At 35.7% G+C, this 72,089-nt stretch overlaps 1 protein-coding gene across 1 annotated transcript; it reads left to right on the forward strand.

Annotated features, from left to right (window-relative positions):
• The first annotated feature begins 32,384 nt into the window (after positions 1-32,384).
• LOC143565369 (squamosa promoter-binding-like protein 1) lies at positions 32,385-38,681 on the forward strand. The gene is made up of 11 exons (XM_077052359.1): positions 32,385-33,218; positions 33,297-33,478; positions 33,565-33,722; positions 34,270-34,596; positions 35,499-35,573; positions 35,655-35,762; positions 35,904-36,021; positions 36,104-36,248; positions 37,144-37,294; positions 37,379-37,972; positions 38,121-38,681. Exons 1-11 carry the CDS (start codon positions 32,647-32,649, stop codon positions 38,532-38,534), a joined length of 2,844 nt encoding a protein of 947 aa, XP_076908474.1. The 5' UTR covers positions 32,385-32,646; the 3' UTR covers positions 38,535-38,681.
• Positions 38,682-72,089: the final 33,408 nt, after the last annotated feature.

The raw sequence follows: 72,089 nt of genomic DNA on the forward strand, positions 1-72,089 counted from the left end.
GACCAATTCGTTACGCGGACTGATTCGTTACATGAACTGATTCGTCAAAGGACCTGTTCGTTATAAGGTCCAGTTCGTTTAATAACCAGTTCGCTAAAGGGTTCAATTCGTTACAAGAACCAGTTCGCTAAGATAAGCCAATTCGTTAAGAACCAAGTAGCAAACTAGAAGTTTAAAAAAATGACAGAATGGTCCCTGAACTTAGAAAAAGAATGATTTAATTACAAAGAAGCCCTTGAACTTTTAAGTAGCAAATTAATTAATGATTCAAAATGTTAATGAGAAATGTGATAAGACAGTTAATAAAAATAAATTTTTTCCAAGCATACCTGGCAGCTCAACCCCAGCTAGGGGCTCTGCCCCTTGGACCTGCTAGGGGCTGCCGCCCCTAGACCCCGCTGCCAGGGGCGTTGCCCCCGGACCCCCGTTCGTTGAGGGTTATAATTGGACTAGAAATACGATATGGATAGTGATAGTAATTAATATGCATAATTGTTATACAGTTAGTCGTGCACAGCTAAAGAGGGGATTAACCGTAAACGGTGAACGCAAACGCATTGAGGTGAGTTTCTAGCCCCACGTCCTTGTTATGTTTTCGGGGTTGTGTGCATACTCGATGTGATAGTTAATACACTTACCTTAAGTAGTAAGTGTATGCCTTGAATGATTTATGTATGATGAATGCTTGACAGTGCGTGAACGATATTCGGATATTGCATGTACCGTCAGGTGGTAGTTAAAGATATGAATGATATGTATGATGTATGAATGATGTACGTATGAATGTATATGATGTATGAATAATGTACGTATGATACGTTGATGGTACGTGAACGCTCTTCGGAGATTGCACGGATTGTCAAGGAAAGTATGTAAGAACAGGTATGGTACAGTTGCATGAAACAAATGGACCAGACCCTAATAATATCTGTGAGGATAGGGACCAGACCCTCATAATATCTGTGATGGTAGGACCATACACTAATAATATATGTGATGTTGGGGACCAGGCCCTTTATAATATCTATGATGTTAGGGACCAGGCTCTTTTAATATCTGTGAGGTTATAGAGCGGAAGGCTCTTTAAATAGGATGGATAATTAGGTATGAAAAGTAATTATGAATAACGTACACCCCTTCGGGCATGTGTGCAAGTATGTGAACCGATTGTATGTTGTATGATTAACTGGAACTCACTCAGCGTAGCTGACTTTTAGTATGCACGCAGGTGAGTAGATTGAGGCAGCTCGCTTGATAAAGACACATGGCATGGAATTGAAGATACTAGCATCTCAAGGAAAGGTTATGATATTTTAAAGACTATGTTTGATTTTAAATAACTATGAATGTTTGTTAAGACAAGAAATGATGAATATGTAATGTTTTGGTTGAAGTTTGATATTCCGCGTAAAGTTTTAATTAACTCTGATATTTAGAACTGTTTTTATGAGTAAATCCAACGTCCAAAGTAAGGCATCGGTAACGGCGCCTTACATCACGTCGAGTATTCACATAGCCCCGAAAACATAACAAGAAAACGGGGCTAGAAACTCACTAGTAAGTGATTCCTTTCTGAGTTTAAGGTAATGCTCTTCTTGAGCTGTGCACGTCTAACTATGTATCAATTAACAAGCATCGCACTACTCCTAGTTATATCATATTTCTAAGTCATTTCCCATTTTAAACGTTACCTTTCCTTAGTAATTAATTACTTATCTTTAGCTTATATATCATACAAGTCCAAATCTATCGTTTACATACGTATATGTTGTTTATCTTTCGTTTATTTGGAAAACCATTCAAGTCCATATAAGTTTTAGGGCCTGTAAGCCCTTTCTAACGTATAAGTTGTTCCAGCGTATAAGCTATACATATACGTCATACATATACGTTCTATACACATTACCTACATATACGTGCATACATACACGACGTTATTTAAATATATGTGCATACATACACGGCATTACATATACATATAAGCTACGTACATATACACGGTATTACATATACATATACACTATGTACATATACGGGCATACATACACGTCATTACATAAACATATACGCTATGTACATATACGGGCATAGATACACGGCATTACATATACATATACGCTATGTACATATACGGGCATACATACATATACGCACACATACATATACACCCATACATATATATACTTCTACGTCCTATTCTCAGTTCAGTTCCCTTAATTCACGTTTTTAGGGTTTTTCTTTTATTTCGGCGCCGTCAGCCGCCGTTAACAACCATGGTTGGTCAGAGTTTGATCGTTTATGACCTAGGCAGCTTCGGGGTGTCCAGATCTGAGAAAAGGTGGCCCTTAAGCTCGTTTTTGTTTGATTAAGCACCCGAATAAAGCTAGATCTAGATTCAAATGGATCATTCGACATCTCAGGGCTGCGGTATCGGGTTCTAAATGGTTGGGTCAGCTGATATGAAGGATTTCTTACCTTCATTTGGTCTTGGATCGTTGAATGAAAGAGTGTATAAAGTGTTTGGCTTAAGTGTGTGTTTTTTATGGTGGAGGCTAAGATGTAGAATGATGGAGATGGAAAGGATTTATGGTTTAAGGGAGTATTTATACTCCCTAAGCTCATAGACCTTAGGCACATCTTCATCTTAAGTCCACCACCCTTTTATTATTACCCTACTAACTTAAATTAATTCTTCCAACATAAATAATATATATTAAATATTATTCATAGAAATTTCGGGATGTTACATTTAAGCTCATTTTTACTGTTTTGGGGACGTATGTGTTCGTAGATATTTTATTACTACATATTACTCAACCTGCAACTGTTAGTCATGTGTTTTAACAATTATGCATAACGTGTTATATGCTTATATGCTTTACTTGAATACATTACGGAGAGGTCCAACATATTCTCAGACTAATATGATCATGCACCCGTCGTGTTGGCCATCGTCCAGTTCATCTGGCATCGAGCTTACCGACAACATATTTACTTGCTCCTTTGGTTAAATTGCTTATCTCACTTGACACAGTTTGCACTTTTATTTATTATTAAATATTCACAAAATCTTGTGTTTAACTCACTCAACCTAGTTTTGACAAAACCTATTTGTATTTTTAATTATATGCAAGTCATCATGTGATGTGATTCTCAAGCTTGTTTTAGAAAAAATTAGGATTGCATGCTAGAGAGAAGAAACAAGGATTTAAAATTTTATTTTTATCTTTACTTATCTTAATTATAGATTTTGTCTTAGTATTTGAAAATTGTTGGATTTATTTAATTTTAATTAATAGATATTATAATTTTAATTATTTCATGATTGTAGTGAGCAATCAGCTCACGCCCCTTGTAACATCCCGAGATTTCTTTGAGTAATATTAAATATTAATCGCGTCTGAAGAATAAATTTGAGCTAGTAAAATAATAATAATACTATAATAATAATAATAAAGATAAGGATGGTGGGATAAAATAAATGAAATTAATTATGGACTTAACATGAAGATGGGCCTGAGGTCCATGGGCTTAAGGAGTATAAATACCCCTATAACCCTAATCATTTCCATCTCCATCATTACCACACCTTCGCTTAACCCATCAAAAAACACACACTTAAGCCAAACACTTTCGCTTAACCCATCAAAAAACACCCCTATAACCCTAATCTTTTCCATCTCCATCAAGACCAATTGAAGGTAAGAAATCATTTATCTCAGATGAGCCAACAATTTAGAACCCGACACCGCAGCCCCGGGATGCCGAATGAGCCGTTTGTATGTTTCCTTCTTGAGGCGTCTCGATCTGTGTCAAGGTTGAGGGTTGTTTTTGATTAACAATATAGCTTTGGTGATTGACCTTACGCTTGTTGTTGGTATTTTTTTAGGTTCGGTTTAAGTGTCAGCGGTTGAGTCGGTTTTGGTCTTGTCGAGAACAAGTGATGAAACAACACAATTAGAGTTGAGGCTTTAAACTTGAGTCAAGTATAACAGTTGCAAACTCTTTGGTGATCATAGTAGTCAAAAGGCAGTCGTGAGAATTCAACAAACGACGATGAAACGATGGCTTGCTATGAGAACATATAATGAAATGGGATGATGGTAGATACAAGAGGAGCATGACGGTGAATTTTGATCTTTGCCATATATGTATATGTATGACGTATATGTATAGGCGCATATGTATGTGCACGCCGTATATGTATATGTGTGACGTATATGTATGAGTATGCCGTATATGTATATATATGAAGTATACCGTATATGTATGTATGTATGTATGTATGAATGTCGAACATGTGTATGCACGTATGTATGTTGTGTATATGTATATAATGTATATGTACGTAGGTATGCCGTAAACGTGTATGCATATAACGCACATACACACACACATATAATATATATATATATGTATGTATGTATACCGTATATGTATGTACAACGTGTATGTATGTATACCGTATATGTATGTATAACATGTATAAACGTATACCATATATGTATGTATGACGTATATGTATGTGAGCAAAGAATATGGAATTGTATGCTAAGAACAAGGAACCAATTAATAAGGGAAGGTAACGTAGAAATATGATATAATTAGGATTAGTTAAGTGATACTTGTTAATTGATACACAGTTAGTCGTGCACAGCTCAAGAAGGGCATTACCGTAAATTCAAAAAGCAATCGTTTACAGGTGAGTTTCAAGCCCCATTTTCTTGTTATGTTTTCGGGGCTATGTGCATACTCGATGTGATTAGTTAATACACTTACCCTAAGTGGTAAGTGTATGTTATGTGAATGTTTTACAAAGTATGTATGAATGATATAGAATGGTATATATGAAATTGTATGAATGATAGTATGAAGAAATATATGTATGAAGGTATGAGTAAATGGAAAGGAGGGACCAGACCCTTATAATATTTGAGAGGATAGGGACTAGACCCTTATAATATCTGAGAGGCTATGGACCAGACTCTTATAATATCTGAGAGGTTATAGGGCAAAAGGCTCTTTAAAATGTATAACTAAATATGTAAAGTAAGATAAAATATGAAAGCTTGAAAGATGCAAAGTAAGAAGGTAAGAATGAAGATATATACTTATGTATGTATAAAAGAAGGTAAAGTCTGAATGTATAAAGTATGTGAATGTAATGTATGTTGCTTGATTAACTAAAACTCACTCAGCGTAGCTAACTTTTAGTATGCACGCAGGTAAATAGATTAAAGCAGCTTCCTTGAGGGAGACACACGGCATGATCTGAAGAGGCGGGCATCTGAAGAAGAATTGTCATGATGTTTTAAAACTATGTGTTTATGTTGTGTTTAAAGACAAGATTCGAATGTTTTATATTGAATGGTTGACTTTTATTATTCCGCGAAAATTTTTAATTCACTCTGATATTTAGAATTCTGTTTACGAGTAAATCCAACGCCAAAGTAGGACACCGGGATCAGGGCCTTACACCCTAGGATTTCCGCCGTAGGTTGGGGTGTGACATCCGAACACTCTTCGACGTACTATCGGGCTAAAAATTTCAAATTTCCCCATTACCCCCCACTTGAGGTTTACATTGTCCTCAATGTTAAAATATTTAAACAATTAACGAACATCTGAGGGACGGACCATTTAACAAATTTAAAACTCGGGACTCTAGTGTGATCGCTCTACTAAACAATTATACAATTACACTTCTAACACTTAAAACGAAAATAACAAAGTAGATCATGAAACTGTAATCACCTTATATGAGTGACAATGCAATGAAAAAATGTGGCTCATTAACTCTCATAAACACTCGTCTCATCCAAGTACCAACCGAACAACCAAATCTGCAAAGTCTCGAGACATGTAGAAGCAAGCTTCTCACAATTGTAAGACATAGGTCTTTTAAGAGTTACGTAAAAACATGATTTATGTCAATTTTATCAAAACAATTACCGAGCCGAATTAATTAATTTCATAATAAATTATGTTAGATTAATTAAAATTGTTAAAAGACCTAACACACTTTCGTAGGAATCACGATTGCATTTAGCGTATTCAACAAGCCCTTTAAACCCCCTGGTAGCCGGGTGGACGAGTAAGGTCTCGTGAGGGTTTATAGTGAAAAACACCCACAAAGTTCAAAATATACACGTACCTAGATTAACCACAACAAAAAGAACATGAAATCACTCTGGGTAGCTAAACTGAAACCTCGTTTTCTGACAAAAACTGTGTCGAACACATCAAAATCTCAACTTTTCTCATAAGGTATCCTCACACTTAGCTTTTGCTATGATGGTACGCTTAAAATACAATTAGTAATATAAAAATTAAAACAAAATGCAAACTAAAAATATACAAAATGTACAATTACCACCCTTTTGAAACTTTTATGGCATTCAAGGTGGGCGTCTGGCCCGCTCCTGTGCAACCTTCTCATTATAAGCATGATTTTCTTCAATCGTTTGTTTCCAGTCTTCCAATAGGCCAGGATCTAGCCCGAACATCCTCAATCTCCACTCTCGATCATTTTGGTTGGGTGGATGTCTCACCTTCTTCTTCCTTGGCCGGCTACTTTTCTCTACCACCTTCTCACTCTGTTGTTTCTCAAATCCCTTCTTATTTATCCTGTAAATCCCAAAGCATTCCTCTTTTGTGAGATCCTTGTCCAAGGATACACACTTGTCAACAAGAGGGTTAGTAGCATTTTCAAACAATGATAACCTTATCACGGTCACCACACTTGATTCCCAAAACCCCATTAGCACAATCAATTACCGCATGTGTTGTGGCAAGGAATGGCCTACCCAATATGACTTGTGGTTGTGTATTATTCACACGTTTAGAATAGTCAAGTACAAGAAAGTCAACTGGGTAGCCAAATTCCAGTCACCGTGCCCCGAGTGAGTGTATGAGTTTGATCCGCCAACACCACTGTGGTGTTTACCATTTCTAACGGGCCAAATTGATACTGATCATATAAACTACCAGGCATGATACTAACACATGCTCCAAGATCTAGAAGTGTCCGATCAATTTTAAATTCCCCAATTTGAATTGATAAAAGTGGCAATCTCGAGTCTTGGAGCTTATTTGAGGTGGTGTTATTTTTCACCTCATCAACTCTTATGTTGGTCAGTTTACCCATTAAACATTTATCACATGAACAATTTTCAAAAAAAGATGTTTCATTTGGTTTTAATTCTGAATTATTTTGCGAAATTGTTTCATTTTGACCAACACAAATACTATCATCACTAACATCTTCTAACGATCCCTCAAAAATACGTGGTGGTGAATAAACTTCAATAGAAATTTCAAAACTAGGTAAAAGACTTACCGCATTGATATGCACATTGTTTCCCTTCTTAGAGCTTGAACAAAAGTGTTGTGGGTTACTGTGGTGTCACTCGGTAACTGACCCGCACTTTTCTGCAACTTGGCCATATCGGAGGCTAGCTGACCGATCTGCCTCGCCAACGCTTCCGAAGATTTGTCTCGTAACTCGAAATGTTTTCGAGTGTCTTTCTGATTATATGTCACTATTTTCAGCAAAGCATCTGTAACATCCCGTTTTCTCGTTTCGGTTAATAAAATAATAATATTAAGTAGTATGAGTTGGGCTTGTGTTGGGTTGAATAAAATGGGTAATGGACTTGGATTAAAAAGAAAGAGAGAAAAGACCATGGGCTTAAGCCCATGACCCATAATATATAAACAATAATTATGCATTAATCCATCCATTTCACTCATTCCTTACACCATCAAAAACACACACTTAACTCTCTCTCATCCTACTTTTTCTCTCTAGCCGAAATCACCAAGAAACCCGAGCATCAACCCAAGTAATGATAGTATGATATTGTATAGATCCAAACCCGCTAGATCTGGTCGCGAAACGACGAGCCGACACCTTTAAACCATTGAAGTCACGAGATCCAAGTGGAATCGGATATGAACCGAGCAAAAGATTAGCCTATGGGTCACCCTAGCTCAGATCTGGATCGAACGGGACGAAAAACGGTAGAAAACAAGCGAGATCTCGCTTTTCCGGCAAAATCCCGGTTTTCCGGCGACGACGGCGCCGGAAAGTGGGTTTAACCTAATTCGTTAAAGGAAACTTAATGAACGAATCTTAATTCGGTAGCAGGAGTTTAACTAACTAGCCTTAATTCGTGAGTTAATTCGTTAAAGAAAGAATGACGAACTAGCCCCATTCGTTAAGGTCCAATTCGTTATGATGACCAGGTCGTTTTAAGGTCGAATTCGTTATGAGGACTGGTTCGTTATAAGGTCCAATTCGTTATAATAGAAAATTTGTCATGAAGGCAGATTCGTTATAATAGTAAGTTCGTTATGAAGTAACGAATGGGTTCATTCGTTATGAACCTCATTCGTTAAGGGACTGGGACAAATTAGAAGTTTGAAAGAATGATAGAAAGGTCCCTGGACTTAAAATTTAATGGATTATTTACAAAGAAGCCCTCGAACTTTTTAAGTTACAAAATAAAATAATAATTTAGAATGCTAATGAAAAAATGCGTTAAGACAGTTAATGGAAATAAAATTTTTCCAAGCTGACCTGGCAGCTCGACCCCAGCCAGTGGCTCTGCCCCTTGGACCCAGCCAGTGGCTCTGCCCCTTGGACCCTGCTAGGGGCTTCCGCCCCTAGAACCCTGCTGCCAGGGACGCTACCCCCGGACCTCGTTCGTCGAGGGTTATAATTAGACTAGATACGCGACATGGGTAGTGATAGTTAATTGATACGTGTAATTGTTATACAGTTAGTCGCGCTCAGCTAAAGAAAAGAATAAATGTAAACGGTGAACGTAACCGAATTCAGGTGAGTTTCTAGCCCCACTTCCTTGTTATGTTTTCGAGGCTGTGTGCATACTCAAAGTGAAACGTTAATACGCTTACCTTAATTGGTAAGCATATGCTATAATGATTGATGTGATAGTATGTATGAATGTTATGAATGAATGCTTGTGGGTGCGTGAACGATCTTCGGATATTGCACGCATCGACGGGAAAAGTGATATGTAGTATGCCTAGTATGAAATATGTATGTATGAAAGCACGTAATAAAATGATTATGTACGAAAGGACGATTATATAAAGAGATGTATGTATGGTTATATGACAAACGAAAGGTATGGCTAGAAAGGGAACCGACCCTAATAAGGTCGGCGAATGTAGGGAAGCGACCCTAATAATATCGGCGAATGTAGGGAACCGACCCTATTAATATCGACGAATGTTATAGGGCGGAATGCTCTTTAAAACGTATGTGTATGAATAAAAGTATGTATGTAAGTATGAATGAAAGAATGAAAGTACGTGTGTATGTAAGTATGTAAGTAATTATGAAGGTATGTACCTTCGGGTGCATATGTAAGTATGTGAATCTATTGTATGTCGTCTGATTAACTAGAACTCACTCAGCGTAGCTGACTTTTAGTATGCACGCTGGTTAATCGACTGAGACAGCTGGCTTAAGGGAGACACATGGCAGGATCCGAAGAGGCTGGCATCTGAAGATTTGTCATGATGTTTTGATAATATCATTTATGTTATGTTTTAAAGACATGTTACAAATGTTTATAATGAATGGTTAACTATTATTATTATTCTGCGAAAGTTTTAATTAACTCTAATTTGTAGAACTGTTTTTATGAGTAAATCCAACGTCCAACGTGCGGCACCGGTAACGGGTCCTTACAGCATCCAACTTCAAGTGTACCGTTTCGTTTGAATTACCCGAGGACCTTCTTTGTTGGTCCTGATTTTGGCCACCCGATGAACTATTAGCTTGGTAACCATATCTGTTATAACCCCAACTGATTTTCTGATTATACGAACCCTGCTGATAAATGCCATGTCGGTAATTACTTTGTTGTCGTGATTGGTTGGAACCCTGAAAGTTCGGATTTGACTGACCCGCTGCATTCCTGTATCTGAAATTCAGGTGATTTCTCAAGCCGGGGCGATATGTGTTTGAATTGAACCCCTAACTTTTGGAATCCCCATAAGCATAATTAACCCCTTCAGGATCCTCCTCGTCTTCATACTCGGGGCAATCATCTGCCATGTTCCCAAGTTCCCCACAATCTTCACAAACCGGAAACTTTACCCCGACTTTACCAACCTCCTTTTTACCCTTATCTTTCTTCAACAATGTCAATTCTCGTTCTAACTCTGCTATACGTTCAAATTCAATCGATATTGATTTTACTGATCGAGAAGTCGAGTGTTTTCTTCTTCTTTCTACATCTGCGTCTGACTTAGAATCTTCACACATAAACTCAAGAAAATCCCAGTCGTCTTTTTCCAATTGATTTAACAGTTGACCATTACACGAGGCTTTCAAATGCTTTCTGTCTTCATATGTTAACCCGTCAACAAAAACACTTCACTGATTCCCACAACTCGATCTGATGGTGTGGGCACTTTCTGATCTCTTTGAAACGGGTAAATGTCTCGTGAAACAGCTCGCCCGATAACTGTGAAGAATGACGAATCTCAATTCGGGCCTCGTCTATCTATGACTGTGAATAATACTCATTCAGGAACACCTGCTGCATCTCGGCCCAGATTTTTGATATTATATATCAGTAACGAGTTAAACTAGTATTTTGCTTTGTCTTTCAATGAGAAGTGGAACAACCGTAATCGAACCTCATCCTGGTCACACGTACCATCTCCAATCGACCCGCAAATAGCCGAAAAATCGAACAAGTGTGAATATGGGTCCTCGGAAGCCATCCCGTGAAAATGTGGCACGATGTTAATATAAGACGGTTGAGTCTTAAATGTTTGGTATACCGGCACGTACCTGTGGGACAATAGGGGATGCTCCATCTGATATAGCCGGTCTGAACCGGCTGTTAACTCCCTGAACCGGGGCTATATAATTTCCCCTTTGCCCCGCTAGATTAACCAAACCACCTTTGTTAACCAGAATTATCTTACCTCTGTCAAACCTTCCTGCTTTGTTAATCCCGTTTCGCCCAATACCATTTCTCCCCATGTAACATTCATTACTTTTCAAACCCGAAAATCCGACCCCATTTAAATTTTTGGTTGTTATTTACAAATATAAATATATATATATATATATATATATATATATATATATATATATATATTTCACGTTTCGTCAAGTTATAAATCAATCGTTTTCTATTCATTTCATTTAAATAACAAAACTCCGGTATTTAAGGTTGTACTTAAACGAATCCCGAGTTATCCAAGTATAATGCGAAAATAATCCAAAATTAATAAACTTTTATTTTCATTTATATAGCATTGAAAGTATAAGGTTCATTTTGTAATTATAAGTTTACATTATGCTTTAAAAGAAACTTGAAACTTGAGGGATCCAATGTGTAAATTATGAAATTCAAAATATAATAATAATAATAATAATAATAATAATAATAAAACAGCAGCTGCTCCCGTCCCTCTCTTTGGTTTTCCGGTGAAGCTCCGACGACCTCCAAACATCGCATACAAACCTCGTTTGATCCGTTAATTTAACCTAAACAATTTCTCCACAAATAATAAACATATTTGAGTGAGTTATTTCGGCAATAACGTCCTAGTTAACTCTAATTAATCTTTAAACCGCCAGATTATAACTAATATTGCAATAACGATCATTAACACTCGTACGATTAAATTACTAGTATAAATAGAACCTGCACCTTCGTCTAAACTTGCTACAAACATCAACTTGTACTAACATACTCTCTGTAATCTATATTTGATCTTCAAAGTTTGGTTTCCGGCGAGTATGGTTCTCTGTCATCCCATAACAATATCAAGTAAGTAATATATGGTTTTAAATCCTTTTTAGTCGATTAACGAAACTCCTACCCTAATTTGATCAAACTTGGAAGGGATTAACATATTTGAAAAGCTAAGGTTTTGATGATGATGAACTTTAATGTTAAGTTAAATATTTTTATTTCTGATATTTTAACAAAGAAACAATATGGTCTACTGGTTAGTTAATGTGAGTGTGGGCAGAAAGACCCGGGTTCGAACCTGGGTCAAGTCGTTTTTGTTTTTATTTTCTTTTAAACATTTTCTATTATATATTAAACCAAATAAAATTTATAAAAAAATATATAAATCAAATAAATATATATTATAACTAATTTATTTAACTTAATATGAACATGTAATATGATAACGCATTGGGTTCGAGAATAGCTTTGATAAACGAAACTTTTAAGTATCAAAATATCATGATGTTTAACAAATGGAAATCTCCGAATGAAGTGCAGCGCAATTAACGATAACATTGAGATGAAATAAAGTGTACATTACAACATGTAAAGTAAAAATTTGAAATAAAACGGATAAACGAAATTCTATTATCAAATATTAAAAATCCATTAAGTTTGTGAAAGAAAAGTTCCAATAGCAACCTTGAGTTTATCAAAGTAAGTAGTTGAAACCTCAAAATTAAAAAAATTGTTGGTCTGAGATCAAAAATAACGAATTGATTCAAATAAAAACTTTAAGTGGAAAGAGAACAAAAATTACCAAAGTGATTCGTGTAAAATAAACATATCATAAACTCAGCATGTACATGGGACACAGTTCCGGTTCAAAGTAAACGAATTTATTTAGAGAGAGTCGGTCAAAGATTTTCAAATGTTGAAATAAATTGAAAATACGGTTTCTATTAGGTAACTATGTACACATACATGTTCATGGTCCCAATCTCCACTTAACGGTTACGTTGATGGGAAATTGGTCATAGATCTCAAGGTAACAAACATAAATCGTTTCATAAAATGCGACTAAGGATGATGTACGAATTTGCGTGTGTAAAATACAAACGAATATGGATCAAAGATCAATGAACAATCAAAATAAACTTCATAAACAATATTCTAAAGAAGTGGATATAAAAGTCACTTTGGGTACATCCGAAAAAATACGTGAAGGAGAAGTTAAGAAAAAAAAATGCAGCTTATGACGTTTAACTTCTCGAGTGTTGTTTTGTGGTATGAAAGTTGACGTGGGAGGTGGTGCCATGATTTCTTAGCCGAAACTCATTGGCGTTAACGAGGGGAAATGAAGGGATTTAATTTAATATATATTTTAATTTACGTAAATCGGTGTAAATCGTGATGCTTTTATATCTCATGGTGAAATAAGATTTATTCTATTTCATTTAGGCAAAAAAAAAAGTTTTTAGCTATCGCTAAGACTTGCAAATTTTATGAAATTTTAATCGTAAAAACAAATTTTACTTTTGGCTAGCGACCTAGGAAAAATGATTGTTAGATTACTTGACTTGTTGAATGAAAAATAGCCTCAAAGGGCTTAGGACTTGTTTAAAACAAAAATTTTAATTTAAATATATTATTTGAAGAATAATTATATACTAATAGTGGTGACGATGGTACTAGCAATAATAAAATTACTAATAATGATAAGAATAATATAATAATAACTTTAATTCAAAAATATTGATTATGACAATAATAATGATGATAACGATGACGGTAATAATAAAAATAATGATGATGATGATGATAATAATATAATAATAATAATAATAGAGATAATGAATCATTTGAATTGGTTTGAAGTTATTTTTAAAGAAAATCTATTTGATTGAAAATTAAATATTTATAATAACCACGGATTTGTGTTAGTAAAAGGAATAAAATATGCAAAAGAAAATATATACGAATTTGATGAGTTTGTAAAATCTTTGTGTTGAAACCGAAAAATTGTATAAGGTCGACAAAGGATGCGGGGTTAAGGTATTGCATGGAAAATACAAGTTAGGCCTTCCGAAATATGGCGGGTGTGCTTGGTCACCATAATGTTAGCAGGCTTGATGCATGTGGTCAAGCGTATGATTGAGACAAATGGTTAGGTACAGGTCCTGCTGATGGGTGAGTGGCGTTGAGTTTGGGTAGATTTTAGCAATAAGTGGTAATTGAATATACCACAAATTGAAGTATATCAACGTTTCAGGGAAGTAAAGTGGTGGGATTTGCACATACTATACAAAGGGCGTGTTTCTGTGCGAGGCTTTTTGGTTGGGTTTGGTTTGAGTTTCCAAGAATTATGTTGGGTTTGAATTTGAATTTACTATAGTGTTGAAGGTGGGTTCGGTTAAACGTGTGGTGATCGGGATCGCGAAGGCCATTTACTTGATAACTTGGATTGTCATTTTGCAGGTTGAGTGCGACAACTAGGAAAACGAGAAAGCATGATACAAAACATGAAGAATTCACGTGACTTGGGATATAAGTATGAAAAAGACTAATAGATACATCAATGAAAACAAGTAAAGAAAAGAAATCATATGAAACAAAGTTTGAAATCGAAATTAGAATTCCCATGAGACGTTATGAGTTTTCGCATTTCAATAAATGAACATCTCATAAACTATAGAATAACCATATGGAAAAAGTATTAAACTTAAATCGAATTGAAAATCGAGTGTTCATGAACCACTATGACTTTTTTAATTTTCAATTCTAAAACATAAGAGTAAATGAATATATCAATAAGGTAATCGAATTGAAATTCGACCATTCATGTATCACCATGACCTTTTGAATTTTCAATTCTATAACGTAGTAGTAAATGAATAAAATAATATAGTGATCGAATCGAAATTCAACCATTTATGTATCACCATAACTTTTTGAACCTTCAATTCTAAAACGTAATGGTAATATATTAAAGTAATCGTATTGAAACTCAATTATTACCTTTCAAACTTTAAAAAAATCGTAATGAATGTATAAATAAGGAAAATGAGTCACAAAAATTTTTAAACTTAACTATTCTCGTATCAAAATGCGTAATTAAATTGAACCGAAAGCTGAGTATTCGTGTATCACCATGACTTGACAGACTTTTAGTTAAAACATATTGTAAAACGTAGAGAGTGGGAAGTCACACGTCGCATGAATCATCATGACTTGTATGACATCCTAAGAGTGTAACATATTCTTTTCACAAAGAGAACATGGTCACGTTTGAAAACTTAAAGTTGCGATTCATATGGCGTTGAAAGTGGTATGCTTTGGCTTAATAGAGTTCATGCCCTTTCCTAACTCTCCAGGTAAGCAACCAGATCCCACGTCTGTGTGAGATTTATGCGCATTGCTTATCCTTAGGTTTCAATAACCTTGGTGTCAAGAGTTTGGAAAACAAGCACGTCCCCCTTACAGTTTACTACATACCCACCATAACGAAAAATTCTTAAGAAGAAGAAATATCGGACAACCAAAAATCGAAAATTTGATTATTGAAATTGAAAATCTTTGCGTTTGGCATAAGCCTTGGACTTGTGTGTGCTTGTGTAATTGAAGTAATTGAATCATCAGTATAATAGTATCAAGTAAGTGCTTCGAACAATCACATAAGGCTCACGTATTTTCTAATCATGCAACCCTAAAATAATTAAAATAAGCTATAAACAACTAGAACACTACATCTAATATCCTATCTTATGGTCACGGCTCTGATACCAATCTGTAACACCCCGGCTAAAGTGGAATACGCCCGAGTGTGACGTACAGATCGCTCAAAACACATGTGACACTATTAAGTGACAATAATATCATTAATTAATTTAAACATCAAGTACACAAGTTTGTAACAAGAACTACAAGGAAAATACAAATAAATACACAATTAAACAATTCGTCCATTTAAGTTGAATATCCTAAGTACTAATGTCTTTGTCACGGCATCATCCTCTAAATAAGGTACCTGTATTATATATATATATATATATATATATATATATATATATATATATATATGTATGTATGTATATAAAATAATGTCAAATAAATGAATATTTGGTGAGTTCACACAAGTTTTGATAGGTACATAAAAATCATACAATTCCATGAACAAGTGTAAATGAGCAAGTAAGGTCATTTCCAACTGGGATTGTGCACCATCGTACTCGGATAATAAGGCCCTTTTCCACTCAAAACAACAAATGTCTTGAGCGCAAAGGGGGTCGTATGATCATACTATCTTGAAGTAATCCATGCACGTAATCTTTGAGCAAGTAAGAAAATAAACACACAAGTCCATGTAGTGAATTATAGTTTTTAAATAATGAATAAAGGAAATTGTAATTTGGATAGGATATATATACTACCCCCAAAAGTAATAAAAAGGTAAAAAGGGGGCGTGAGAAACTCATCTTAAAGTTGAAGACAAACTTGAAATTAAACCAATAGCGCGTAAATGAAACCAAAACAATTGAACTTCACGAACTATAATTAAAAGTACAAAATAAAATATTAACTAACAACTTATAAAAGTAAATAAATTGATTTGTCGGATATTAGAAGTATTTAATGTATGGTTTATTATTTTATGAAGTTTGATGTTATAATATTATAGTATTACATTTTAATGGAAATTTAACGATTTATTAATTTAATATTATTGAAATTACAAGATTAATGTTAAGTTTGGGTATTATAAAGGTTGTGGAAAAATGGTGTTAACGATATATTTTATCTTGAAATTGAAAGTGTTAAAGAATTATAAAGTTTAACGAACAAAACGTAATATATATAATGTAAACGAGTCTTGACGAGTTTGAAAGATTGGTTTAGGTGACAAAGTGATAAATATATATTATAACTAAATATAAATCAAATAAAATTATATTAAGTTAAATAAAATTAGTTACATCCTCCCCACCTTTAAATAAATCTCTTCCTCGAAATTGCTTCATTAGAACAAGTGAGGGTATTTCTTTTTCATTTCGGATTCGAGTTCCCAAGTGTATTCGGGACCTCTTCGTGAGTCTCACTTTACTTTCACAATCTTTAGAGTTCTTCTCTTTAATCTCTTTGTCTTTGTATCTTCAATTTGAATTGGTTTTTCAACAAATTTTAAGTTCTCATTTATATCAACATCTTTAAGTAGCATAGACAAAGATTCGTCAGTTAGACATTTGCGCAGATTAGAGATTTGGAATACATAGTATATCCCTTGCATTTTCTCGGGTAGTCGCAAACGGTATGCGACAGTCCCAATTCGCTCGAGTATTTCGAATGGTCCTATGAATCGGGGACTAAGTTTTCCATTCTTACGGAAGCGAACTACACCTTTCCATGGCGATACTTTCAAAAGTACTTTCTCACCGACATTGAATTCCAACGGCTTTTGACGGACATCGGTGTAACTCTTTTGGCGATCACGGGCCGTCTTAAGTCATTCTCGGATTTGTAAGAATTTTTTGGTTGTTTCTTGGACTATCTCAGGTCCAGACAACTGATTATCTCCAGTTTCAGACCAGTACACTGGCGTTCTACATTTTCGACCATACAACGCCTCGAACGGTGCAGCTTGAATACTCGTGTGATAGTTATTATTATACGAGAATTCCATTATTATCCCAAACCGGAGTGAGACGCGTCACTAAAGACAACAAAGTCCTTAGTACCTTCTGGAAAGGCCAGTATAGGTGCTTGGGTAAGCTTTTGTTTAAGTATATCGAACGCCTCTTGTTGTTTAGTACCCCATTCATACTTGATGTTTTTGCGAGTTAAAAAAGTTAGGGGAACTGCTATACGAGAAAAGTTTTCAATGAACCTACGATAGTAGCAGGCCAAACCTAAGAAACTTCGGATCTCATTGGCGACATTGGGATTTCCCACTTAGAGATAGCTTCAATCTTAGCGGGAGCTACTTGAATACCACTAAAGTTTATGATATGTCCAAGAAATTGCACTTCGTACAACCATAACTCGCATTTCGAGAACTTGGCGTACAACTTCTCGGTTCTTAGTATTTCAAGTAAGGTTCAAAGGTGGATTTCATGATCAACTTTGGACTTAGAATAAATGAAAATGTTGCCGATGAATACAATAAAAAATTTATCCAAGTAAGGTTTACATAATCGATTCATCATATCCATAAACGCGGCTGGCGCATTAGTGAGTCCAAATGGCATAAGCATGAACTCATAATGACCATACCTTGTTCGGAATGCGGTTTTCGGAATATCCTCGGACTGGACTTTGAGTTGGTGATAACCAGAATGAAGATCGATTTTCGAGAAATAGCTTGCACATTGGAGTTGGTCGAACAGATCGTCGATTCGAGGGAGTGGATATAGATTCTTGATGGTAACTTTGTTTAGAGCTCGGTAGTCGATACACATGCGCATGGATCCATATTTCTTCTTGAAAAATAAGATTGGCGCTCCCCACGGTGATGAACTCGGTCGAATGAAACCCTTTTCAAGCAGTTCGTCAAGTTGTTTCTTTAATTCCTTCATCTCGATTGGAGCTAATCGATATGGAGCTTTGGCGATCGGAGCAGTATTGGGAATAAGATCGATCCTAAACTCTACTTCACGATCGAGAGGGATTCCAGGAAGTTCGTCGTGAAAAACATCAGCAAAGTCGGAGACAATAGGCACATCCTTTATCTCCTTTGGTTTGGATTTTTTGGTGGCGTAGGCCATGAATGCTAAGCATCCTTGATTCAAACATTTGTTAGCCCTAATCATTGAAATTATGCTAACTTGGACAGCGTCTTTGTCCCCTTCAATTCGAATGGTTTGTTTATCAGGGGCTCGAAGTTCGACGGTTTTGGTATTGCAAATGATACGAGCATGGTTGTTGGTAGCAATTGAATAGGCAGAATATAACCAGCTAGCAAGACTTTTCCGTTTTCTAGAGCTTCAGAGATTTTAACGATTTCGCCACTAGCGGTCTCGACGCTTAGAGTTTTATTAAGTTTTGTTAAGGGTTCGTTTAATAGACTACAAAAGCTATAATTTATAAAACTTAAGTTGGCACTCGAATTGAATAAAACCCTAGCATATGTATCATTAACTAAGAACGTACCGGTAATGGTTTTCGGTATGTCGGCCGCTTTTCGGGCATAGAGCATGAAGACTCCTGCATTGTTTTTCATGGCTTGACCACTTCCACCCGCACCACCAGTCGCGGGTTTGTTCTTTGGGCACTCAAAGCTTAAGTGTACCATATCCTTGCAACTAAAACAAGTCATCGTCTTTTTCCAGCAATCATCAGCGGCATGGCCGGGTTTTTGACATGAATCACAAACAGTTGCGGTTGAAGACGGAGCAAAATTACATTGACCTTTGTAGTGCTTTTTGCACGTCTTTCATTGCGTGGAATTAGAATTAAATCCAGTTCGGTGTTGGTTTACGCCTTTGCCCTTGAATCTGGCGCTTCCACCAGTCCTCCTTTGGTCGTTGGTCAGCACGACCTTCTTATCTTCCTCCTTGTTGTAGACAAGGCCGCCAATGTGATATCCAGCTAACTCCATCGCAGAGTCGGCAGTTTGTGGGAGGTGTGACCTCACCATGTTGTGGGTTAACCGCGGCAATCACCATATGTATCGGGTGACTTTGCTGGACTCAGGGTTAACCAGCTAGGGAATGAGTCGGCAATACCCGTGAAATTCGGTATTATATTCGCAGAGGTTAGTTCCTACGACCTTATGTTTAAGAAATTTAATTTGGATCTGGTCGGTTTCATGCATCGAACAGAATTTCGCCATCAACATCTCCTTGAATTCTTCCCACGATAAGTTGTACAACACTTGTCGACCTTTGCTCAAAATCAGCATATTCCACCATTCTAACGCTTCGCCCTTGAAAATTTGGGCAGAATATTGTATCTTTTCTTGATCGAAGCACTTTCTAATAATCACGATTGACTCCATTTCCTCGAGCCATCTTATGGTCGTAATGGTTCCTTTGTTGCCTAGACTGAGTTCGAGCTTCAGATTCAGCCCTAACGGCTTCTTTTATCATTTGTTGAATTTGGTTCATGTATTTATCGGGTATTTTCTCTTCTTGTTCTTTTTCAAGTTCTTTCTCTTTCTCTTTTCTTTTATCTGCTTCTTTTCGGGAAGCTTCAACATTATTACTTTGTTGTGAAATTTTTCTTTTCTTTTTCAACTTTTTCTTTTTAGCTGAAATTTTAAACAATATTCTTTTCTTTAAAACGCACGTTTTATTCATCATTAAAACACTTATATATATCACAATTGATATATATATACCTATCCTTATTACTGGGACGGTTCAACGTCCTTTATCACACGCATGATTATAACACACATTACAACAAATATTACAAACAGCCCTATTCGATTCTCTTCAGTCTTTCAGGTACTTCTTCACCATCTTTGTCATTTTGTTACACTTTCGAAGAAGCTTATCTCCTATCTTCTTCTTCTTGACACCATCAATGGCTACCTTCTTCCTCAAAACATCATTTCCGTGCAAAGCCCTATCGAGATGTTCCTTTCGCGATTGCGGAATCTTGTTTGGATATCCGTAGTGAGGTGGTGGATCGTGGTACCCCATCATGACTATATCGTAGTGGTTTGGGTTTGGGTTTGGGTACGGCGATGATGTCACATCAGATGGGTAGTTGAAGAAAGCTCCGGCCACTTAATTTTGCTCGTGGATCTCATTTTCTTGCTCTTCAATTGACGGGATCGTGCCTTAGTATGGCGGGAAACTTGATGATGCTTTGTTCTTGAGTTCTTCGAGGTATTGCACATAGGGATCAAGGAGCCATAACTCAAGTTCATGTGGAATAGTGGTTGCAAACATCCTTTCCCAGGCGGGGCAGTCACAGTCGGACGGTTCTTGCATTGGTGTTTTCACTTCATTGGGGTTTTCCTCCCCAGGGTCCTCTTCTTCCTCTGGATCTTCCTCTTCTTCACGATCCTCCTCCTCCATCAATTGGACAGTCTCTTTCACTATCGGGGGCATTCGAAACTCTCAAACGGCATCATGACTCTCATTCTTGGCTTTCGGGAAGTTCCTTCATAGTTGGTGGGGTGAGAGTCAACAGAGTCAAAAGCATAGGTTCCGGTGTGCGATCTTCGTTGGTCAAAGTGGCATTTATCCAATGGGACGAGTCGGACTTGGGCTCCTCCTTGATCTGTCTGTTGGAAAGGAAGGCGTACGATGGATGAGGATATGGTGGTTGGTATGTTGGAACTTCGGATGGTTGGTATGTCAGAATCTCGGAAGGGTGATATGTTGGGATCTCGGATGGGTGGTATATTGGTATGCTTGACGGGTGGTAGCTTGAGTGTCTTGGAGGATTATTCCTTGGCATTGGTGGACTATCAGGTAGGTTAATTGGACATTGCTCGGTTCCAGGGAAGTATATTGGTTTGGTTCGGTCAATGAATTGTTCTTGGTTGAAGAAAGACTCGTAGTAATCTTCACTCATGTTATCCTTTGGTAAGGGTTCAGGGATTCCAGCTCTTTGTGCATCTCGCATAAATCCATCCATGATCTTATTGAACGACATCTATAAGTTGGGTGGTTTAGATTGGGGAGGGATAGAAAAGGTTACCAGCCTATCTTATCCCTATTTAATTTAAACAAGTAATAAAATATTTTTCCTATACTTAGATCGAAGCTTAGGTATTATCTTTTAATACCTAACTCGCTAAAATCGATGGCTCTGATACCAACACTTGTCACACCCCAGACCACGGCCTAGGCGTGCGACGCTTATGTTGGTACCACATTTGTAAATAAATCAGAGTTACGAGTTAAAAGTGGAAGTCTTTACAACATGTGGATTTGAAATATAATATTTACATTCAAAAGACGGGATTATAAATACCCATTTTAAGTTTCACAAAAGGATTACTTGTTTAATTACAAAACCACCATTTCATATTTAAGTTTAACAAAAAGATCCAAGCCAACGGATATCTTGAGCACTTCGTCATCCCAAGCCCTATTCTTGATTACCTGCAAAATGTTTAGAAAATATGTCAGCAACACATGCTGGTGAATATGTTGACGCTAAAATACTTTCTTTTACTTGATTACCCCTCGAACATAGTTATGCTCGGCCCATCGTGGCTTAGGAATAGTCAAGCATTAAAACAACACAATTATAAACTCAAGTCTCTACACTAAATACCCCAGCAAACACCGCAGCGTTCGACTTAGTTAAGTACCATTAGTATACTGTGACACTCGTCAATTTCAGGTTAACTCCGTTAATCCGAACTTCGTTAATTCAAACTTAAGATCACACGAACTGTAACGCATATCTCATTACATTTAAATTAGGGTTTTAAATGACGCTTGACAATCACTACACATGTAGTCTTTCGGAATTGCACCGAAACACACATGAGTCGACTCAAACCGTTTGTGAACAAACGACAAATATCAAAACAATAATTATTTGATAATTATGTGCTAAGTCTATGTGTTACTTGATATTTATATGTAAGACATTAATTCAAGAAGCAAAAGTCTATTGTTTATACTAGAAATTGATTTACTAGAAGTTAAGGGGGCTAAGTGTAACAAATTAATAATTATAATCAGATATTAACTAACCCTAATCCCCTACCCCCTACATACGATCGTTTCCCCCTCCCTCTCTTCCTCTTGGCAGCCGTGACCTACACACACTCATACAATCTCTTTTCAAGTTTCTTTGAAGGAATCAAGGTGCTAACTAGGTAAATTATATCCTATCTAGTCTATTTCATCGATTTAATTGCATGATTAAACCTGAAATCATAAACCCTAGGTGCTAAAAATGTTGTTTGTTGATGAACTAGGGTTTACATGCATGATTGTTAGTCATAGGTTAATTGTATGTTGAGTTTTGATGAAAACTTATGCTGGACAGATTATTGAATTCGTGTTTGGACGACTGTAACTCGATGTTAATATTATGTTTTGATGCGATTGTTGACTCTATAATATACTAGGTCGAGTCTAGTTTATGATAAGTCCTAGTTTGTAATTTTTGGACGTATAAAAGTTTGTTTTTATTATTTTACAAAACTGTTGTGCAAGACTGATTTGGGAGACCTGCTGTTAGGCTGTTTTGCGACTAAGATATCTCATAAACTACAAGACCAAATGGGTTGGTTCCACTTCTGGAAGAAAATACATTGAGTTAAGAACCTAACCCAATTGGTCTTGCATTAATTGGATTTTTCATTTAACGGGAATAACAAATAACATTCTATTGCGCATGATAATGATTGTTGTGTGTTTGCTGTGATGTTTTGATCTTTGTGATAAAACTATATATGATAAAAATATAATAAAAATAGGTTTAGAAACCTAACTCACGTGTGCTTCTGTGATGATTTTTGGTGATTTATTTGACTTGTTAGAATTTATTAATAAGAGTAATCTTGTCGAGTGAAAATCTGCATGGATAATTTAGCTGCTGTATTATTTAAATTGTCATGAAAAGTGCATAACCGATCGATGTTTGCTATGTTTTGACCAAATTGCCCTTGTGGGGGATAATTGCTAGTAATGTACAATGTTAATACTTGACACTTAAGTAGTTGTTTACACATGTAACGTATCACCAACGTGTTTGTCGAGTCGCACTTATTTCACAAACGAAACACGAAACGCATCTCATACATAATTTGTATGTGCTGAGTCTAGGGACTCACTCGTAGTTTAAATACTTAGAAAATCTCGTTTTTGTTTTTAGAAAACTAGTGAGGATTTTCTATGACGCACACCTTTTTCTCGGATCTTTTTGGTTGTCTTCGCAAACAGTGAGTTTCACGTCCCCTTTTTACTCTTTTTAAACGCTTTTATTTGGGGGAGATAACATACTCCAACACTGTAGATTTTGTTTAGTTTTTATATATCACTTGTAAGGCTAAGTGGAAAACAAACCAACCAAAGTCCTTCATAACATCGAACCGGTTAATATTTGGATAATAGCGAGTCACTGTTGAGTAGTACTACTGGGTTTGACAAACCCCACCCAACTCTAAACTCGACTGTAGGTCGAGTGGGTGAAATTTTGGCTAACACATTACCATGGTCATGGTTGACATGGTGGCAAAGCAATTGATAAACAGTCAGCTTCGGTGTCGAACACTTAGTAATACTTGTTGATAGGTTAGCTACCTATTGATATATAAATTGACTTAACACTATCTGGTAACTCAAACGCAAACGCAAACGCAAAACGTAAACGCAAACGCAAACGCAAATGCTTTATTTATATAAACTTGTGAACTCACCAACCCTGTGTTGACACTTTTAGTATGTTATTCTCAGGTAGCAGAGGCGGGCGCGCGGTTTAGGACATGCATTCGCTAAACATCATTGTTTTAAAAACTGCTTTTAATTTCTGTCTTGACAACTTGTGTTTTTAAGTTGTCCTGGGTGGCGCAATTGTTTTGGTTTACGATTTACGCTTCCGCATTTTTACTTAAGACTTGATGTCTTGGTTGTTTGAAAACTTTATTTTTGGTGTTTGATAATAACTAATGATTTCGATCCTGTTAGTTCACACTCTCTGACGGTAAAACTCCGTTAGTGGATTTTGAGGGTGTGACATATACACATGGTCATGCTCCCCGCAGGAAAGCGTGGTATGACCAGGTGTGGTGCGGTGTGCCCACCGCGTATACTACATATGTAAGGATCCAGAAAAACGTACACGACTGCCTGAGGGCTAGCTTTTACCTTTGTTTATAACATTTTAGTGACACGTAGTCCCATGTAAACAATTTAATTCATTTGACTCGTTATAAACAAGTTTGTAAAGTTTGGGGTGTATTCACCTATTTGATTTGGATCAGCTTCAATACACTTTTCGAGGGTCTTTCCCTTGCTATCTCGCACCTATAGTACAAGTATAACTTTTTGTTAGTCGGATATACAATCCGGCTTAAGACCTTTAGTCTTTATAATCTTTACCTTGATTATATTTTTCTTTACTTAAAAACCTTAGTTAAAAAGTATTCTTTTCTTTTCTTATTATTTAAGAATATTCACTATTACGTAAATAATGTTTCTATAACAAAGAATTATATAATATAATCACATAGATAGATAGATATATATATATATATATATATATATATATATATATATTCTTTCTTTCTTTTCTTTGTTATATTTTCTTTTTTTATCGAGGTATCGAGTATAACCTCAACTTAGGGTTTTAAGCCTTTTCAATATTTTATTCGGGTATCATACCTACCTTGGTCAGCTTATAAAAATCCCTACACAATCGAGCAGCACCTCAACGCCGCTTTGACTTCTTTATCTTCTTGATCAACCCTTTATTCTCGACACCTTTTCTTTCGCACGCAAATCAAGACACCAACACTTCTTCCCACGTTAGCACGCTTTACGAGGCGGGTCGTTGGGACGTCGGGATGGCAACACCTTCTTTGTTGTGTGTGGCACGGAAATCGAGGAAACGTCGGTACGAAAATTGAGGATTTTGGGCACACAAATCGAGGTGATCGAAGATATAGTTTACGAGGCTTTAGAGAGAAGTTAGATAGAGAGTTGCATGTGAAAATTTGGTGTGAAAATGAATGAACCGGACTTGCTATTTATAGGCAAAATCAGGAGGCCCATCGCGATACGCGATGGCCCTTTGGTCACTCGTCGCGTATCGCGACGTAGCATGTCACAGTCACCACGTGGCGCCATGTGGCGAACGCGGTGCCACGTGGTGACACGTGGCGACACATAGTGCCACCGTTTGACACGTGGCGAAATGTGTCCTGGCCTGTCAGACCACGTCATCGCGATACGCGATGACGTTGGTTCATCAGCGATCGCGTATCGCCGTTGACCTCTCTTCTTGATTTTTGACCAAGCCTTTCGCGATACGCGATGAGCTTGTCCCTTGTCCCGTCGCGTATCGCTATGGGACAGAAAATCAGAACTTTCATTTTAAACCTTTAAGTTTAGAATTTGACAATTTTGGTCCTTTAACTTTAAAACTTGGTATTTTAAACCCGAAACTTTCACGATGTTACACACAACCATCACCAAAATTCTACACTTTTCTTGTAACTTTGACTATTTAGTCAAGGTTATAACACAAGTTACATCCCAACCCCTCATCTTATGTAATCTAAATATACGCCCGTTTTAAATAAGTTCGGTTTTCTTTTAAGATCATCCAGATATATAAATCGAATACACACGTTAATACTAAAAATATTTGGAAGAAGGAAACTTTATAAACCATACGATTTGGGACGTTACAACTTGATAATTTTACAAGATAAAATAACTATATGGAAATTGGGGTTTGGATGTGGAGGTTTGCTGTTGGTATTGGTGCGGGTCAACTATATGGACTGGTATTGGGTTTTTTTTTTTTGGACAAGTTATGTTCAATTAATGATCTTGGATCTTATTTTTTGTTCACAAAATATGTTGTATGTGATGGGAAAACAATTGTATAAACTTTAATCAACCTTAATATTTTGATAATGACTTGATTAACCTTGTGTGACATGAAAGAGTGTTTGTTCATCATTGACGCTACGTGTCTCATACATGCCCCTTAACACTTGATTGATAATCATTAGTCACAATTAAGTAAGAGGAAACACTTAATGAGGACTACACACTCAATATCAATGATTGAGAAATTAACAAATCTAAATTTATAAAGGGTATGTTTGGTTGAAAGTAATGGAATGAAGAGGGAATGAAATGAGAGAAGGAAAAGAATGAACAAGGGAATGAAATGGATCATTACCATTCTTTTTTCTTGTTTGTTTAACTATGAGAATGAAACGAATAATTATTTTATGTTGTTGGGTGTCAAAAAAAATTGTAGGAACGAAATAGAAATAATAAAAAATTCCTATCCCAAAACATATTTTTTTTACAAAAAATAAATGAAATGGTGACGGTGGTGGTGTAGCTCCAGCGACGAAAATGGTGGTGGTGGCGGTTAGGCGTGGTGGTTCTGGTGGTGGGGGGTGGCGGGTAGTAGCATTGGTAGTGATGGCGATGGTAGGGTGGTGGCGATGGTGGTGGTGGTTAGGCAGCGACACTGGTGGTGGCAGTTATGGTCAGGTGGCGATGGTAGCGCTGGTGGTGAGGTGGTGGTGGCAGAGGTGGTTGCGACGGTGGTGTTCAGGTGGTGGTGGTGGCGATGGTAGTGGTGGTGGCTGTTAGGTGGTGATGGTGTTGAGAAAGTAGGGTGAGGGGGAATAGAATGAAAAAAAAGAGGGTGGGAAGGAATGGTTTTGATGGAATGGGATTTCGTGTGTAATGGATTATTTCATTTCATTGAGTAACCAAACATCATTTTCTTCATTCCCACGTAATAAATCATTTCATTCCCCTGTCATTCCTGTATATCAAATGCTACCAAAGTGTTTTGTGAATATCTCTACATCAACATGAAAATGAAAAAATCACAACATTAATCTATTGAAGATTAATTAACAACTTAATTCAATGAAGTTATTAACTTTTATAAACTTAAGAAAAGTTTATAAAAATATATTAAAGCAAAATTGTTTAAACACGTATTATTTGAAATTCAAATAATACATGAAAGAATCATTGCTCTTCGAAAATATCTTTCATTCAAACCTTACATTGGTGACATAAATCAAACTCATGGAAGGCAATCATTGAAATTTGGTTGAATAACAAAATTATGATTAACCCATTAAGTGAAATACTTTGGTATTGTTATATTGAGAAGTGGGGAAGTGATTGGGAGACTTTCCCACATGTGGAGCAACCGTGGGATCGAACGCCAGGCATCCAGTCCAATAACCTTGCATCTCACTTGCTTGACTATACATACAAGACTTATTCAAACTAAGTCTTCACCCCATTGCTCTACAACTTTTACACACACATACACACTTAAGTTTAATCTTCTCAACTATAATCCAAGATTAACCAAGCTTCAATTATCAACAAGAAGAGATTATATGTTAAATAAAAAAAGAAGAGCTTTCTTAAGCTACAACCTACATCTTGCTTGTATTTTGAGGGGTTAATAATAGAGGTGTTTCTTGTGTTTTGACAAATAAGGATTCGTCATTTTGTTGATCATTTTAGTGAGGAACACATTATCTTGATATAGTGTTGTTTTGTATTGGGTTGAGAACTTTATCTTGATATAGACTTAATTAGAGATTTAGTGAGGACTAATTATCTTGACATAGTGAGATTAAGAAGAATTATAAAGCTAAGCACTTGATGTGCTTATTGAAGAAGGTGAGAACTTCCTTTGAAGAGTGAGATGTTTGTATTGGTGATCCTATCGTTTAGGGAGATGACTAGTAAAGAAAACTCTTGATTGGTGGATCAAGAAGAGGACATGGAGTGGATTGGCTAATATTCACTTGAACATCTATAAATCTGTGTGTCAAATCAACCCTTTACTTATTTGTATTTATTTTTACAAGTTGTGAAAAGAGTTTAACAAAGTCATCAGTCCCACTAAAAAATAGATTAAAAATCAAAGAAAAACTATTCACTCATTCTTTAGTTTTTTACAATTGGTATCAGAGCAAGTTCCTCTAAGGTTTTTCAAAACTATGAGCAGATCCATAACTTAAAACTATGTAGATGGGAATACTATGTCTAGGCCGCTGTTGCGATGGAGAACTTAAGTAAGTGAACCCAAAAAGTAAACCAAAAAACAAATTCATCAACACCCGGCCACATATAACAAATTAACATATTTATAAAAAAAGACCTAACAAAAAATGCGGAAATCTCGAACGTTGCGGCGGTGAACCAACACGAAGTTGACCAAAATTGACGATGTCGACACTAAATCGAAAACAAATTGTTTTAACCAAGAAAATCGTTTAAAATAAAAAAAAACGCAAATACAAATTAAATATATCTAAAATCAAATAAAAAGGTTGGGCCAACTACTTGCCGCCAAGTGAACTAATCAGGTCACTTGTGACACTAAGTTTTGAAATTTGTTTTATGTATAATAATGAGATCGTTTAAACTATCAGACCTAATCAAACTCAGTATGTGAAGCCCGACCTTAATCCTTAAACTTAGCTCAATTCAAGATCTTACAGAGCATATGAAGTAGCTTAATATCTACTTTGCTCGTTTACACTCACATTGTTTTCTCGAGTCCTCTGTAAGAAGGGAAATGGAAGAAATAAAAGTGGAAAACATTTGTGTTTATAAGTTTTTTTAATCGAAAGAGGTTGAAAGAAAATAAAGGAAACTTTTAATAATTTTTCTTCATGATATTCCTCCCAAAATGAACGTATTTGGGGAGAAAGTAATCCCCTATCCTAATTGCCTTTAAAAGCTTTTATTTGATTTTTATTTCATTCGAACTTGGGAACACAAGGTGAAATTATTTTATCACTTTCTATTCTCTCCTTAATTCCTTATATTAAACCGGAAAGCAAAGCGTGTTATGCTATTGAGCAGTAATGTAACATATATAAATGACTTGTTGGAAAAACTATTATACAAATTTGAATATAATTAGGCTAAGTTAGCATTGTAACAACATGTGAGGGGGACTTGTATGAAAAACTAGTATACGAATTTGTATATTATAATTTATAAACATTACAAGTGAAAGACCCCGTCTATCTGGAAAGAGTCCTATCGTTTTAGAATGCAACATAATAGTCATAAAAATAATAATAGTAAATAAAAATATATTGATGCATCATTAATTGTGTAACATATTGCAGAAATTTCAACCAAATCACTAATTTATAACAATTATAAGTTTAGCCAAAACTGCAAAATTTTTATAATTTTTCGAGTGATCTAGTAGGGCACCAACCAACGTGTGTTTTTTATGCCAAAACCTTTGTGATATTGTGATAGTGCGGTCACTCATGAAGGTTAAATAACCAAGTCCTCGAGGAGTCGAAGATTGAGACAAAGAAAATGTCACACACAACATGTGGTGAGAAGAGTGTGGTCACTCATGCTACTAGTCAAGACACGAAGATTGACTTTTCTTTTTCCATATCTAACTAATCAACTATTAACTATATTATATGGGTTTACGGTATAACCCAAAATAATAAAGAAGCATGTTTCATGGATTTGTGAGTAGATTTAGCCGTAACGGATAGTACAACCGGCATGACACCCATAGCGAGTCTTGTTTTACATGTTTACTCACACGTGATAAGGGATAATCCATGTGATTCAGTTAACTAGTATTTGGTTTTTCTTAGCATATCATGAGTGGACACATCCTCTGCAAATCAAGACTATAAATATTCCATAATTCTGTTTTATTTATTCACAAAACCAAAAATTGTCCAAATCAGAAAGAAGACGAGGTTGAGAAAAGGTAACCAATCATGAAAAGTATTAAGGTTTGAATGTTTGATTCATATTGCTTTTGTTTTCCTTGTTTGAGATTCCATTTTTGATTTCACATTGTGAAAGGAGACGATACCATTTTTTAATATTATATAAAACTTATTATACTTATTTAATATATTAAAATAAATAAACGAGTAAATATGAAACAATTATAAACTAAATAAATGAATTTTAGCATTTTGATTTAACATACAAAGCAAGAAGCCATCAATTCAATAACACGTATAAATAATGGGTTACATGTGTTTCGCGACGGATTCGTAAGAGCTACATCTAATCTAACCTGACTTGTAACTCGACATGCCTTAAACATTGATTAAATAAATTTACAACTGCAAGACTAGGGAGATTTATGTTGAAATAAATCTGTTCAAAAAAGTATATACTTAATGTAGTTAATCAAATATGCATTAAATAATGTGTATTAATTATTTAATTACGGGTATTTACATAAGACAATACTACTCTTTTTTTAAAAAATTATTATTAGTTAAAGTGAGTGCATCAAGTGTTATACTATATACGTTTTTAAAACTTATAAAACTTTTAAAATCAAAAAATTCTTAACATGCCTTTCCAAAATATTGTAAAATATAGTATACCCACGTGTGGCCTAGTAGAAGGAGGTTTGACTTTTGTGTTCTTCGGTGAAAACCCAAGTCCCTATATTTGTCGCTTTTGGTAGACTATGACAATGAAGAATTTGAGCTCAACCGGGTTTTAGTTCACTGTGTGTTACGTTGGAGAGTTCTGCTCTTGTGGTGGCACAACGACTGTCAAGTGGCCACTAGAGGTATTGTTTTCCGGTGAACGTCCAAGCCAAAGTCCGAAGCCAGTGTAAGGCCGGTTAAAACAACATAGTCTGATTAGAGTGACGTAATATGCCTCTGCAAATCTAAAAAGTGCGACGACGTAACACAAAAGAAAGTCGCCTATCTAAAAAAGAAAAAAATATATATGATTCACATGCTAAAAGTAATTAAAACTTTTAATTACTAATGTTTTTTATTTGAACCTCACTTTTACATGAATCAAATAAATAAAAGAAAAGAAAAAACAAAAGTTGCTCAAACTAAAAAGATTTGGTGTAACTAAAATTAGAAGAACTAACCAGAATCTAAAGCAATAACTCTTTATTACTAATCACGAAATATATTAAAAACGCACAAATACACCGCCATGGTTGATATATAAAAGAAGAACACATCAGAGTTGAAACATATAGCGCTTGACATGACACGTTTAACACACTTATTAACACATGAACATGCCACATTTAACTAAAGATGCTATTTATTCAAACATTAAGCCAAACCAATTTACAGGACACAATGCATTTAACACGATTAAATTTAACAAGTTCAACAATATAAATAACACGTCAAGTGTAACGCAATTAAACATAAGAAATTCAATAACACAAACAATATACCACGGTTAACACAACTATAGACATACTTTTAAACAAACTTTGAACAAAAGATTCCTAACACTCCTTAAACATCAATAGTATGTAGACAGACACATGTACGATAAGAAGCTACATATAACACATTTAACTATTCATGAAATTACAAAACCATGGTTTAGATAAACAAGTTAGACGGTTTAAACCATTTAACTGAGTCATATCATAACCAGTCAGCTTAAAAAAGGAAAGTGAGCAATGAGAAACCCTTGTTTTAAAATCCTTAAATAAACAAAAGAAAAGAAAATACACAATAGCTAAAGATTCTTAACATTGTTTTTAACACATGATGCACCACACCACATTGTTCCCCTAAATAAAAAGTAACATTAGTACTTTTATTAATAATATTATTTGACAAGGAAGGACATTGCACTATGTGATATGCCTTAACAATATTGGAATGGTCTCCATCAACATGTCCTACAACCAGTTTTCTTTGGACACATATGTCCTCCAACTTGATCATCCTCTCTCCCACTTTGTTCATTTCTACCCTCCTCCTTCCTATTCCTAATCTTATTCCCCACCTTCTCTCCTCCCAATTTTCTCCTCCGGTGATCTTATTCTTCAAATCAAACTATGCACACCAGGTGTTCGACCAAATGTTTCTGGTAAGTTTGATGTTTTCAAGGGGTTTCTTTGTGGGTTTTGTTCATCTGCTACTTGGGTTTCATGTCCTTCTGTTTATTCTTAGCTCATGATGTCAGAAGTTATGCTAACCAACTGAATTTTGATCTTTTTATTATAACTTAACTGAATTAGGTCTTGGATTAGGTGAATCTTGATTCAAGTTTGTAACTTTATTTCAAGATTTGATGATTTAGGGGTTGTTTGAGGGAAATTGAGAATCTTTTGTAAGTGGGGTTGAAAATTTCTTATAAAAAAGATTCCCTTTTTGGTTTATGATTAGCCGATCAGATCGGATATATGCTTCGATGGTGTTGATCTTAAGGTACTGAAATCTGCTAAATCCAGTACTTTTTAGAAGTCTTGATTGGTTCAGTTTTAATTAATGGAGGCTAAATTTGGGGGAAACCCTCATCACTACTACGGTCCGGTGGTGCCCGAGTTGAAGGCGGGTGGAAAGAGAACGTTGGAATGGGATTTAAACGAGTGGAAATGGGACGGGGATTTGTTCACCGCCACACCAATAAACACAATTCCCTCCGATTGCCGGAGCCGACAGTTGTTCCCGATAACGTCGTCTGGTGTTGAGGCGGTTACTGTCGTCTCTAACAGCTCTTCATCTTGCTCTGATGAAGGGAAAAAAGAATTGGAAAAAAGAAGACGGGTTGTGGTTCTTGATGAAGAAGATGAAGTTGGAGGTCTTAACTTGAATCTCGGAGGTCAAGTGTACCCGATACCTGAAGACGAGTTAGATAGATGGGATGGTAAAAATGGGAAGAAGTCAAAAGTCGGTGGGGGTACATCTAACCGTGCGGTTTGCCAGGTGGACGATTGCCAAACAGATCTAACGGGTGCTAAAGATTATCATAGACGACATAAAGTTTGCAACTTGCACTCAAAGGCTACAAAAGCTTTGGTCGGGAATGTGATGCAAAGGTTTTGTCAACAGTGCAGCAGGTTAGTTAATTACCTATTTATGATTATATTAAATAATTTTGGATGATTTATATTTATGGTCGTATTATATGTTATCAGGTTTCATAGTCTTGAAGAGTTTGATGAAGGAAAAAGAAGTTGTCGAAGGCGTTTAGCGGGACATAACAGAAGGAGAAGAAAGACACATCCAGAAAACCCGACAAACGGAGTGTCTCTAAACGATGAAAAAAGTTGTAGTTACTTGCTTGTCAGTCTTTTGAGGATACTCACCAATGTACAAGGTACTTATTAAAAGTTTGTTTCCTGACATCAAAGATTTTGTTTTTTTGTTTTTTATATAACTGGATGTTGTTTATGTGAATTGCAGCTAATAATACCTCAGGTTCAGAGCAGAGCAAAGATCAAGATTTGCTCTCTCATCTTTTGAGGAATCTTGCGAGCCTTACGGGAACAGTTAATGATAAGAACTCGTCTGGATCCCAATCTTTGCAGGATGCCGGGACATCCTTTGCAACTCCCGAGAAGGTAAATCTTTATTATGGTGGTATTTGGATTTGCACTTTGGAATTGATTGTGTCAAAATAATCAGTTTTAAATGTTTAGTCAGATAGTCGTTTTGGATATCCGTTACATATTAATAATCAGCATATACGCTGAATTTTTAAGGATAACATAAAATTAATTACTTACTCCTTTTTTAATATAAATTGAGTCTTATTTCCAAAATGGAATATTTTTGGGGCGTTTTACAATTAATTTCTATAATAATTAGAACTTTTCCAAGCATTATCTGATTATCTGATTCTTGTTATTCAATATCACATGATGATTTTAAAAATGAGCACATCAAACATCCATTAACAACTTTCGTTTTGTGGGTCCCGTTTATATAGTGACACAATGTTTTTAATTCATGTTATTTAACATCACATGATGATTTTCAAAAAGCACATCATTCACCCATTAACAGATTTCATTTGGTGGGTCCCCATTAATGATGGCTTAAAATGTTTTTGAACGAATTAATTATTATTCAATATCTGACGTGGGAAAATCGAAATGTCACTTATAGGAGCCTATGCAGCTTGTGGGACAAATTGTGAATCCTTCGGGATCAGAGATGGTGCATAGAGGAACTTTACCAAATCCCGCTCCTCAAATTGCATTTCCGTTTAATAATAAAGCTTCAAATGTAGGAGGAAAGACGAAAATAAACAACATCGACTTAAACATGGTTTATGATGATTCTCAAGATTGTAGTTTTGAGAACCCTGAAAATACATGCAATTTGCCTTTATGGTTACGTCACCAGCCTAATAAGTCAAGTCCTCCTCATACGAGTGGGAACTCTGGGTCAACAGCAACGCAGTCACCATCTAGTTCCAGCGGCGAAGCACAGGTATAACTTTAATCGTTTTATTGTGAAAAGTACAGGTGGTGGCAAGATGGGCGGGTTGGGTAATGGGTCAAAATGGGTTTGGGTTGAAATGGCCCGTTTTTTTAGTACGGGTCAAAACGGGCCGGGGTTCGTTGACAAGTCAAAATGGGTTTTGGTTGAAACGGGCCAGCTTTTAGTATGGGTAAAAAATGGGTCGAGTTGGGTTAACAAGTCAGAATGGCTTCGTTGAAATAGACCATCTTTTTAATATGGTTCAAAACAGGTTGGGTTGACGAGTCAAAATGGCCTTAGCCCTTAGGTTGAAATGGGCCATCATTTTAGTATGGGTCTGGGTTGAAATGAACCATCATTTTTAATATGGGTCAAAACGGGCCGGCTTGGGTTGACGAGTCAAAACGAGTTTGGATTGCAATGGACCATCTTTGTTGGTATGGGCCAAAACGGGTCGGGTTGGGTTGACACACAAACACGTCCTCTATCCATTCTAAAATATTGTTATAAATAACTAATGTGTTAATTGTGTTTACAAAAGCAATATTATTACAATCATAATCGAATCTTTGAATAATAACAGATTAGCTAAATTTTTTATTTGATCCATTTGTGGTTTTGACCCACATATGGGATAAAGTACAACACAAAATTGATAAGTAAACGGGTCAACATTGCTACCTGCTATGAAGAAGTAACACTTGCCTTTGGTGTTGCAAATCTAAATTTCAGTTTTTTTTCTGCGGTTCATATCACTTAACATGAAGATTTATGTAGTTGTCAAAAGTTTGTTGTCATATCAGCTTTGTGATGTTCACATACTAGAAAAGGGTAGCTAGATTTGTAACGTAGAAGATTAAACCGGCCTCATAGTTTATCTAAAAATAGCATGTTATTTTTCTCTTTTTCAGAGCCGTACCGACCGAATCGTATTCAAGCTGTTTGGAAAAGATCCTAATGACTTGCCTGTTGCCCTTCGGGAGCAGGTACCCTCCCCCTCTTCTTTTTTTCTCTTCCTTTTCAACTAATGTTTGGATTAAGTTCTCACTAAATTGCTTGAATTTCAGATCTTTGACTGGTTAACTAACAGTCCTACTGAAATTGAAGGGTACATTCGACCTGGATGTATCATACTAGCAGTATATCTTCGAATGGACAATTCTGCTTGGGATGAGGTAAATCTTTATATCTTTTCATGCATCAAGAATTCAAGATTTTATATCTTGTCTCAAAAAGGCCCTGACTTTTTACGATGTAAGTTTATTTTTGGGACAAAATGAGATGTACCCAGAAGCTTATGTTTGAATTTGGTGCAGCTTTGCTATGATTTGAGCAGTCATATGAGGAAGCTGTTGGATGCGTCAAGTAATTCTTTCTGGAGAACAGGATGGATTTACACCAGGGTGCTTGATCATGTGGCATTTGCTTGTGATGGTCGGTTCTTGTTTTGTGTACAAATTAAAATTTTTTTTTGAAGTATTTGTAATGTAAACTTGTCTAAATTGTTGTGTTACAGGCCAGCTTATTTTGAACACATCTTTGCCTTATTATAAAGGCCATAGAAACTCTAGCATCTTGAACATCTCGCCTATAGCGGTCTCTGCGTCTGAGACAGCTCGATTTTCTATCAAGGGATCTAACATTCCATGGTCAACATCAAGGTATATTTCAGCTTTATTATTTTGTCTGTTTGTGGTTCACCCATCTAGGCAATGTTGGTCTTTTAATGCCTTTAACTCTTTGTAATATCAGCAATACTTGTCTGTGTGTGTGTTAGGGCTGTTCAAAAGCTCGTGGCTCGGTTAAAATTGGTTTGCTTTTTAGCCGAGCCTGAGCCAGCTGGGTTGTGGCTCGCTCATTAGCTGGCTTGTTTTCTCGTCTAAATTAAGACCTAATTTCTATGTTTATATATATATAGTGAAAGTCGTATGGCATTTTTAATGAAAAAAAAAGTAAAAATAAAAAAAATACTGAAGATTCTCTTGATATTGAGAATTCTCGTTTTGCTCGTTTAAAAGTAACTCCCATATTTGAATATATATAAAAAATAACTCAAAGTTATTACTCAGTTTGTAATATATATTAATTATGAGTTCTAGTTAATAAGTTTTGCGTTATGTCTATGTTACAAAAATATCATTTTCGATTTTATATATAGCAATTCAAAATGTACAAAATTATAATTTTTAATATAAATGAGCCGGCTCGCCGAGCCAACTTGCTGGCTCGAGCTTTTGACAAGCAAAGCTTGTGCTCAACATTCCAGCTCATTAGGATAAACGAGCTGGCTCAGGCTCGGGTTGATTTGGAAACTAGCTGAGCCCAAGCCTACCCTGGCTCAGCCGGCTCGGCTAGTTGACAGCCCTTGTGTGTGTGTGCAAGTATGTATATTTTGATCTGTTGAAGATAAAAACACCACCAAAATCGACCCGTTTTTTTTATTTTTGTGAATTGAAGTTGCCACCTCCAAATTTTATTATTATTATTAGGATTCGGTTTCCTTGAGGAGTTAGCATTTCCTAATATTGATTATGATCATAAAAATACCTGTTTTAGGTTGATGTGTGTACTGGAAGGGAGTTATCTTGTTCAAACAAACTGTTCCGAGTTAATGGAAGCAACAGATTCATATATCAGGCATGAAGACATCCAGTCTTTCAACTTCTCTTGCTCTATTCCTAATATTTCTGGCAGAGGATTCATTGAGGTTACGTGTTAAATCTTCTTTGATAATCATTTTTGAATATATTATCTAAGTAACATGAATTCTAAATTCTGTTTATTGGTGTAGATTGAGGATGACAGCCTCAGCAGCAACTTCTTTCCATTTATAGTTGCTGACCAAGATGTATGTTCGGAAATCTGTATGCTCGAGAACGATTTAGCCATAACTGAAACATATGATGACACGAAAAAAGAGAAAAAAGAAATTGAAGCAAGAGCGCGCGCATTGGAGTTTGTAAATGAAATGGGCTGGCTTCTTCATAGAAGTCAACTGAAAGTCAGGTTGACTTCTATGGACCCCAATTCGGATCTTTTCTCATTCAAACGGTTCAGGTGGCTCATAGAGTTCTCCATTGGCCATGATTGGCGGGCTGTGGTCAAGAAACTGTTGACCATTATGTTTAGTGGAATGATAGACATTGCAGATCATGCGTCGGTTGAAGTTGCTTTGGTGGAAGTGGGCTTACTCCACCGAGCCGTGAGGCGAAACTCAGGCTCCATGGTTGAACTGCTGTTAAATTACGGTCAAGAAAATGGAACCGGCCCTGGTTTGTTTAGACCTGATGCTGCAGGGCCTGGTGGGTTGACTCCTCTTCATATCGCATCTGGTAAAGATGGTTCTGAGCACGTGTTGGATGCATTAACTAATGATCCTCAACAGGTACTTGTTTTTGTTATTTGCCACTTATTTAAAATACCTAAGTTTTGAAACTTTTTAACATGTCTATGAACTTGATCTAAAAATGTAGCTTGGATTTCTGTTTTATTGAAGAAAGTTGTTGACTTTTAGGATATTTGACCCGTTTCAGGTGGGACTCGAAGCATGGAGAAACTCTCGGGACAGTAGCGGTTTGACTCCGTATGATTATGCATCACTAAGAGGCCAATATAACTACATTCATCTAGTTCAAAGGAAGATCAACAAAATGAAGGGTCATGTGGTTGTTGACATGCCGCCTCGTAAAGTGGGTGGATTTGAGACCGAAAAGGCTGTGATGGGAATGCCAGTGGTTGCGCCGAAATCTTGCGGGCAATGCGAGCGGAAGCTGGCGTATTATGGCGGTGGGCGGTCGTCACTGGCGATCTATAAGCCCGCAATGCTGTCTATGGTGGCAATTGCTGCGGTTTGCGTGTGTGTGGCTTTGCTGTTCAAGAGCTCACCTCAGGTTATGTATGTGTTCCAGCCTTTCATATGGGAAAGGCTCAAGTATGGAGCAAGTTAAGCTGATGTGAGATTAGGGTGTCTTTTTGTTTTTCTTTTTCTTTTTCTTTTTTTGGATATAATTTTATTAAAGAGACTGTTATGATCTATCTATATATTATACTATATATATATATATTATATTCTGACTGGATATTGATATGTTTTAATGATAACGTTGTATATGTGTCGTATTGGTGTCATTTATTATTATTATTATTATTATGCAGCTTTCTCAAAGTTTACAAGCATTTTAAAAAGATCTATCTGCAGCAGGAAAAGAAATTGATGCCCTGAGATTTCACATTATGAAATGTGAAGGTAAAAGAGAGGTTTTCTATGTATGAGATGTCATTCATTCATTCAAATCATACAATATATAGACAGATATATAATCCTAATGAGCTTAGCTAATAGACTTAATACGTTTAATCCAAGTAGGATCATAATGTCTTGGAAAAGGAAGTGCCATGCGACAACATTGATTGTATTTAGGATTACAGTTAAGCTCGGCTGCAACCACACCTTTGTCATGCTAAAAGTAAGCGTTCAGACTCTATTCGAGGCTCCAGTATCGAGATAAAATGATGTGTTGAAAGACAGACGCATTACGAAGTAGAGTAGAGCGATAAGAAGCATGTGCCGATGATTGGTAATGGCTATTCTCATTCAGTGTTGTTGCCAAGCCTAATGGCGTGCTAGATTCCGTTTTCTTCATGACATGACAAAACAAAAGCTTCAAGTAGAGGTGCACAAATCGGTTTTTTTAAAAAAACCGGTTCGGTTATTAACCGGACCGGTTTTTTTCGTCCAGGAAAAAAACCGGTTCGGTTAATAACCGGTTTTTGTGTATGAAAACCATAACCGGTCAAACCGGTTAGGACCGGTTTAGGAACCGGTTAGAACCGGTTAATAAACCGGTTTTTTTATTAACCGGTTTTTTAATAACCGGTCTAACCGGTTAACCGGTTTTTTTTTTTTTTTTTTTTTTTTAAATAACCCTTATTTTTTCACAGTATAAACAAACCGGTAACTACAAGGCAAACCGGTAACTACAAGCATTAAATCGTTATCGCATATTCGTAACTCAAAAATACATAACTTTCATTTATAGCTTTTACATTAAAAATACAAACATTAAATCGTTATCGCATATTCGTAACTCAAAAATACAAACATTAAAGAATGCTTAGACACGATTACATTAACAACTTGCTGTTTCTTACTCATTATTTTCCTCGCTACCCGATCCCGAGCTATTCCTTAGGTAATCGTCGTACGCTGCTTCTTCATCGGTCATTGGTTGAGTGTGTCCTTGATTGACCTCGTCTTCATACAAGCCCGTCTCATAGTCCATTTCCCCCTCGAGTGAGCGTTGATGTTGTGCCCTATCTAAAGAGTCCAAGTAATCCTTGTAGCAAATAGACATCTCTACAGCTGGTGGAGTGAGTCGAGTCCTCCTAATCGATATAACCCTGCCAGAAACAGAAAAAGCAGACTCCGAAGCTACCGTGGAAGCTTGGACCGTTAGTAAATCTTTGGCCATGGCGGCGAGGATCGGAAACTCATCCTCCTTACCTCTCCACCAAGCCAGCAAATCAAGACTTCTAAATTCATCTGGAGTCATGTGTTTCACAAAGTTGGTACCACCATACCTTCCAAGTTCACTGCTTGGGGTGTTTACCTTTTGACGTTTACCGGCGTCTTCCCAAATCATGTAGTACATCCCCATTTCAAGGTCGGTTTGGGATTGGGATTGGGCAACAGCTCTTAACGAGTCATGAATTTGGGAAGACGACCCGTATTTTGTAAGGTAAACATCATACATGTTAGACAAGGTGGTGTTGAAAGCATTCTTTAAAGTTTGGTTATAATAGGGGTTTTAGTCGTTTAACTCTAGCTCATCACAAATTTTTTCTATTAAAGCTTCAACACCACCAACATTTATGCAAGGGTTTAACGCAGCAGCACATGTCAAAACAGCGGGTAGTTGTTGAAAATATTTTCTAAATTTTTCTTTCATTTTTACACCCATATCAAAATAAGGTGCACCCCTACAATGAAGTTCACTCAACTTTGTGCACATGACAGCAATTTTTGGTAAAGCAATGGGGCTTGTTGGATAGTAAACCCCGGATAAACTAGTTGTGCAAGATTTAAAAATTTGAAGGACCTCCGTAACGATCTCAATCAATAACCAGTTTCTAGGATCGTACGGTGCACATTTACCCCTATTTGACATTATTTGATGAAACGCAATTAGTGATTCTTTTTGTTGGATGGCTTTCTCAAACATATCACAAGTCGAGTTCCATCTTGTTGGACAATCCCAATTGGGCCCCAACCATTGACAATTAGCTTCATCACAAAATTTTTTGTATCTTGAAAATGTTTTATTGTTGCTAAAAACATCTCGTAACATTCTTTTAAAATTGTTTCTTTGCGTTTCGATCACGTTTAACCCATCTTGCACGGCCAAGTTGATAATATGTGCAATGCATCGGCTATGAAAAAACGCTCCATCACAAATAGGTTTATACTTTAATTTTAAATGGCCAACCGCGGCCGTATTGTTGGACGCGTTATCAAACGAAATTGAAAAGATTTTATGTTCAATATTGTATTGTCGAATGACTTTATCCAAGAGTTTAAAAATATTTCTACCCGTGTGCGGGTAATCAAACAATTGAAACGCAACGGTTCGTTTCATCATTTGCCACGACTCGGGGTCAACCCAATGAGCCGTCACACAAATGTATGAGTCGGGCGAACCATTAGGTACCGACCACACATCCGTTGTTAAGTTTACACCAGTTTGTAAGTTTGAAAAGTATGAAATTAGTTCGGATTTAGCGTTTTTCCAAGCTTTAAGACAATCTCTTCTAAGGGTCGAACGACTTACGTGTTGGTAGCGTGGTTGAACATACTTTTGCATCATCTCCGTGAATTGAGGGTTGTCGAAGTGGTTGAAAGGAATTGTATTTTGAATCACAAAGTTTGAAAACTTTTGACGTACCACTTCAAGGTCGTACGTAAACACCGTTCCTTGATTCGTCATCTCCGGCTGCGAACTACTTCCCGATTCGTCCTTCAAGGCCTTGCAAAAGGGCCTTTGTACATGCGCTTTTAAAGTGGAGTTTGCATCTTTGCCATAAAACTTCAAACAATGTTTGCATCGAGCTTTTTGGCTACCGTTAGACATTTCGCATAGGTCGAAATGTTGCCAAACATCTTGGTTTCGTTTCGTGGGGATGACCCGAACGACCGTTTCTCCCGTGTTCGAGGCACCCATGTTGACGGATGAAGTAGCACTTTGGGAGGCCATGATAATCGACTACGAAATAAGAGCGTATGGAGTGGTAATGTGGTATAATAGAGCGTGAGATAACAAAATAATCGCGTATGAAATAAACGTTTAGAGCGTTTGGAGCGTTTGGAGTTGTATAATCGAGTGTGTTCTAACCAATACCCAACCTAAGCTATATATAGATGTTTGTGGGGGTAGAATGGTAAATAAAAAAAAACGGTCAAAAAACTCAAAAAACGGCTATATAGCCGTTTCTCAACGGCATTAAACCGGTTTTTAACCGGTTAACCGGTTACTAAAAAACCGGTTAACCGGTTTTTCTAAAACGGTCATAAACCGGTTTTTTAAAAAAACCGGTTAACCGGTTTTTTAGTAACCGGTTAATTAAAAAAACCGGTTTTTTTTATAACCGGTTTCAAAACCGGTTTGGGCTCTAAAAAGTATAACCGATATACAAACCGGCGGTTTGTAAACCGGTCAAACCGGTTTTAAAAAAACCGGTTTTTAAAATAACCGGTTTTTAAAATAACCGGTTTCCGGTTTAAACCGGCAAACCGGTTCGGGGACCGGTTTTTTTGAACACCTCTAGCTTCAAGTCACAATTATCACTACCACAACTATATAAAATGGTAAAAGTAGTAATTATCTTAAGTAGAATCAAAATAACCAACCATATAAAACTAAACTAAAATCAAAATAGCAAAAACACTAGTTGAATGTATCACTAATTATCTATTATCTAATATAAGTAAGAGAGAGTGTCGGCGCCACAATGAAGAATTTTAAGTTTTTTATTGTTTTTTTTTTGTTGCAAATTGATCTTTTTATTGGTTTTTTCACTTTCTGCATATATATTTATATTGATTAAATGAGACATCCGAAGCCACAAATCAATTTTAAGTTAATCTTATTGTCTTTTTTGATTTCTGTAATTTGAGTTTGTGATTGTACTTTTTTTTTTACTGATCGATGTTACGTAAATTAATAGCCTTAATGTCTTTGTCCGAAAATGCTCGGGTTTCATTGACACTCTATTTTTTGTTCTTTTTAGTTCTATCACTACAACTAATGTAATGGCAACTGACCGATGTCGCGTAGCCTCATCCCCTCAACGCCCGGGTCCAACGATGCTCGGGTTTTACCAACACCCGAGTTTCATTGACTGATGTCACCCCATTGGTCACTTCAAAATTTTTTTCCTGTTTTAGTTCCGAAAACTAACGAACGTTATCAAAATCGACTGACCATGTCAGCACCCAAGAACCACAAAGCTTTGTTTTACCAACACGACAACGTCACACCCATGTTTTATCGTTCAAATAATCGTCTATTTAAAAGTTTTATAACTTAATTTGACGAATTTTTTGGGTTTTTACTTACGGTTTAACCAACATTGTTTATACCATAACGAACGTAACCGAAACCGAATGAATTCACGTCGACTATCCGTCGTAACGCTTGGGTTTTACCAATGATGACGTTTTACCAATGCCCCGGTTTCAATGCTCGATTTTTATCAACTACTATGCTTAGGTTTTAACGGCTAATTTCGTTGCGCAACGCGCGAGTAATTAACTAGTGTTAATTAAAAACTCGAGAAAAATATTTTTATTTTATTTTTTCAATTTTGAAGTGATGCATTTTTCAACATTCCACACAAATGTGGCTAAATATACTTAGAGCATCCATAATAGATTTTTAGTGTGTTTTTAGGGATAGAGTGAGTGTTGTGGATGAGAGAGTGTGATATGGAGAAGAGACAGTGAAGATTAGTTCTTCACTTCTACAAAAACATCTAAAAATAAGTGTCACACCCTGATCAAAGGCGGCGGAACATGCTGGGGTGTAACCGATTGCCCAAATACTCAAGACATTATTTAAAGTGACAATATTTAATCAACTCATTTATTTCACAAATCAATAATCAACACATCTCGTTCACACAAACAATTTGAATACGAGTAACAATTATATTGTTCGTTTTACTAATATCCTAATGGTCTTGGTAACGTTTTCATCAAGTCCTCGAGTCAACAAAAGTCAAACCTGTAACATTTCATAAAATAAAGTTTGTCAACACAATGGTTGGTGAGCAATTCATAAATTCAAGTGTGGCTACCCGCCAAAGTAATAAACATTTAAGCATGTAAGCATATAACACCAAATCGAGCATTTATTTAAGTAAAGTATACAATCACGTTTGTGGGTTTAAAGGTTCAAGTAAATAAAGCATTTAGTTTGATAAGTATGAAATGTTACCCCAAAACGAAAGATGGAAAAAAGGGTATGAAAGTACTCACCTCGATTGACGAATCGGGAAATAATAAATGATCGACATATAAAAAGCTTGTGAACGAAACGAACGAATCCGACTTGAGAGCTAATTGAAAACGAATAAATAAAATATTAACGAACTTGAACTTTAGTTGCAACTACATTTGAAACATTGGACAAGAAGGTTCGGTTGTTAATCGGGTTACTGGTTAATTTGTTAACGATTAGGGACTCGTACTTCATTGATAATTTAAAATATAATAATATTATTTTATTGGACTTTTAAATAACTAACCCAATATTAAATAGAATGTAAGGCCCCGTTACCGGTAACCCTACTTTCGTGTTGGATTTACTCATAAACACAGTTCTAACTATCAGAGTTGATTAAAACATTTATGCGGAAAATAAAACTTTCATAAAACATTACAATATTTCACAACTTGTCCCAAAACATCCCTTGTCTTCCACATTAAAACATTAAAATTAAAACATCGTAAGTCTTCAGATGCCAGACTCCTGTTCAGTGCCATGTGTCTCCTCAAGCGAGCTGCCTCATCCTACTCACCTGCGTGCATACTAAAAGTCAGCTACGCTGAGTGAGTTCTAGTTAATCACATAATCATACAATACCTTCTTACATTTCATACTTAATCTCTTAACTTTCTTTCATATACACCTAAGTGCTCTTACCTTCATTTTTACTTTCTTACTTTCTTTACATACATAATCATACGTTCATTTTTTTTACCTTCATACTTTCCTTACATACATAATCATACTTTTTAAAGAGCCTTTCGCCCTATAACCTCACAGATATTATAAGGGTCTGGTCCCTAGTTTTCGAATATTAGAAGGGTTCGATTCCCTAACATCACAGATATTATAAGGGTCTGGTCCCTATCATCACAGATATTATAAGGGTCTGGTCCCTAGTTTTCGAATATTAGAAGGGTTCGATTCCCTAACATCACAGATATTATAAGGGTCTGGTCCCTATCATCACAGATATTATAAGGGTCTGGTCCCTAGTTTTCGAATATTAGAAGGGTTCGATTCCCACTTCGTTACCATACAACCATACATCATACCTCAAGTATTATTAGGGCTCGGTACCCTTTTCGTAACCATACAACCATACATCATACCTCGAGTATTGTTAGGGTTCGGTACCATTTTCGTAACCATACAACCATACGTTATCATTTCTTTCTTCTATTATCACTACCATGCTCATATACATAACATACATAACATTCTTACCTATACCTAGCGTTACAACCTGACAGTACGTGCAATATCCGAAGATCGTTCACGTACCATCAAGCAATCATTCTTACATAACACATATATCACATAGGGCATACACTTATCACTTAGGATAAATGTATTAACAACACATCAAGTATGCACACAGCCCCGAAAACATATCAAGGAATGGGGCTAGAAACTCACCTGAACACGGTTACGTTCACCGTTAATCGTAATTCCTTTCTTCAGTTGTGCACGGCTGACTGTATAACAAGTATACGTATCAATTAACTATCACTTCTCATAATGTATTTCTATCTTTATATGACCCACAACGAACGGGGGTCCGGGGGCAGCGCCCCTGGCAGCGGGGTCTAGGGGCGGCAGCCCCTAGCAGGGTCCAAGGGGCAGAGCCCCTGGCTGGGGTCGAGCTGCCAGGTCAGCTTGGAAAAATTTTATTTCCATTAACTGTCTTAACACATTTTTCATTAGATTTTTAATTTATTTTCTAAACGAACTTGGCTTTAGGCGAAGTTAAACCTCAGGCGAACTTGTCATCAGGCGAAGTTAAACCTCAGGCGAACTTAGCTTTAGGCGAAGTTAAACCTCAGGCGAACTTGTCATCAGGCGAACTTAAACCTCAGGCGAACTTGTCATCAGGCGAACTTAGCTTGCAGGCGAAGTTCATCAGGCGAACTTAGCTTGCAGGCGAAGTTCATCGCTTGAAGGCGAAGTTGCCCAGATGAAGGCGAAGTTGCCCAGATGAAGGCGAAGTTGCCCAGACAGCCTGCTGTTTGGTTTCTGTCCAACATTTCGAGCGATTTTAACACCCCCGCTATGGTTCAATATCACCCACTACGCTTCCCGACCATTTCCGGTCACTTAACACTAAAAAGCTTGGATCTTTAAACTTCAAAGTTCAAGAATCTTACCTTTTTGAGCTTGTTGGATCTTGTTTACTTGCTTAATCACAACCAACCGCTCTCTCTTCTCTCTCGGATCTTGGTCTCTCTCTCCACGGCTCTCGGCCTCTCTCTCTCTCCTCGGATCTCGGCCGCCGGTCGGCTTGTGTATGGGGTGTGTGTGTGTTTTGGAAGTGTGAAGGAATAGATGTAAATGAAGATATTTTGGGTTTAGGGGATATTTATATCCCTTAAATCCCATTCTCATTTAACCCATCTCAATTAATCCAAGTCCCTGATCCGCTCCTACCCGATATTAATAATTAAAAACGCGAAATCACTAACATAACTTTCTTTATTCAACATTATAAATTTTAGGATGTTACATAAAAACAAGACAGGTTTAAATCAAGAGTTCGGTTTTATAAAAATGAATTGATAATAAAGTTTAGAATAGTATTATTAATGTTAAAGATCAAAATGATAATAATGATTTTTTTAAAATATGTTATATATATATATATATATATAGATATATAAGATAATAATGATAATGTTAATAACAATAATTATTTTCAATAATACTAATAATAATAGTTAAAGAATAAGAATCTTGTTTTTTTTAATTAAGTGTTGTTGATAAAAATAATAATAATAACAAATAATATTGATAGTAATAACGATACCATACTCGATGTTGGTTCGATTTCTAAACGAGTTCACAAAATAACTATATTAATATTTTTGCTAGTAACTAATGATAAAATATAATTTTAATAGATAATAATAATATGACCTTTAATAATAATAACAATTTCAATAATAATAATAATAATAATAATAATAATAATAATCTATATTACATTATAATACAATCTTTCAACTTCTTATACCCTCTCTCTCTCATGAGACGCCTTAATATTAAATTCCCCTAACCTCCGGCTTCCAACTCCTATACAACCCTCCGGCCGGCCCCTTCAATACAACCGTCGACTTCAATTCTTTCTTTTAATTTCTCTCCATACGTTACAGCCTTCATCCTCAATCAATTTACTTTAATTGATGTCAGTCACTATGTAATATAATAATTCGAATGGTTACTTTCTATGCTATAAAATCAGCAACACAAAATTCTTCATCACCAGATTCTGCACGTCCTGTTGTTTGCAGTGAGAATCCCTTCATGTTTTTAGTAGGTATGTGTTTTATTCTCAATTTTATTGAATATTGTGTTTGGTTATTCTCAATCGGTTGTTTTGTTTCATTGTTAACATCCAAGCTTAATCTAGGGTTCATCGTTCGCAAGTTCAGGTATTGGATTCAACTCCGAGGTTCAGTTTTGTTTGATTATAAATTTTGTTACCAGTTCATAGATTAGGTTAATGGAAATTTGATTATAATTCGGAGTATTGTTGTAGTTTTTGATAATCTGGGTATTCAAGCTTTAGATTATTCATATTCATTACTCTCTTGATTTCTTGAAGTTTTGTTGATTGAGTTTGATTTGATTTTTAGCACCGTATCAAAGATTTGGATGGAATAAGGTTTTGATGTTTTATTAATATGTTGACTGTATCATTTGTGTTTTTGTATGTTTAGGAAAATTGTGTCAGTTGTCAATTTGGATTGTCACAATGTAGGCTTGTAATGCTGATTATGATAGGTATATTTGTTTTTTCCCCAAGACATTTTACAATACACATCTGAAGTGTCTACATTTTGCAATACCCATTTGTAATGATTTGCATACGTTCATGTTGCTAAATATCGAATCACTGGTAGCACGTATGGTTTCTCTTTTGTTTCGTTCTCAAATGCAACAACTCTTGGCATAATGGTTTGTTTGTCTCTTGTTTATTTAGTTAAGTGCTTAATGCTTTGTTTCTTCATTAAGTGGTGTTAACTAACTAAATTGTGTATCACTCCAAGTAAGATAATGGAAACATGAATTATTTAGTCTATATATCGAATAAAGTAAGATTATAGAAACAGTCACTTTATATATCGAAAACGTAATTTTATTTTCAATAAACAGATGAGGATTAATGTGGTGGATTCATCGGTATCGGGTCTCGGTGGATGCCCGTATGTGAAAGGTTCTACGGGTAAACCTTAACAACTCATGTTAGCTGGTAGTTTTATGACAAAACATTTGGACCAGCCGACTGATTCGAAAGCTGCAATACCATTGACAAAAACCTTTTTTTTTTGTGCTTCCAAATTGTAAGGTTTGATAATATAATTATTTTACCCGAAATCAAAATAATTAGATGACTATAAATTATATGAGTATTTGACTTGAAATCATATTATTGTTGAATGCAGTGACATTGTCAAAGAGAGAGGAGGGAGCATAAAGAGAACATTGATCTAAAAATCTGTAAGAACCTTGTTTTTTTAATGTTTAGTTGTTTAGAAGAGAAATTTATGTGACCTTTGATTGATATGGAACAAAACCAGCATATGATGTTTCCACGTTCTTATTGTGTGTGATCGCTTTATGTTTTCAGAATTTGTGTCTTATTGTGTTCATGAGGTTATTTTCCGTGATTTCCACCTTTTTGCCCTTTTGAGAATTACCATGTTTGATGAAAATTTCCTACTAAAAACATGCCTCGCGTCCATTCGCTCCATCGCAGACATTTGTTTAACCTCGTCTTGCTAACGTCAGTGTCATTCGGTGTGAACATAGATCTTAGCTCAGTTACGTGTTTCATTGATTTATACATGAAACTGCCCATGCACTTCCATATCAAAATGCAATAAAATTCTTTCATCTTTGACCTTAAAAATTCAAACTGCCAACACTCGTAAAATTGGGTCATCTTTGACGTCTCAGGAATCAACTGTCAAAATTCACTAAACTAAAAATTTAATCGATTTTGACAGTCAAACAGTAATAATGTAATTCAGTCTATGATCACACTTAATACAATATCTACCACAAATTATTTTATTCAACATTATAGTTTTGTTTCCATTTTAAGTTATTAGTGTAGACTGCATCATCTGACAAGACTAACTAGCCTGTGAGTTTGTATTATATGCATAATTGTTTTTAATTAATTTATAGAGGCACCCTCTAATAAAGATTACAACACCAACACCTGTTGTTGCATTATCTACCACATGGCCACTTAATTCAGGGACGACAACAGCTTTAATTGGAAAGGCTGCAATCTGCATCTGCAGCAAAATGTCCTTGTGATTGCGGTGTTTATTCTAGAAAACTAAGACAATACTTGTATCATCACAGGCAACGGCCCATTGTGAATTGATTAGTGAAATTACTATTGCTTTCATATATTTAAATTGATAGTATTGATGTTTACTTGTTTATACATGCCCATGTTAAATTACTTATATATTTAAAACTGAAATAAAGATCTAAAATATAATAGGCTCGTTCAGACTCTCTAGCCTACTTGAGTTCAATAAGCGAAGCTCGGGTCAGACTCGTTTATTAAACGTGCTTACTTTTTGGCTCGAGCTCAAGCATGTTTAATTTTGTCTTCATTCGAGCTTTGAGCGAGCTAATTATAATTATCTTACAATTAGGGGGTCAAGCGTCATTGGGGTACAATATTTGTAAACAGTTTTCTTAAAATTTAATTGCTTGTTTACTTGTGGAAAAACTTATATTTTTATATTATTTTTGCAGATGCATCCGAGAATTGGGAGCAAACTACCTTTTCTTTGAGACGATTCAATTACAATATAAAGATCAGTATGTAAGATATTAACTGTCATGGGTAAATTCTATAATTTGGCTAAAACGGGCCAACGACTCAAATGGGTAACTTCTTTAGTTTTGGCTGAAATGGGTCATGGGTCAAAGGGTCAAATGAGTAAATTCTATAATTTTAGCTGAAACAGTCAACGTGTTAAATGGGTAGTGTCTTCAATTTTGGTAGAAACTTGTCAAAATGGGGGGTTAAATATAACGGTTTTGAGAATCACCCTTTCTTGAATATTAGTTAAATGTAATATTAAATATCATGTTCAACAATGACAAATATATATAGGTAATACATTGACTTAGTGTTTGACTTTCTTGGAATGGTATTGCAGATTGAAATCCCTGCATGGCTTGCATCTTTTTCAGGTCTACTTTGAGAGAGAACTTACAATAATTAAACAAGAAATCGTAGTAACTAATTCGTCCGTGACCACGAGAATGTTTCTAATCACGGTATCTTTTGAAATTGTTGACTTTTAAAACTTTTTATGCCATCATTCTGAAAACCATAAATTATTAATCTTTTTAAATTTTATTCATGCTAAGCCAAACATAAAACCAAAAAGATGGTTATTGTCTAGGTATGGTTATTTCGGTTTTGGTTTCACTAACACTTTGAACCCAAGACTGAACCGAACCCATATGAAAAACCGAAAACCAAAACCTGCATACTATGAACCGGTGCTGGTTTTTTTAAAATATATTTGCGTCAATTTATTCGCCTAATTTTCATTTGGTTTTATGGTGAATTTGTTGTTGGTAGCAGCTATGTATGGACAATTAGGCAAGTGGAGGAACCCAAATAAGATGACTTGTCATGTTTGTTTCTAATTGTTGATTTGTAAATAGTGGCAACCAGTTTTGTAAATTTACCATCTTATGTATCATATATATCTGATTTAAACACAGTAATGAATATTTCTCTCCTTTTCTTTCTTAATTAGTTTGAATTTATGTAATTGCATTTATCTTGGAGAATTTTAAAAGGTGCATCAAATGGCAATTACATCAAAACACCTTGATGAACAGTTTGTTGCCATCCAACATATGCAAGTTGTTTCCGCATCGCAAGGTAGTCACTTTGTGTGTGATTATCATTTTAACAAGATTTTGGGTGTATTTCAATTACTACCTATGTTTTTATGATCAAATTAGTTGTGCGCAACTCACAAACTTTTATTCTTTTTGGTGGGATCTTGAGAAAACTATGCTTATTATCGGGTTGATAATCAAAACAAGTAAAATATAAACCATTCCTAATTGTTATCTAATTTTGAATCTACCCATCTAAGATGATCTCTAATAATGATAACATTTAACGCTAATACTTATCAGAAAACAAGATATAGATATAATAGACTCGTTATATAACGAGTCAAATCACTACCAACCAAATTCTTGTTGCGTTCCCGCCGCAACGCGTGGACTCTCATACTAATATTAATAGTATATATATAGTAATACTAAATAAATGTAATGCTAAGTTAAACCTAATAATACTAATAATAATTTCTACGTAGTGATATTAGTATTAGTTAGTGAAAATAAATTTGTTAAGTATATAAAAATAATAATACCAAAACCGGTCTAGGATGAGACCCGAACCCGAGATAAAATTGTTAACTTAAACCCATAAGGAATTTATATCCATTACCCGGTTGTTCGTCTTTTACCCAAATCAAACCAACTTCATACCCATTCCAAACCGTTTCAATAATATAACCGATAACCAAAACTATTGTTAACAATTTAGATCTGAAAAGATATATGAAAATTAATAACACCAACACCCAAATTAATTTACCTTTTAGAGGTTCGTATGGCCGCCGGAGACGTGCCGGAAAAACGAACCGGTGAGGAGAGAGAGAGAGTGACGGAGAAAGATAACGAAAAGAGAGAGAGAGCGACGGAGAGAATAAGAGAAAGAGAGAAAGAATTAGACGGAGCAGGGAGAGAGAGAGAGAGTTGTCGGACCGCCAGAGATGGCTCCCCGGAAAAACGAGGGGGGGGGGGGAAGTGAGCGGTGGTCGGCGTCAGTTTTGCGGGCCAGGGGGGAAGAGGGAGATGGCCGGTGTCGGGAAATAACGGGGCGGCCGGAAAAACGAGGAGGGAAGGAGGGAAGCCGGAGATGTTGGGGCCGCCGGAAAACGGAAAAGAGGGAGGGTGGCGGCTGTGTTGTGTGTGTGTGTGTGTTGGAGGTGGGGTTGGCCGGAGGTTCGCCGGAAAACGGCGGCCGTCAAGGGTGGCGGCTATAGGTGAGGGAAAGAATTCGTTTGTTTAAAATGTGTTAGGTTTAGGGTTTTTGATATATATGTATAAATGAATTTACATAAAGGACCCTAGACTTTTATTAATATTTTAAAACTTGAAAGAAATATATGAACTCTTAAAAGAAAAGACCATTCCAACCCCTACGGTTTATTAACGATCCATTAGAAGACAACTAACGAACTTCACACTTATCGATAAATGCGATATACACATAGGCAAATAAGCATATAACGACTTTACGAAAAATCATTTTAAACCCTTTATGTTTATCTTAACGACACTATAATATGAAAATCATCGATTTATTTGTGATCGAGATATATAATAATATTATATAATAATTAAATAATGTTCTAAAATTGTTGAGTCGGTTTTTACGAAATAAAAGTTTACAAAACGAATACAATCGAGACCCGAAATTGACGAATGTCACAGTATCTACTACTTTAGGAAATTTCGTCCCGAAATTAAGATAAACTAAAAAAAATACTACGAATATTGCCTTTGGTAAAATAATTGCAAGAAAAACTTTGACAAAAGAATAACGTCAAATCCTTGAAGGACTCGAAAAACACCACAAATGAGAACATAATAAAGGCACTTATATATAGGAAGTACCAGCGGCGTATCCACCATGCCCATATCATAACTCGCATTTCTACCTTTTTCCGCTATCATCCTCGGACCTGAGTTATCGCACACAAGTGTACTTACTATGGCTTCCATACGGGGATTTCGATAATTAAGTTTGCACCCATAATTATTTAGATCGTCGTATGGTCCACATGGTTCGTCCCATTGTGTGGTTTAAAAGACATATTTATTTTGAAATCTCAAACATTATAAACGTACATAAATCTGTTGAATTTTACACATATTGATAAAACAATACCGGCAGTTGAAAATTTTTGGGGTTGACCCTTTTTAAATAAGTAGGAAAATAGAATAAATAATTGAGACAATTAAAATCTTATAGTATAACCAAAGTGAAAATAACTATTTTAGTTTAAATAAGTAAAGACGATTGATTAAATAAAATTCAGGGTAAATAATTACGAAACGAGGTTTGTAGTCGACAGTCGTCAAGATAATTGTCAAGTCTATACATAGAGGCACTAAATAACTCCGATAAATGAAACCCGATAAGTGAAAATGAGAAGTCCAATAAGTGAACACATAAAGTTGGGATAAACAACGATACAATTAATAATAGCGTACGATGAGTTTCATACATGAACAACTTGAGGTTATAAGTATTTGAGGATATGATTACATGAAATGTGTTAACACGAGAATGAGGTGAGTTTCTTGGGGTGACGCATACGTGTATCAACATAAATAAAACAGTATTTAGTTAACAATCAAAACAATCGATGAAATGTGATAAAACGTGAATACGGCCACTATTGTGAAACCATTTATATAATCGTCATTATAATAACGGTTTCTAATAACGCCAAAACTTGTAGACAGCACACATGGGCCGTTAATAGATTAGATGAAATGATATAGAGTAATGTATAGAATCGTGCTTACATAAATACTCAAATATACATAACATAGTTATAAAAATATCGTTTAAAAGATAAACGAGATTGTTATTGAATAGTTTGGATTTGGTCATGAATAAACAAGGCACAAAATGAAAATCTCATGCGCATAATATTGTCATCGAAACACCAAATTAAATGAAAATAAAAATCGCAATAATTGTGAGACTCGATTAATGTCGAAATATGTAAATCGCGTAGCGTATAATAGAATAAAATTGCAAATGAGGTATTAAGTAAAGTCGTTCAATCGTTCCAAGAAAATGAATATAATTATATCAATATATCGCGATAACGCGTAGCTAGAGAAACGTTTTGATCATTATCGAAAGTAAATCTTGTAAGCCAATTTGTTAATGAATTCGTATACCTAAAGTTACTGTGATGAGAATAAATTATATAAAGTGATGATGCTTGCGATAATATGAGGTAATAGTTCCCGTAAATCGTTATTGAATAAAATTCATGTCACAATATGAAACATAAAGTATTTATAAATGCGTCCCAAAAAGATTTTCAAAGCCATAGTCATTGAGTTTATGTAAGATGGTGAAAGTTGTAATTTGTTACTAAATAAATCCCTCATTCAACATTTAAAATGACACCTCGCATTTATAAAGTCTTTATGAGATTTATCACCTTAGGTGGCAATATTTATACTCTTTAAAACGTGTATATATTTGTTTAAAAGTTTTTGAAAGAAATTCCTCATGGTAAAATTTTGTTGTCAATGACAATATTTATATTCTACAAGGATGATTTATAAAATGTGGACATAATATGTGAATCGTTAATCTTGAAAGAGTTTATAATTTAAAAGTGATTATTTGAACACATGAAGTTGTTATAAATGTACTAGTTGTATATATATATATATATAAATAAATTATTATTATTATTATTATTATTATTATTATTATTATTTTAACGAAAAATGAAGCTTGTGTGTGTATGGAGGGGTTTTAGGCTTCGTACGGTGAATGGTTTGGAAATTTTGTAGTAAGTGAGAGTGTTTAGGTTGGCTTGGATAGTTGAGTTTTCTTGAGTTGAATCAATGGGGTTTGTTGAGTTTGGGTCGTTTGAGTGGGTTATGCTTGGCTAATGTAAGGCCCCGAACCCGGTAGCCCTACTTTAACGTCGGATTTACTCATAAACACAGTTCTTGCAATCAGAGTTAATTAAAACTTTCGCGGAAACGTTTACTTGAAGCATTCGATACAAAACATTCAATCTCTTCTTTGATACTATAAACAAATCATTATATTTAAAACATCTTTTCTTCCATCTTAAGATGCCAGCCGTTCAATCCATGCCATGTGCCATCCTCATGCTAGTTCTTTGGTCTGATCACCTGCGTGCATACTAAAAGTCAGCTACGCTGAGTGAGTTCTAGTTAATCAAGCAACTTATCATACAACCACTACATGCATCATATACGTATCCGCAGACACGTAGTCCACTATCTAACCTGCTTACATTACCACTTAGCCTCTTATTTACGCCTACCACTTTGCCACCTTGCCACTTTAATAACGTATAACGTTATGCCACTTTGCCACTTTAATAACGTATAACGTTATGCCACTTTGCCACTTTAATAACGTAAAACGTTATGCCACTTTTCCACTTTAATAACGAATGCACGTATAGGCTTACCCTACCACGTACTATCGTTATGCCACTAACACCCTTACTAGACTCTTGCCACTTCTAACACACTCTACCTCTACCTGCCTATATCACACTTCATATCAGTTCAGTATTTACGTAATAAACAAGTTACATCATAACATTCATACACACTATTAACCACTTGGAATTTACTATCCTTGGCGATACGTTCAATATCCGAAGATCGTTCACGTACCGACAAGCATTATAAAATATATACCTCGTATAACATCTATAGCATACACTTACCACTTAAGGTAACTGTATTCACACTTCACATCGAGTATGCACACAGCCCCGAAAACATAACAAGGAAATGGGGCTAGAAACTCACCTGAACTCTGCTTCTTCCTCCGATAGTTGTAAATCCCTTCTTTAACTGAGCTCGGCTAACTGTATAAGTTACACGTATCAATACTCGCCTGATTTAATCTGGTGGCCTAGTATTAGATTACTTTTACTTATCGTTTTAATTTATTTTCTAATCGAACTTGACTCTAGGCGAAGTTAAACCTTAGGCGAACTTAGCTTTAGGCGAAGTTGTCATCAGGCGAACTTAGCTTTTAGGCGAAGTTGTCATCAGGCGAACTTAGCTTTTAGGCGAAGTTGTCATCAGGCGAACTTAGCTTTGCAGGCGAAGTTCATCAGGCGAACTTAGCTTGCAGGCGAAGTTGTCGGCTGCAGATACTGTTCGTCCTTAATCATCTTCGTTTCTTAACCAAATAACTCGATTTAGGCATCCACGGAATCGTCTGACCAGCGCCTACAAACCCCAACCATCAAATCGGCCTAACATCGATGTTTAAGGGGTGCGATTTAGGCATATAGGTTACGGGTTCTTTTATCAATCGATTAACCCATCAAATCTTAACCATTTTCAGTAAGTTTAGCTTTGTAGGATTCGTTTTTACCATACAAACACCGATCTATCATTTCTATACTAATCCAAACCTAAATGAACAAGTTCTCGATATAAACGTACCTTAAATGAGTCGAAGTACGAACACGAGCTGGTTTTGTTGCTTTGGTTCGTCACGACGATCTAGCACCAACGAGCTCTGGTCCTCGCCTTTGGATCTTGGTTCGGGTTGTGTGTTTTGGAGTGTGTAGAGATTAGGATGGATAAATGGATGGAATGGAAAGGATTGGGGTTTAAGGGGGTATTTATACTCCCTTAAGCCCATGGACCGAAGGCCCATATTTCCTTTTGGTCCATATCTAATCCCATCTAATTATCCTACTAAGTCTTCATATTTTGCTATTATTATTATCGTTCCACTAACTCGTTTATTTCACCCGACAAAATAATATATTAAATATTACTTTAGAAATTTCGGGATGTTACAAGTCTTCCCTCCTTAAAGAGGTTTCGTCCCCGAAACCTAGCTTATTTCTTTAAAAGGAATACCTTTTTCTTTATAATCGCACACTTTATTGAATCACCTTTGCTTTCTGAGTTATCCTTCTTACTCTTGACTTGTAGTCATCGAGCGGTGATCATGTGTTTTAGCTATTAAGGTAGCTTGTCCATGAGGCCCTCAATGTGCCAAGTCTCATCTCACCTTCCCGAGGAACCTTGTTTTATATAATAACGCTAACTCCTAAGGCGACGCTTTACCCTCACACAACTATTTATCATAACCAACACGCATTCAAGATAAATTCATAGGTCGTTCATACAAAATCACAAGAAATCACAAGTACTTCATAACATAAAAGGAAATCATTCAAGCTTGCTAAACAAACATAGGTTCAACTGTAACATAAAACACTCTTTAACTACTAAACATAAAACAACTGTGACATGTCACTTATTCTCCTGCAACCTCCTCAGCAGCTAATAGACCATCCTTTCACGCGTCTCCTCTTCCTTCCCCCACTGCCACGGCTTCTCCACACTCCCTAGCTATGTGACCTGACTTACCACATTTGTAACACTTCTGGTCCTCGGTGCATTCACGGGAGATGTGCCCCTTCCTCCCACATCGGTAGCACTGATTTGGACCAGCCTTGCATTCCCCCAAGTGCATCTTCCCGCACACCTTACATGCTTCCTTTCCTGCCATATTCTGTGTCTTTCTCCCTGCACGCTCCACGACATTCCTGTAACATAAAACATTCAAGCTTGCTAAACAAACATAGGTTCAACTGTAACATAAAACACTCTTTAACTACTAAACATAAAACAACTGTGACATGCCACTTATTCTCCTGCAACCTCCTCAGCAGCTAATAGACCATCCTTTCACGCGTCTCCTCTTCCTTCCCCCACTGCCACGGCTTCTCCACACTCCCTAGCTATGTGACCTGACTTACCACATTTGTAACACTTCTGGTCCTCGGTGCATTGACGGGAGATGTGCCCCTTCCTCCCACATCGGTAGCACTGATTTGGACCAGCCTTGCATTCCCCCAAGTGCATCTTCCCGCACACCTTACATGCTTCCTTTCCTGCCATCTTCTGTGTCTTTCTCCCTGCACGCTCCACGACATCCCTAGCTCTTTTAGTTCCTTTCCCTTCTTCCTCATCTTCCACTTCCACATCATCCGCCGCCAGATCAACATAGACCATCTCCGCCAACACGACCGCAGACTCAAAGGTAACAGGTTTGTTGGCCCTGACTAACATGCGGACCTTCTGGGGAAGTCCTCTAACGTAGCACTTGATCCGTTTCGCCTCGGTGTTCACCATGTCAGGAACCAGCCTAGACATGCGGTTGAATTCAGTGGTGTACTCACGATGTGTCATCTTGTCCGCCTTCAGATTCAGAAATTTCATCTCGGCCCTCTCAACCTCCGCATCAGCACAGAACCTTTTCATCACAAACTCCTTAAGGTCATCCCACCTCATGGCCTTAATCTCCTCTCGGGTCTTCCTTTGTTCCACAGTTTCCCACCAGTACATGGCCTCATCTTCAAATGACTGAGTGGCATAACCCACTGCTTGGTCGGGACGGCATTCGCTAATTCGGATTTTCTTGTCCATTGTGGTTATCCACTGGAGAGTAGCGATTGCGTCTCCCAACCCAGTCAGCTTTGGCGGGTCGCATCCTTTGAAGGACTTATAGTTGCACCCATCTTGGCCTCTTTTCCTGTCATCGACCTTCACAGACTTATCCTCACTCGAGGCCTCTCTTTCTCCTTCCTCATCCTTCCTACCATCACCACCCGCCCCTTCAGCAGTTCGTTCACGGCTTCCAGCAGATCTTTCGGGATTCAGGTTCTTCACAGCAACAACTACAGCTTGAACAATGGCTGCTTGAACTGCAGGGCTAAGTTGAACCTCTTCGTTGTTGTTCTGGTCTCCTCCAGCTGCGCTTCCTTCATCTTCGGTGTTAGAAGCTGTCTCAACCGAAAGTTGCTGGACACGACGAGGCCTGCCGCGTCGTCCAGTGCGACCTCCAGCTCCAGCAATGTCTCCAGCTCCAGACATCGTATTCTAAAAGGGAAAACACAAACATCATCACTCAAGGAACTATTTAGTACAAGGATAGCAAGGCTAACAGGTAATAACAGTGGCCAGCTGTGACTAGCTGATCACGTTGCTTTCCGTGTCCTATACACTTCCCTTTATGAGTCTCTTTGTGCTGGTTCTACTTAAGCAGTTAGTCAAATCAAAAAATCAATTATTCCTATCCCTGCCGATCACATATCTTTTCTTTCTCATTAACATATATCATTTAATCATACACTTTACCTTTACTGATCTTGCTTGAGCGACACATGGCATTCTTGAACTGGCATCTTCTTTCCTTTCTTACTTAAATCCCTTTCTCTGTTCGAGTCTAAGCATGTAGGATGCTTAAATCTCTCGAACTTTGCTCTGATACCAACTTGTAAGGCCCCGAACCCGGTAGCCCTACTTTAACGTCGGATTTACTCATAAACACAGTTCTTGCAATCAGAGTTAATTAAAACTTCCACGGAAACGTTTACTTGAAGCATTCGATACAAAACATTCAATCTCTTCTTTGATACTATAAACAAATCATTATATTTAAAACATCTTTTCTTCCATCTTAAGATGCCAGCCGTTCAATCCATGCCATGTGCCATCCTCATGCTAGTTCTTTGGTCTGATCACCTGCGTGCATACTAAAAGTCAGCTACGCTGAGTGAGTTCTAGTTAATCAAGCAACTTATCATACAACCACTACATGCATCATATACGTATCCGCAGACACGTAGTCCACTATCTAACCTGCTTACATTACCACTTAGCCTCTTATTTACGCCTACCACTTTGCCACCTTGCCACTTTAATAACGTATAACGTTATGCCACTTTGCCACTTTAATAACGTATAACGTTATGCCACTTTGCCACTTTAATAACGTAAAACGTTATGCCACTTTTCCACTTTAATAACGAAGGCACGTATAGGCTTACCCTACCACGTACTATCGTTATGCCACTAACACCCTTACTAGACTCTTGCCACTTCTAACACACTCAACCTCTACCTGCCTATATCACACTTCATATCAGTTCAGTATTTACGTAATAAACAAGTCACATCATAACATTCATACACACTATCAACCACTTGGAATTTACTATCCTTGGCGATACGTGCAATATCCGAAGATCGTTCACGTACCGACAAGCATTATAAAATATATACCTCGTATAACATCTATAGCACACACTTACCACTTAAGGTAAGTGTATTCACACTTCACATCGAGTATGCACACAGCCCCGAAAACATAACAAGGAAATGGGGCTAGAAACTCACCTGAACTCTGCTTCTTCCTCCGATAGTTGTAAATCCCTTCTTTAACTGAGCTCGGCTGACTGTATAAGTTACACGTATCAATACTCGCCTGATTTAATCTGGTGGCCTAGTATTAGATTACTTTTACTTATCGTTTTAATTTATTTTCTAATCGAACTTGACTCTAGGCGAAGTTAAACCTTAGGCGAACTTAGCTTTAGGCGAAGTTAAACCTTAGGCGAACTTAGATTTAGGCGAAGTTGTCATCAGGCGAACTTAGCTTTTAGGCGAAGTTGTCATCAGGCGAACTTAGCTTTTAGGCGAAGTTGTCATCAGGCGAACTTAGCTTTGCAGGCGAAGTTCATCAGGCGAACTTAGCTTGCAGGCGAAGTTGTCGGCTGCAGATACTGTTCGTCCTTAATCATCTTCGTTTCTTAACCAAATAACTCGATTTAGGCATCCACGGAATCGTCTGACCAGCGCCTACAAACCCCAACCATCAAATCGGCCTAACATCGATGTTTAAGAGGTGCGATTTAGGCATATAGGTTACGGGTCTTTTATCAATCGATTAACCCATCAAATCTTAACCATTTTCAGTAAGTTTAGCTTTGTAGGATTCGTTTTTACCATACAAACACCGATCTATCATTTCTATACTAATCCAAACCTAAACGAACAAGTTCTCGATATAAACGTACCGTAAATGAGTCGAACTACGAACACGAGCTGGTTTTGTTGCTTTGGTTCGTCACGACGATCTAGCACCAACGAGCTCGGGTCCTCGCCTTTGGATCTTGGTTCGGGTTGTGTGTTTTGGAGTGTGTAAAGATTAGGATGGATAAATGGATGGAATGGAAAGGATTGGGGTTTAAGGGGGTATTTATACTCCCTTAAGCCCATGGACCGAAGGCCCATATTTCCTTTTGGTCCATATCTAATCCCATCTAATTATCCTACTAAGTCTTCATATTTTGCTATTATTATTATCGTTCCACTAACTCGTTTATTTCACCCGACAAAATAATATATTAAATATTACTTTAGAAATTTCGGGATGTTACAGCTAATTTGTGTGAGTAGTGGTTGGGCTAATAGGTGAGGTTTGGCTTATTTGAGCTCGATTTAAGTTGATGGGTTGGATAATTTGATCTTGGCTAGTTTGGGTTGAGATTTGGTTTATACAAGTAATTTTGTAAGGAGTGTTTAGGTTGCTATTTTGATATCAAACCCTATGGTTGGATGGGAATGGTGTGGCGATATGGTTTGTGACTCGAAATAGTATGGGTCGAAGGGTTTTGAGGTATAGTTGGGTAAACTTGGGCTTGTATATGTTCAAAGCATTCGTGAGTGTGTTTGTCGGTGTCTTTGAAGTATTAGGATAGTAAGTGTCACACCCTCAAAATCCACTAACGGGGTTTACCGTCAGAGGGTGTGAACTAACAGGATCGGATTCATTAGTTATAATCAAACCATAAAAACGTTTACGAGTAATTAAATGCGGAAGCGTAAAACCATATAAACCAATGTTGCGTCACGCAGGACGACTTAAAACCCAATGATAACAGTTTAAAATAAGTTTGCATAATTAAAAGTGTTTCAAGCAATGCATGATCCTAAACCGCGCGCCCGCCTCGGCTACCTGAGAATAACATACTAAAAGTGTCAACACGGGGTTGGTGAGTTCACAAGTTTATATAAAATAAAGCGTTCAGCGTTCAGCGTTTTGCGTTCCGCGTTTTGCGTTAAGCGTTTTGCATTAAGCGTTTTGCGTTACCAGATAGTGTTATGTCAATTATATATCTATAGGTAGCTAGCCTATAAAACAAGTATTACTAAGTGTTCGACACCGAAGCTGACTGTTTATCATTTGCCTTGTCACCAGGTATATCCCGACCATGGTATGTGTTTAGCCAAGATTACACCCACTCGACCTCCAGTCGAGTTTAGCGTTGGGTGGGGTTTGTCAAACCCAGTAGTACTACTCAACAATAACTCGCTATTATCCAATATTAAACGGTTCGATGTGAATGAAGGACTAGTTAACGCGTTTGCCACTTAGTCTTTACAAGTGATATATAATTTATACTAAGAAAATCTTAAATGCGTTTTTCAGAGTATGTTATCTCCCCAAGTGAAAAGCGTTTGAAAACAGTTTAAAAGGGGTAAGTGAACTCACTGTTTGCGAAGTATTCCCAAAAATAAATCACCAAGTGTTGCGTGTCGCAGAAAACTCTCTCTAGCGTTCTAAAACAACAAAGAGATTTTCTAAGTATCGGAACTAATATCGAGTCTCTAGACCCGGCACATAATTCCTAAGCACAAGACACGTTTCGTGTTTGTTTGTGAATCGTGTGTGACTTAACAAGTACATTTGTGATACAATACGTGCGTGAGCAATTATTTACGTGTCATGTATTAAAAATGTACATCACTAGCAATTACTCCCCGTAAGGGCAATTTGGTCACACATAACAATTAACTAGCAATTATTCCCCATAGGGGCAATTTGGTCAAAACATAGCAATCAACTAGCAATTATCATGTTTCATGCATTTTCACAAAATTCAGCAGCTAGTTTCACCGAGACAGAAATTCTACTTGAAAGATTGTACTATTCCACCGATCATAGCATCACAATTAATTTACCAAAAATCATCACAAAAGCATATATGTCCTAGGTTTCCAGAAAATATTTTATTATATTTTTATTCCACATAGGTTTCTCACAATAATCAAATCATTACAGCAAACTCATAACAGTCAAATTCATGCACAACAAAATGTTATTTGAAATTCCTGTTAAACGAAAAATCCAATAAATGCAAGACCACTTGGGTTAGGTTCCTAACTCAATAAGTCAACTTCCAGAAGTGGAACCAACCCAATTGGTTCGTAGTTCATGAGATATAACATTTACAAAACAACCTAACAGCAGGTCTAACAACTCAGCTTTGCACAACGTTTTTGTAAAATCATAAAGGTTAACTTTTACACGTCCAAAAATTGCAAATTTACATTCTTTAGAAACTAGACTCAACCTAGTTTACTGTAGTATCAATTATCTCAATCAATTTTTACTTTTACACCCCGTTACAGTCAATCAAACATCAACAACACAATCTGTCCAGAAACTGTTTGCATCCAAACTCAACAATTTAACTATCTATGGACCACAAATCATTCATATAACATTCTAGACACCATAACTACTATCCATGCATATCAATTACACCATACATACATAGTTAGGGTTTTATTTGATCTCAAACTCAAAGACACAACAATTAACATGCAATAATATCAAAACTAGTTATCAAATCATCATCAATACACCATCAAATCAACAACAATCATATGAACACCTTACATAGGAAAAATCGGACCTAGGGTTTGTAATTTATACCTTCAAAACACCAATACAAGCAAGAGGAAGGTAGGAGATGGCTAGAAACGGATGTAGGATGCTTCAATTGTGAAAAACCAAGATCAAAACCAAGTGATATGTGTGTGTATGTGAGCCGATTGTGAGGAGAGGGGGAGCAAGGGGCTGCCGTCGGTTTTTGTGAGGGAAAGGAAGAGGAGTTTAGGGTTTTATAATATTATTAATAATAATCAAGTTACATCTAGGTCCCTCCACTTCCAAATGTTACTTTTCTAGCTTAATTAACTTAGTTTGCACATTGAGTTAACGTTATATAACATGTTATCACATAACACATAAGTCTAACACATAATTATTGTTTTGACGTTTTTCGTTTATTCACCAATTGTTTGCGTCAACTAGTTTGCGTTTCGGTGCAATTCCCGAAAAACTACACATGTAGTAAGTGTCAAGCGTCATTTAAACCCTAGTTTAAATGTAATGAGGTGTGCGTTATAGATTCAGTGATCTAAAGTTTGGATTGACGGAGTTAACGGAGTTAACCTGAAATTGACGATTGTCACATCATTCTTATGTTAAAGAATTTTCGTCCCGAAAATTTGAGTCAAGTCGTGATGAGTGTCTTAAAAAGTAAGAAAAATTTTCAGTTTGTCATAGTAAGTTTGATAGGTTTTCGTGGCGTAGAAGCGTCGGTATTTAAGGCTTTTTGTTGGGTTAATGTTGTACATCTTGGATTTTGCATGAGGCTTGAGTTGGTGAGGGTATACTTTTGGATGTTTAGGTTTCGTTCATATTGAGGGAAGACTTGAGTACGTGAGAAAACTTTTGTAGTGGAAGGATGGTTTGATTTGAGGCGGTAGTTTGAGATGATGGGATGCGGGTGTTTGGGAACTTGTGGTTGTGTATAGGGAGATTTTTTACTAGTAATAAGTATTAATTGAAAATATCATAATTTATAACTAATGTTTGAAACATCCATGAAAATTTTGATAATTAAAGTTACAAGTTAATATATATATATGAATATATATATTATATAAATAGAATTTTGAGATCCGAGCGTGTGAATCACATAATTATTTTTATAAAGATTACAATAAAAAATTTTATTTTTATTTTTATTATTATTATTTTGCTTGTGAGGAAATTTAAAATACGTAAATTAAATGTTAAAATTTGTTATGAGGTCCCAGTATTAAATGTTGAATTTCGTTTTTGGGAATACAAAGTTGCGTAATGAATTTTTTCTTTACCAAGTTCGTTATTTAATATCGTATAATGAAGAATATCATGGTAAGTTAAAATGACCGGCATTGTAAATCGAGAAATCACGAGTAAACGATTTTTGGTCTATAAAGTAAAATTTCTATGAAGTTTCGCATGAGAGTTTCAAGAAGATTACAAGTTATAAGTTTATGACTTTCTTGAGAAATCATGGCAAAACTATCATAAGAATTTTAAAACGCGGAAAATCGTATGATGTAAATTTTTATTTGCGAAAATTTATAACGAACCAAAGTTTACATGATGATAGTTGTTATGAAAATAAAGTTGGGTAGTGAAAATTTTACCACGTGTATTGTATAATGTGGTGTAAAAAAAATATCGTGAGAGGTTTAAATAATTAAAATTTTGAAGTGATCGTCCAAAATAACGAAATAGTTATAAAAATAAAATTTTTATAAATTTTTTGTATAAGGACCTTAAAGACAATTTAAAGTTTATACAATAGGAAATTTACTTGAAAAGTTGAGGTGAAATTTATCATAAAACCTTCTTAATATGATTATATATATATATATATATATATATTTATATTTAACTTATATCGAAGAGATCATAATGAACGAAATTTGTAATAAGAATCATCGTGAAATCAAAATGAGAAAATTGGTGTAATATTTTACCATATAAAATCGAGATATAAAATAATTATTAACAATATAAAAAAATATAACATTTATAAATGAAGACTTGTGATAAGAATTTATAACAAGATAAAGGAAAAATGGTTTAAATTCTTGAAACGTAATAGTAATGTTTTAAGATTTAAATGCGGAAAAATCGTGCATGAATCACCATGACTTGATATTCCGACACTAAAAACCTTTATTTCAATAATATAACCGATAACCAAAACTATTGTTAACAATTTAGATCTGAAAAGATATATGAAAATTAATAACACCAACACCCAAATTAATTTACCTTTTAGAGGTTCGTGTGGCCGCCGGAGACGTGCCGGAAAAACGAACCGGTGAGGGAGGGAGAGAGAGAGAGTGACTGAGAGAGATAACGAGAAGAGAGAGAGAGCAACAGAGAGAATAAGAGAAAGAGAGAAAGAGTTAGACGGAGTAGGGAGAGAGAGAGAGTTGTCGGACCTCCAGAGATGGCTCACCGGAAAAACGAGGGGGGGAAGTGAGCGGTGGTCGGCATCAGTTTTGCGGGCCAGGGGGAAGAGGGAGATGGCCGGTGTCGGGGAATAACGGGGCGGCCGGAAATCGGGTCGCCGGAAAAACGAGGAGGGAAGGAGGGAAGCCGGAGATGTTGGGGCCGCCGGAAAACGGAAAAGAGGGAGGGTGGCGGCTGTGTTGTGTGTGTGTGTTGGAGGTAGGGTTGGCCGGAGGTTCGCCAGAAAACGGCGGCCAGCAGGGGTGGCGGCTGGTAGGTGAGGGAAAGAGTTTGTTTGCTTAAAATGTGTTAGGTTTAGGTTTTTGATATATATGTATAAATGAATCTACATAAAGGACCCTAGACTTTTATTAATATTTTAAAACTTGAAAGAAATATATGAACTCTTAAAAGAAAAGACCATTCCAACTCCTACGGGTTATTAACGATCCATTAGAAGACAACTAACGAACTTCTTATCGATCAATGCGATACACACATAGGCAAATAAGCATATAACGAGTTTACGAAAAATCATTTTAAACCCTTTATGTTTGTCTTAACGACACTATAATATGAAAATCATCGATTTATTTGTGATCGAGATATATAATAATATTTTATAATAATTAAATAATGTTCTAAAATTGTTGAGTCAGTTTTACGAAATAAAAGTTTACAAAACGAATACAATCGAGACCCGAAATTGACGAATGTCACAATAAGTTTGTGAGTGACTAGAATAGGGAAGAGACGTGAAAGAAATGATGTTTTTAAGATGTTGTGAGTAAATCAAGAAAGAAAAAAATAATAATTATTGATTGCATAGGTGTCAACTTGAACATTGAACACAAAAACACCTTATAAATTATAACTTTACAAGTTATCATCAAGTGTATCTAAAGAAGTAAAAAAGACTAACTTAAAAAAAATCAAGGTTTCTTCAAGTAAATATATATATATATATATATGGGAGAGTTATATTAAAAAGAAGTAGTTAGGAAGACTAAGAATAAATCATAGCCATTAAATCATGTTAATCAATGGTTGAGATTTAAAATTACCAATAACCGACATAGTTTCCTATAATTGTTCATTCACCATAATTTGTAATGCCAAATGTCAAAATTTTGTTGGTTCTTACCATTCTTAGGAAACTTCTTATTCTTATTTTAACTCTTTTCTATATATATATATAGGAGGGTTATCCTAAAAATAAATAGTTTCCTAGGAAAACTATGAATAAATCATAACCATTAGATCATGTTAATCAATGGTTAAGATTTAAAATTACTAATAACCGACATAGTTTCCTAAAATTACTCTTTCATCATTATAACCGACATAGTTTCCTAAAATTGTTCTTTCATCATAGTTTGTAATGCCAACTGTCAAAAATTTGTTGGTTCTTACCATTCATAGGAAACTCTTTATTCTTATTTGAACCCTTTTCTATATATATATATAATTTTATATGATCATTATTGATAGGCAAATTAAGTCATCTACTTTTTAAGTAATTTACAACTTTAATGCATAAGATATGCCTTATGTAACATGTAAGATATAAGCAAACTTGCCAATTAGAAAATAGTTTAAGAGATAGTTTCAATATTGCCCCCTCAACTTTACCCAACTTTTGTAAATTTAGAAAATAGTTACAACTTAAGACCTTCATATATACCCATATATTCCTTTTAAAGTTAATTGTAAATCAACTTTCCACAAACGATTTTCCGACGGCCGAACCTTTTTCATACGTTAATATTTTTTGAAAATTTCATTATAAAATGAGCATTTTATTATCTTATATTTGGGTATGATATTGTTAGAGTTATTTTCAATTAAGAAAATTTAACATATTACGTATTCGTGTTCACAATACGGTTTTAATGGTTTCTAAGTTAACCCATAAGCCAAACCCTTGGTTTGATTTTTTTTTCATTAAAAACCGAAACTAAACCATTAAAATTAATTACTATTGCATTACAAGACATAATAAAATAAGCATAACAGGAGTTACTTGGAATGACCAAGACTTTCCCAAAAAAGACCTAAATACTAATGCAAATACAAGAGATTTGGCAAAAACAAGTTCAAACCAACACCAAGAGAAACAAATAAATCATATACAACCAACCCACCACAAATAAGCAACATGTGTTACCACACTAATATTTACAAATGAATAAATAACTGAAGTAACATGTGTTACCACACTAATATTTACAAATGAATAACTGAAGTGACAGATCCAGGAAATATTTTTATATTGGGTCTGAAAATTTTCGAGTCAGTGCTAAATATATACTAAAAATTTGTGTTCCGGTTCGGCCGTTCGGATCGGGTCGGCTCAGGCTCAGGCTCAAATCGGTATATAATTTTATTATTGGGTTCGATTCAGCCGTTCTAATTGAGTCGAGTCATATAAAAAATGTATATATAATAGAATTCTTGCTTGCTTAAATGTATATAAAATATATATTTTTACTAGTTGAACCACTTCACTGATTTTAAATTTCTAATTCTAAGCTTGGCATTTATACATATCGATACTTATTTTAATGTTTTTTTATGAATGTATGTTATAAAAAGCAATATCTACTTATTATAATAAAGTAAAATAATAATAGACACTTATCGGTTTGTGATTACTCACATTTTTTCCCCTCCAACACTAATATATGTCATAGATCAATAATTATCCACTTTCCTTTTAAACTCCCTTTATAATTATCTATAACATGATTATATTATTCACTTTTCTTTAAACTCTATTTATATTACATTTAATATTTACATATTATACTACTATACATTGTTAGAAAAAATCAGCAACAAAACGTGTTTGTTAATTATTGGAAAAAAAAAACAATTTTAAATATTATCATCAACATAGTATACTATGTACATTGTCGAATATTGTAAATAAAAAAAAAACAAAACAACACAAAATAACTCTAATATGCTTTCAATTTATTAATTAATTTTTTAATTATTAGATTATAAATAAATGCTTAAAAGTTGGTCCATGTTTTAAAAATAAATCCATTTATTTATTGGTTTTTTTGTACATTGTCATATAAATTTATAAATTATTAATATATGATTTAAATTCATCTATATTTATTTTTTCGGTTAATATAGAGAACTATACATATACATGTTAATATTGTAAGGATAATATATATTAATCACTTTCAAATATCTATACATATACATATTTAGTTTCTTGAGTTTTTTTAATCAATGACTGCTTCGGTTGTTATGGAACTTAAATTTGATTGTTACGGATTAAAAGTTAGTAAATAGATCGTTTGATACAAATTAACTACATTTTGCTCAAAGTTGTTATGGGTAAAAATTGGGTAATCTGAATATTTTAAAAATTTTGAGAATACGAATAGATTTATCGTCAAACTTGTTACGGGTTCAAAGTTTTGACTTGAAAATAGGGTGACGAGCGTGCGGCAAAACCGAAAAATAACCAACAACCGACCCGAAAATGACCCAAAACCGAACCTAACCAATATAATTCGGTCAGACATCGGTTCCTTCGTTAAGCTAATCTTGGTTTTGGTATCGGGTTTGGTTTTGGTTGGAGATACCCGATGGACAACCGAACTGAACTGATAAGAAAAAAAGACAACATTTGACAAGGGTGATCTTCGAATCAAATCCGATGGTTCTTGTACCTTGGGTGGTTTGTCTTCTTCTTGCATGAACCTGTGCGGCGAGGAAACTCTTAATTCTTCATAGTTCGTAGGTCTAGAGGGTGATAGAAAATGGAAAGAAGAGTTTTTTTTTAAACGGAGATGAAGGAATAGATGATAAGAAAAATAGATACAATTAATTTTTGGGAATAACAAAAGCAACTTTAATGTTATTTTTGAGTCTTAAGGATGACTGCAGGAGCATTCTTGAAAACATAACTAATTTCATTATGTTATATATACCCATGTTAAAAAAAAAAATAATCATACGCCTATGAATTATGTAGAGGTAAAAATGTTAAATTTTATAATACTTTGGATTCCAGAAAAGTTACCCCTAAAAAAATATTGTTATAACTTCTTGTTTTTTTTGATATACCATCATTAATTTGTTTGCATATTAGGCAAATATAATATCATTTTCAAGTTTAAATATAAAATTATTATAATATTTGAAGGGTAATTTGTGTACAGACTTACACCACGCAACTAACTCTGTGTGTCAGCGGAGGAAGTAAAAAGAGTTGATTTTAAAACAAAATACTCTCTCTATTTTTGTTTGTCTTGTTCTCCTTTATGTAGCTTCCCATAGGTTTCCACCAATGGACAACCCTGACGAGCGAAAAACACCGAGAATATGGAGATTCGACATTCGTTCATTTCATACTAACTTCATCTCTGGTTGTCGGTCTCGGTTTTACCATGAAAGACCCAATAGCCAAAAATAATTGTTCAAACTTAGAGCCTGTTTGGTTGGCAGAAATCCAAGAAATTTTTATGAATTTGGAATTTAAATTTCATTCATTGGCATGTTTGGTTTGTTAATGGTTGAAATTGGAATTTAATTAAATTTTCATCAAGTCCTTTAGATATGAGAATTCAGAATCCATCGATGAATGAAATGAAAGTTTAAAAATCCATGGAGTGTTGGATAAGTTACCAAATAACCCTGGCCCCAGCCCCCAATCATGTCTCCTCCATCCGACCACCATTCTCACCCGATTGATCAGGCATTAACGCCGACACTAACCTTTCCTCTGCACCTCCACCAACACAAACTCCTGGTCCGCCATTACAAGCTGCCGGTTGACAAACGTAGGAGGTTTTCATGGCTCTTGAATACCTCCACTAGCTTTGGATCCTGGGGCGTAGGCATGCAGCTTTAGGGTAAGCGGTTCTGTAATACCTGAAATATTAAAACATAAAATTTAACAATACAATCATATTAAATAAAGGCATATAATATAATATGTATACATATATTGTTCGTAACATAATATGTATATATTAGTCAAATAAAAAAAAATTAAAGTAAAAATATTATGATGAAACATGAAAGCAAAAGTATATAAAAAAATAATAATAAATTAATCGATTGATGTTCACGATGTTAGTCATTTTTGTGTGATCAGTAGTTTAAAATAATAATAATAGAGACCTGCAAAGGAACATGTTAATAATGATCCATATATGGACAAAAGATATGATAAACATCTCCACACATTACTTTTCTTGTAAGCAAGATGGTGCAGACCATATTTTCAAGATCACGTTTTCCATACCAACTCATTTACATCATTTCACCTACTGTGCTTCTTCAGAAGATATTTTCTACTCATCTTTTAACCACCTATTATTATAAAACCCGACGACCTTGCTTCAACACCACAAATAGACCGCAGCATGAATAAACACCCATGTTCTCAATCTCTATTCCTTAGCCATCACCCTCACCACAATATCTGAACCACCAAAGTCCGCGTCACCGTGTACTCGATATTTCCCGATAGCCGTTCGTTATTCCGATTTGCTTTTCATATCAAACCAAAGGTAACAACATAACCCCCTCCCTACACTGTTATTTATGTGTTTGCATGCACATTATTAAGGATGTGTATTTCTAAACAAAATAAAATAAAAAGAACTCCAAATATATATATATATAAAAGGAAGAAGATGATGAACCACTAAAACCATTTCTTTTATACTTATATAAAAAAATGAGCTGCTAAGCATTAATATGTTTCTTTAATTCGGTAGGCATGCACTCATTTACAAACCAAATGTCATGGTTTAATCTGGTTTTGTATTTTGAAATAAAATAAATATTCTAAGAAGTCACACAAATAATATAACTAACAACACGTGTGTATGCAAGTCTGATCCGTTGGATACTAGTAATTTAACTAAAATTAATTTTTATTCAATAAACTTTCACTGATACAAATATAAATAATTCATGAAACAAAATATTTTAATAACAAGGAATTACGATAAATAAACAACCTATCAATACGAATCTAATACGTGCACTTTGAAATACAACAATATTGTAGGATACGGTATCCATCACCTGAGTTGTAATCATTGCTGAAGAACACTAAGTGACCCCGGCAGATTAAGGAT

The sequence above is a fragment of the Bidens hawaiensis genome, unplaced genomic scaffold (genome assembly GCF_021521415.1).
Source record: "Bidens hawaiensis isolate Kalapana, Puna unplaced genomic scaffold, B.hawaiensis_p1.1 tig00022324_1, whole genome shotgun sequence".
Classification (NCBI taxonomy): domain Eukaryota; kingdom Viridiplantae; phylum Streptophyta; class Magnoliopsida; order Asterales; family Asteraceae; genus Bidens; species Bidens hawaiensis.

What these genes read in the sequence shown, in the direction of transcription:
- LOC143565369 (XM_077052359.1), top strand. Translation starts at nt 32,647, where the DNA reads ATGGAGGCTAAATTTGGGGGAAACCCTCATCACTACTACGGTCCGGTG. An exon ending in CCTTTGCAACTCCCGAGAAG is followed by an intron (nt 33,723 to 34,269) that starts GTAAATCTTTAT and finishes TGTCACTTATAG; the next exon opens with GAGCCTATGCAGCTTGTGGG. An exon ending in ATTCCATGGTCAACATCAAG is followed by an intron (nt 36,249 to 37,143) that starts GTATATTTCAGC and finishes TACCTGTTTTAG; the next exon opens with GTTGATGTGTGTACTGGAAG.